This window comes from Oreochromis niloticus, unplaced genomic scaffold (assembly GCF_001858045.2).
Source record: "Oreochromis niloticus isolate F11D_XX unplaced genomic scaffold, O_niloticus_UMD_NMBU tig00007757_pilon, whole genome shotgun sequence".
In the NCBI taxonomy this organism is placed as follows: Eukaryota; Metazoa; Chordata; class Actinopteri; order Cichliformes; family Cichlidae; genus Oreochromis; species Oreochromis niloticus.
This window is the reverse complement of record NW_020328751.1, coordinates 434-72,062: the sequence shown is the minus strand read 5'-3', so window position 1 is coordinate 72,062 and position 71,629 is coordinate 434. Positions and strand designations below refer to the sequence as shown.

At 41.4% G+C, this 71,629-nt stretch overlaps 3 protein-coding genes and 2 long non-coding RNA genes across 9 annotated transcripts; 3 read left to right on the top strand and 2 right to left on the bottom strand.

The window, feature by feature from the left end:
* Positions 1–463: 463 nt before the first annotated feature.
* Positions 464–4,334, top strand: LOC109200709 (RING finger protein 145-like). 5 transcript variants are annotated; one of them, XM_025904935.1, is made up of 5 exons: positions 464–508; positions 2,420–2,598; positions 2,930–3,077; positions 3,487–3,720; positions 3,851–4,334. In XM_025904935.1, the coding sequence occupies exons 3-5, from the start codon at positions 2,994–2,996 to the stop codon at positions 3,917–3,919; spliced, it is 387 nt and encodes a 128-aa protein (XP_025760720.1). In that variant the 5' UTR covers positions 464–508; positions 2,420–2,598; positions 2,930–2,993; the 3' UTR covers positions 3,920–4,334. The 5 variants fall into 5 exon arrangements, with proteins under 5 accessions (XP_025760720.1, XP_019211849.1, XP_025760719.1 ...); XM_019356304.2 differs by having other exon boundaries at positions 3,819–4,334; XM_025904934.1 differs by having other exon boundaries at positions 472–508; positions 2,420–2,483; positions 3,819–4,334.
* Positions 4,335–23,831: 19,497 nt separating this feature from the next.
* On the bottom strand, positions 23,832–28,066 carry LOC109200712 (RING finger protein 145-like). The gene is made up of 4 exons (XM_019356308.2): positions 27,848–28,066; positions 27,276–27,749; positions 24,489–24,646; positions 23,832–24,169 (listed from the first exon to the last, which is right to left on the bottom strand). The coding sequence occupies exons 1-3, from the start codon at positions 28,019–28,021 to the stop codon at positions 24,584–24,586; spliced, it is 711 nt and encodes a 236-aa protein (XP_019211853.1). The 5' UTR covers positions 28,022–28,066; the 3' UTR covers positions 23,832–24,169; positions 24,489–24,583.
* Positions 28,067–31,388: 3,322 nt separating this feature from the next.
* On the top strand, positions 31,389–37,366 carry LOC112845527 (uncharacterized). The gene is made up of 3 exons (XR_003218368.1): positions 31,389–32,016; positions 35,073–35,292; positions 37,324–37,366. It is a non-coding gene; the product is annotated as an uncharacterized LOC112845527 (long non-coding RNA).
* Positions 37,367–47,291: 9,925 nt separating this feature from the next.
* LOC109200715 (uncharacterized) lies at positions 47,292–48,517 on the top strand. The gene is made up of 2 exons (XR_002060858.2): positions 47,292–47,341; positions 47,952–48,517. It is a non-coding gene; the product is annotated as an uncharacterized LOC109200715 (long non-coding RNA).
* Positions 48,518–48,653: 136 nt separating this feature from the next.
* On the bottom strand, positions 48,654–56,414 carry LOC112845525 (uncharacterized). Its single transcript, XM_025904936.1, has 6 exons — positions 56,360–56,414; positions 53,614–54,686; positions 53,214–53,371; positions 52,754–52,894; positions 49,855–50,010; positions 48,654–48,839 (listed from the first exon to the last, which is right to left on the bottom strand). Exons 2-6 carry the CDS (start codon positions 53,651–53,653, stop codon positions 48,654–48,656), a joined length of 681 nt encoding a protein of 226 aa, XP_025760721.1. The 5' UTR covers positions 53,654–54,686; positions 56,360–56,414.
* Between the last annotated feature and the right edge of the window lie 15,215 nt (positions 56,415–71,629).

The window sequence follows — 71,629 nt, the reverse complement described above, 5'->3', positions numbered from 1 at the left end:
GGCTGTAGAGTGCTCTGAACACTTAAACACTTTGAAATCCATTACACACTCACACTCACAGTCTTAGGTGAAAATCTCCAAGGACAGCATTACACTTTTGCTATGAACAGTAACTCTGGAGCTCTGTGGAGTGTGCAGATGATCTCATTACTGTCTAAAAATGGATAACAAAACCGAAGGAGTGCCGAATCATTGACAAATACAGAGTACAGGTGTGCAGCATGGCTAACTAGGTAGCAACAAGCCTCTAACACAGCAGCGTGTATGCTAGCGGCTAATCTAGCGAAGAAATGAACAGAGTGCTTTTAGGTGTTGTAGAAGGATAAGATGATAAGCTGTGTGTGTTTTTCAGAATGACCTGCTTGTATTTACCTTCATTGAAGGAGTGGTCAGTGTGGGTATAGCCATGAGGCAAAAAGACAGCTGAAGCGGAAGAGTGTGGTGAAAACATGGTGCCGCGGTGGCCAGCAGGTTTCCAAGCAGGGATTCGGGTAGCAGGAAGGCTTTGGTAAGCCGTCCAACATCCAGTCCATTTTGTGAATGCCAATAAAAAAATAGCTAGGTGTCCATGTGTAATTTGTGTGGAACAATATTGCACAAGAAGCTTAATAGATTTAGAAAAACGATAACAAAAAAAAAATAAAAAGTTGAAGAACAAAAGATAAATGTCCTTTTTTTTCCAAAGTTTACTCGCCCTGCTGAGTGGTGTACAGCGTTAAGAGGCCAGCATTCGGACTCCAGAGTTTAACGACCCTAGTTCGAGTCTCTGATAGTAGTCCGTCTGCTACAGCAGGGTAGGCCAGAGTGAAAGACGAAGCTCAAGCCTGCCTCCATTTTTCTCTCTCTCTCTTTTTTTCATTTCTTTTTACTTTTTTCAAGCCGCAATTAAAAGCTCAGGGAAACACTTAGTTTTAAGGCGGCCTTTAAGGCACCCTATATATCAGTCCATACAGCGGTAAGGGCCAATCTCATGTATCAGTTACACATATATCAACGAAGGAAGAAAACAGGCCCAAACCAAAGAGGTGTGCAGGGAAAAAATCAGGTGTGGGTGTGAAATTTACTAAGTATTGGAGTGCAAAAATGCCTGGTCTCCAGCTCATTTCCAAAAGGCTGGGTGCGTGATGTGCGCGTTGTGGTCTTTAGATAGAGGAATTTTCCCGCTTTTGTTTGCCCGTCATGTGGCGACATGTGGCGGGCTAGCAGCTTAGTAACATAGAGGCCCGGTTCGAGCCCTAGGCTCACCTACCCTGCCTCTCTATGTTCATCTGCTAAGGGGAGGTCCAGGCAGGGGACCTTGGAGTGAAAATTCCAAGGCCTGGACTTCCCCTGATTTTCATTTTTCTCTGTGTTTTTTCTTTTACCTGCCAGCAACAAACAGCCCAGCCCCATTTATGGGACCTCCTTCTTGTCATGGCTACCAAGGACCACTCTTCTTCTGCCAACAAGTCATTGCCTGACAAATAATTATTTCCTATGTTTCCCTAGGGGCTTTTTTTAATCTCCAATATCTTTACATATCTTGCTAGATAGACTTCCCTCAACAGGGTTTACAAACGCCTTATCCTCTTTGTCCACTTCAAATAACTTTAAACAACTATTCTTAGATTTCTTGCAACATCTGCTGTCCTCTTGCACAGATTACGCTTTTTAAAAAACTAACAAACACTTTTTTTTTTTAACGTCAACCACATTTTTGGAACTAGATAAATAAAGCATATATAAAGTCACTACCAAAAACTCATTGCAGCTTCTACCTTGTTATAGGAATGTTGTTTGTGGCTCAAGATGACTTGATTTCATCCATGAAGGATACATTTGATATATGTTTTCACATATTATAGACCAACAAGTTATTATAGCAGTTTAAATACGAGCGATCGGTTTTTGGAAGACGATCATTTTTTTAGCACAATACCGCTAAGCACCAACTCATCCATCCTTTCTCCTTTTCTTCTTTTCATGCCGCCACCATGGGAAGTGCCCACAAATGTGTCATTTCACACTGGCAGCAGGCTCGCAGAGCTAGCTGTGGTGCTTGTTCTTCTTCTCTGACTTTGCTGTTTCACCGTGTTTAGATAACGTGCCATCCGCAAACAGTCGCACTCATTTTCGTGCTTTAGCTTTGTATTCACGCGCACACACACACACACACACACACACACACACACACACACACACACACGTGTGTGTTAGTTTAGTCTGTTTCAACCTCTCTTCGTGTGGAAACACACATATCTAGAACTATTCTTTAAGGATGTCTGCATTTCACACAACTGTCTAATAGGATAAAATAATTGACATTGTATACCCAAAGGTCAAGTCTGGATAAACGTGTATATGATCTCCAACTTGAATGCAAAGCCAAGGCATATAATTGTGTGGTGTGTCAACTCTAATGTGTTTCCTCTCTGTGCAGGGGGATGACTGAAGCTATCACCTTGCTAATCCTTGCTGTCCAAACTGGCCTCATTGAGCTGCAGGTCATCCACAGAGCCTTCCTCCTCTCTATCGTCCTCTTTATTGTTGCTGCTTCCATCCTGCAGTCCATGCTGGAGATAGCTGATCCTATAGTCCTAGCCCTGGGAGCATCTAGAGGCAACTAAGATAATATACCAAAGACTTTTTTCATGTGTTTATTTTTAAGAAACTCTGTGTCCCACTGTTTGTTTTATTTTTACTGATCATAAACAACTATTAATAACTATGGGCAGTTAGTTAATTATCACAGAATTCATTATCTATGGTCATCAGTACAACTCATGCTAACATCATAAATTAAGTAATACTACGGTGTACTGTCCTTCTTTCTTCATTCCTAAACAGGCAGTTTGTCTTTTTGACATCAATCTGACTGAAAGTGTGTTTGCAAAGCCTGCTATCAACCTGCCTGCTTTCTCATATGCTGGTTTTGCTGCCCGTCCCGTAGGAGTTTGTGGAAGCACTTCCGTGCAGTTTCTCTCTGTCTCTTCCTGCTGATCTTTCCAGCGTACATGGCTTATATGATCTGCCAGTTCTTCCACATGGACTTCTGGCTTCTCATCATCATCTCCTCCTCAATCCTCACCTCTCTCCAGGTAACACACAACCGCATCGCAGTGTGCAAAAACGTTAAATTAAATAGTTTAAACTTGCTCTACCCAAACAGTTCAGCCCAATAATAATTAAACATGTATATTTGCTTGTTTTTTAATTCCATAATAACTCTGAAACACTCTACCGCCAGGTGCTTGGCACTCTGTTGATCTGTTGTTCTCTTCATGGTGGAGGAGTTTCGTAAAGCTCCAGTGTAGAACATGGATGAAGTCATATATTGTGTAAATGGGAGCTACAGATTGCTGGAGTTTCTGCTATGTGTCACACACACACACACACACACACACACACACACCAACTCTTTGCTAAGTTCTGACTGTAAACAGACACTGTCATGTAATGCATCAGCACTGTCTCTGCCTCACTGTCAGTGATTTGTTACCTCACCAGGTTGCGGTGTGCGTGATGTGCTATGGTGTATCAGAGACTGTATTTGGCGAGTGGAGTGTGATGGGAAGCACCATCATCTTGGTCCACTCGTACTATAACGTCTGGCTCAGAGCCCAGCTGGGCTGGCAGAGCTTCCTGCTCAGGAGAGATGCTGTACACAAGATAAAAAGCCTCCCTACAGCTAGCAATACACAGCTGGAGCAGTATAATGACATCTGTGCTATCTGCTTCCAGGTATGAACAGTTTTTATGTTTATCTAAAGAGGATGCATGACCCAGACTTAATCTGGGGCTTTAAAAGCTAGGCTAATGTGAAATTTGATTTGTTCCAGGACATGACCAGTGCTGTGTTCACTCCGTGCAGTCATTTCTTCCACGCTGGCTGTCTGATGCCCTCTCTGTCGTTCACAACCAAGAGCCAATCACCAACTAACCGTGGAGCTACCCGAGGTACACCTGCAGCCAATCAGAACCCTGCAGGACAGGAAGAAGGCACTCTACTGGATGACAGGAAAGAGGGAGCGTCAGTAAAGCAGGAGGGAGATAATGAAACTGCCACATCAGCAGGGGAAACCTCCTCTTCCACCTCCCCCACTGGCATGTCTGCTACCCTGCCCATCGTCAAACCTCCATTATCATCTTCCTCTTGTTCTTCTTCTCCTCTTGCAACTGATTCTGTGCTGCACCAGTCCCCTGCAGATCACCCTTCTGCATCTTCTTTCTCTACCTCTTACACATCAGACACACCCGACGCTCCTGCATCTCTCTGCCATTCTGTCTCCACCTTTCACCAACCAACTTCACAGGTACTGACCTAAGCAGAGGCGAACCCTGCTAAACCCGAATCCCCCCCTCAGCTAAATCAGACTCCCTTGTGGACAGCCAGGCAAACTCTACTGGTCCATCATCACAATCTAACCCACCAACTCCCCATTCAGTGGAACCTCCTCCACGTCCTCCACCTCCTCCTCCATTCAACCCCTGAGCTCCATTTTAACACACACACAACATACATACATGCATATATAATTACACAATCTAAATAATCCCCTATTCTACTTATCCAGCTGTTTGCTGTTGGCTCTCCCATCATGTCCAACTTCATATCCATGTTATGTTTCAAATGATCTAAAACAATCTCTAAGCAGAAATTCATCACTCGGCATTAAAAAATGTAAAAAAGAGGACAATGATCGCAGCTTTACAAAATGTTAGTACTCGTTAGGCAGTTGTCTTGGAGCAGTGAAACGTATCCCATGATAGGTGTAACCCATGCCAGCAGTGATTTCATCACAGGTGCAGTTGTTTTCCACATGTTCTTTCACAGGGATTCAAATTTAATACAAAAACAGGATGCACTAATCTCATCTCAGAATGAATTGGGAATTTACACCATGTCCAGAAAATGTGAAAATCGGATTTCCATCACGGCTTTTTCTTTCTTTTTTCTCCCTACAGTCATGCTTTTACCCCTTACCTTTTGATGCCCGACATTTAGGGCGATGGTTGCTCCTGCCTTTGTTTGTACAGCTTTAACTTTCACCGCTGTATATTTCGTAGTGTTTGGGTGCCACGATTTATCTAAAAATTGATCAGACTATCGATTACTGATGGTTGTATTTTATACCGTGACAAAGTCTTAACATTTCATAACGTCTAGAAATTCTCCACATTTTTTGTTTTTCACTGCTGGGTGTCAGTAGTGTTGTGATTTAGTGAATACTGAGCGTTAGCAGACTGAATGTTGTTTATTGACATTCACATGACCTAAAGCCTGGTGCTAAGCAGAGGACACATGGTATGGCCTAGCTGAGGGGTGCAGTGTGAACTCTTGGTTCACATTGAAGAACTTACATGTGTCAAGCTTTGCTTTTATACTACTTCAATATCTGATTCAGACTTGTTTGGCTGGTCCCAGCAAAAAAAAAACTGTTCTATTCCTCATCGCCAAACTTTTGTATTACTGTTAAAGCAACTTTATTGTTAAGGTCACACGCTGCAAATGGACTAAGGGGAAGATGGAGAGACGAGGTATAAATTAGTCCACAGAGCCGAAAAGGAGCTCGGATTTTGGCCTCATTAGCTCTAGTTTATGGTTCTCACTCGTGCTTACTGTTGCAAGCTTAGCTCACTCACAGATCAACCAATCATTCACATTGTTGGTTGCTGATGGCAGGAGCCAATCAGCTCCTTTCATTAGAGACCCTGTATTTTCTAAGACCATTAGCGTTTTCCTGCTCGTCAGTCAGTTTACTCCATAAATTGTTGATACCAGCAAACTGAGCCACAGCTTCTTTTTTCCCCACAAAAACACACTCTTTCTTTTTGCTACTGCATTTAGCAGATGAAGCACGGCGAGGAAGAAATATGCTTTGAAACGAGTGTGAAAGACTGATAACTTTAGGATGCCAAGTCCTGATGCACACTTATATGTAGACCTTGCTGCCACTCTGACCACAGAACGTGTTTGTCCCCAGTGTGCTATAACCTTGCAACCAATGTGTTTTTTCTACCTTGTGTTTTTCTTTTGGGGTTATATTTACACTAATGTCATTTTTTACTAGCAATGATCCAAAGCTGTTCTGTGGATGTCGGCAACCAAATACCCTCTGATGTCTGTGTACGAGGAAACGGCCCAATCTGTTTGTGTGTAATGAACACAAATGTTGCTCTGTACGTAATCTATATTAAACCAGAGGTGTGTTGATAAATATATATATATATATACATATACATAAGTAAGACGAGGGCTTGGTTTCTCCAAAGTTTCCTTTCTTTGTTTCTTCACGTGCCTGAGAGCAAGAGAATTTTTGGATAAGAAGCTGCTGGGAAATCAAGCCCTCTGATCTGAGACCAGCCAGTGTTGCTGCTTCTCCAGTCTATATGACGCATCTTTTAAGCTGGTGTGATCACTCTGCTGCCCTCTACTGTTAGGAGTGGGCTCAGCATGGAGACGCATTAATTAGCGCTCAGCAGTATTACTTACTAGCACTATTATTAAAGGTCTTATTAGTATGAATGACCATATTCTTGACATTGGGAAGCGTGGGCTGCAGGGTTGAGAATGAATACACGATCAGTGTAGGATCAAACCTGACCAACGCTGCTTTGACTTTTTGTGTTTATTTTTTAAAGAGATGAAATGGAGAGTTTGATGTATTTTGCACATGTTCTTCTGAAAGGTGAACCTAAGGGCTTTTCTGTACACACCTTCTTATTTTAATACCAACACCATTCCTTTGACGTTGATTTTTTTTTTTTTTTTTTTCGAACTGCTGTTCGATACTGTTGCCTCTGACTGACAGATGTGTAGAGATGAATTGTAGTTGTGGGGCTGCTCTCCCCGACACTCCCTGCAGATTTTTGTTTAAGATGAATTGTTTTTGTCCATTGAGTTTGTCCAAACACAGCTTTAGGACCTGCTCTGTTTAATCTGGCTCTCAGTGCCATTTCTTTTCTGTTAAAATGCTTCATATTTGTTTTTTTGGACTTTATGCCTGTCATTGCCTTGGTTATTTTACCAAAAATAATGTTAATCAAATAATAATGGGTGTAGTTTGTAAGGTCAAGAGCAGACAAAGAATGTATTGAAAAGCTATTACAATCAGTTTCTTTGAAAGTCTCATTTATTTGTACATTTTGGTGACAACGCATCACGTGACTGAACTGACTGTGAGGTACTGCAACAGCAGAGGGCAGCAATACTGTAGAAAACATGCCAGCTCCCCAAAAACGAAGCCCAAACGTCTCTATCGCTGCCTGGTGTCTGGCTGCAGTATAGGTCATGAACAACCCCTCCTCTATGTTAGCGGATGGGACTGGGGTCAGACTAAAATAAAAGAAAAAAACTTCTCCTCAGATCATTTTAACGCTTCCATTACAGAATTTCAGCTGTCATTTTCACTCAAGTCTCCATAGACTTTGGAGCAACTGTGTTGCTTCGAGGCCATTTGCGAGAAAACGGCAACTCCTACAATAATGACAGTGCCATTTTGTGAAAGGCAAGAAAAGTACCTACGTTTTGATGTATAATTTGTTTTAATGAAGGCAAAATTGAGCGTTTGTTCGGACATGAAGAAGAGATTGAGAAAGCCACAATGTGTGGCGTGTTTGGTGGTCCATAGCAACCATAACAACCAATATTGATTGACAGAAAAGAGATTTTGAGACAGGGGTTAAAAAAAAAAAAAAAAGCAGAGAGAGCCCATCTATAGGCTCACCTGTAGGCTTCTAAGCAAGCGTAGCAGGTGAATTTCAGAGCCAGGGATTTCTTTTTTTTTTTGTCAACATGTTTCCCCAACATATGGTCCGCATGGGATTCGAACCACTGCCCCCTGTCTTCAATCTCTGCCATAGGGCCTGTCACTTTCCCACGAGCCACTTGGGCGGCCACGGAAAGACAGAGCAAAGTGCTACATTTAAAGTGCACACCCGTGCACAGCCGCAACCCCATTTTCGGCTCTTTTTCATTAGCTGGACACCAGGCCTTATCTAGTCAGCCGTTCCAACCACATTCCTGGCAATGTGTGCCTACTTCAAGGCGCATACAAGTGTAACTCTAATGCAACTTAAGTGTTAGTGACGTCACACCTATGCGCCACTGCCCTCTGTGGAGAATGGGAGAAATGTGCTTGCACCTCAACCTATGGACTCGGACATTCAATCATCATCTTCCTAACTCAAGGTAACCTTATGGCTATGGATTAGTGTGGCTGCTCTACCAGGTGTAACAATGAAGTTTAACACCCAGGCATCCACGAAAAAGAATTTCTGAAATGTAACGGAGTTAGAAGCTAGCTGAGAGTTAGCTCGCTAGTTTCCATCTAAATATAATATACCAGGTTCTGACTGAGGGATTTCTAAAACAAATTAAAAGGCACAGCTCTGCTATCACTTCTGACATACATGAAGACAGGAAAGTAAGCAGCAGTGATGTTTGTAGGGTTACTGAAGTTTGGCTAGCTGGTATATAGTGATGTGCTATGTGACTAGCGAAACAGCTATGTTAGCATAACATTAACGCAGTGATGAACGGGAACTTTTTTTCCACTGGATAAGAGTTAAGGTGAGGGTTCCTGATGGTTAGGGACAAATGCAGTGGCATGGCAGGATGCTGTAAACGGACCAAACTTCAGTCAAGAGAACAACTGAGATAATCCATCCACATAGGAGGTTAGTCATTAATGTGCTGCTGCATTGCCTGGGCTGTAGTTACATGGTAAGGTTTTAAAAACTGAGCTTTAAAATGAATAGTTGTAATAAAAACTGAGAGAGGCCGACAGTGATCACTTACTTTTTGTAAGGGGCTTGTTGAGATTAAATAGAACAAGTTACAAAGCATTAAAACATGTTAAAACACAACAGCCTTATTAAACGCAGAGTAGTTTGGGCCAGAAGTAGGATTCATCTCGTCATCACTTAAAGACCGGATAGACACACGGTGGAGTTACTCATGTTTACTGTTGTTGCCACTTTCTAAATGTAGCAGGATGAATATTATATGTACTGGTTGATCCCACTTTTAGTCAGGCGCATTTTGAGGAGAAATAACTTTGCTGGTTATCAAATTATCAGTATCTTTGGAAACATTTAATACATCGTGATGGTTTAAATGCTGAGTCGTTTTCTGTTGTAGAATTGATATTCATAATAATATTTAGACAGCGGCCCTATAGGTGTTTGCAGTTTTTGCAGTTTTACAAGCCCTCACGGTAAAAATATGGAATTAAATGTCACTAATGGGCTCTTCTCAAAAACATCAGCGTCTGTGTCACACTGATTCTGATTAACTGACTTATTTTATTGTAATCAAACCTATTTTGATATTGTTGTCTTGTTTTTCCTTTAGCGAGGTGGTTTCCTTCCAATTGTAGCAGGACCAGTACGTCTGCCAGCTCCAGATAGAGCTCCAGTGACCAGGAAGACCTCAGCATTCGCCAATTCCTGCTGAATTACCGCAAACAGAAAGAACTGGCAGAGGGCATTGGAATAGAGGACGATGACACTGAAGACCGAGGTAATAGGTCTGTCTAAGGGCCAGTGGAATATCAGCTGTAGACTGTAGTGGTGGTTATATTAGATTCAGAGTGTAGAGGAGATGACCCTTTTATGACCAGCAGGAAGGCACACACACACACGCAGTGTCTTAGGTTAATGACACACCATATGGGGTTTACAATGGGGGTTGCTTTTATAAAACTGTTTGTAACAAAGAGTTGAGATTTGCAGAGGGACTCCCGGGCCATGCACATCTCCATTCTCGAAGATGAATAAGTGATAGAAGACAAATAAATGGTTGGGAAGTAACTATTAACCCTCACTATAAAGACATAAATGGTAACTATAAGTAACCACACAAGAGGTTTACTGCAGTGTAACTAAGGGAGGGTTCAGGGTCACCTGATCCAAGGCTGACTATATGCTTTATCAAATAGGAAAGTTGTAAGTGTAATGTTGAAAGTACAGAGGGTGTCTGTCTCCTGAATCCAGACTGGGAGCTGGTTCAGAGCAGAGCCCTGAAAGCTGAAGGCTCTGCCTCCCATTCTACTTTTAGAAAGAGCTAGTCTGAGAGTGAAGAGCTGTACCGGGGTGATGTGGTACCTTAATGTGTTTAAGATATGACGGGGCCTCATAATTCAAGACCTTGTTGAAATATTGCCATGTCTTTATAACTCAGTCTTCCTACGTGTCGCATCATTGCTGGAGATTTGTTAGGACAGCTCAGTGATCTGTGGTTTGTTGGGCTCCTCTGAAAATATGACACAGTGTCTGAGAGTAGTGGAAGACAGAGTCAGTGAGCCTTCACTACCATAACTTAGCCAGTGAGTATGTAGACATGAACTGACCTGTCACTGGAGATACGGTCACAACAGCTAGATGTGTAGTTCTTTACTCCAGGACACCGTCCAGCTGCTGGGAGCAAGCCCTGAAGCAGTCAATGACATCTGCTGCAGCAAAACTTGCATTTTGCTAGTGTTTATACTCAAAATCAGTATATAATCAGTCTCAGAAAGCTCTTGTGGTTGTTAGTCAGTCCTACCTTCTCTGTTTCAATGTATACGTGAGAAGGGAATTGCATAAAAAGGTAGATGTGACTTTATAATCTGTAATATCTTAGGTATGAACCAAATCTGGTGGATACCGTGCTGTTGGAGGCAAAGGAGCCAATGAGTAGAGAGGCGGTTCCCCAAAGTTTAAAGCCAACTACAACTAATATTAATTTATTTTACGTGCATTTTCTTGAATATTGACTTGCTTTAATATTTGAATTTTAACATTGAAAACTAGTGATAAATATTACTAAGATTGTATGGATTAACTTTTTTCTTAGGTGCACCAGCACAAAAGTTAGGTGCACCCAAATTTTTCATCGCATCGCTTAACCCCACTGTTTTACATGTTTCACTTTATTTTAATTGCTGTCATACAGACAATATTGATTTGTAAATGATTAACTAACAAGCTTGTCGACACAAAGTTCTTTATTTGGAGCACAGTTCTACAGGAAAGATAAGTTACTGAAATAGTGCTTGTGCTTAAAGTGCTTTGGCACTCTTTGGCAATATTGTAGACAATGTTAAACTTGATCATCATCTGGGCCTCCTCTGACAATCTGTTTGCTGCTGCCTGCCGCTGAAAGGCAGTGGGGAGAGGGGGCACTTGGCAGGGCATTTATCACGACATGTAATGTGTTTTCTGGATACACTGGTGCTTTTTAAGCGTTCAGAGGTTGATGGCTCTGTGTCAGAGCACTGGCTATGAACTTCACACAGATCAGACGTAACGAAAAAGTTATCAATTGTTCTTTTCATCTTTTCTCATTACCCACAGCTACATCCACTTCTCAAGCGCCACAGCCTGGTGAGTATGTGATCTGCGTTCGCTTTGGAGGGAGCACATCCCTAGCAGTCCATTCCAAGTCGCAGTGAGTGAGCTGCATTTAATCCTACGTGCCTACATGCTGTTTTGGCAACTTTCATGAATAAAACTGAGTTTTCAGTCTCAGTCAAAACAATCGCAAACAGGCAGAGTACAGTTGTCAAGAATGACCCTCGAGTTAGAGAAGCAGTAGTGTCTTATGATGAGTCTTAAGCTGCGTCAAGTCAACGACAGGAAGCACCTATGGGCGAGATAACTCGAGTAGATAGGACGTGGGCAAGACCCAAGATAAGCTTTTCTCAAATTCTACATAAGCAATTTAAGTGAGTGCTAATAAGAGTGACAGATGCCACCGACTGAAGTAAATGCATAAGCAGTCCCAGATGCCAAAGCCCTGATTGAATATCTTTGTTAAAGCCAATAAAGTCACATATGTTGTGTTGCTGTGAAAGCAGGAAACTGCCCATGCTGTCCAAAAACAGCTTTTCTTTCCTGCTGTAAAGGTGGACATGGGAGCTTATATGAGAATGACTCTTGGAGGAATCACATTGTTTGTCACAGCTGTACTGGCTTCATTTTTAATTGTTTTTATTTTTCAGCCATTTAGTACTGATGAAGTACTTTTAAAGTGCATTTAAGGAAAGTTCTCATTTCTCAGTGGAGTGTCAGTAAGACGGTATAAAGGAGTGGGGTCTGTATAAGAACACATTTTCAGATGAATAGGCAGTTGATGTAGAAATGGCGCGCATTACAAGTCGAACTTGATAATGAAGAGTGTTTACGTTGCTCCTCAGTACAGTAACTGCTGAGGTTACAGGATTTACGAGTGCCCTGGAGCACAGATCCATTCCCCTACAGAGGCTTTGTGATTGGTCCTGATGGCTGCAGCCGTTTCGCTATATCACTTTGACGCCGTTTTAATCCGCTCCAATGCCTTATCTTTTTCCCTCTCTCAATTCCCTCCATCATCCCTGCCTACACCCTCCAAGTACTGGAAGGAGCTCTGTCAGACCAGCTCATGCAACAGAGCCAAATGCCCCAACAGCCCTGGGTATCTAAAACCTCAGCCTCCGGTCTCTCGGCCTTCTCAGCTTCAGTTTTTGTTCAGCTTCTCCCTGTTGTCCCTTTGTCATCTATAGCACACATGGTCTCCTTTCATCAGACTGCATCATTGTCTGCTGTCTCTCATTGCAGGTGTTTCATCACTGAGAGGGTGCGTTCTCTCATTTCTCTCTCTCCATGTCAAAAACGGGATGCCTGAAACACATGGACAGTTCAGCAGAGCTGCATAATGTTAAGAAGCCACAGCCTTCTGATGTTACCGGTCCTGTATTAATTTCCTGTGTTCATTTAGTCTGTGACATGTTGTCGCTGTAACCAGAACTGTTGCCACAATCTCTTAACAACCTGTGATCTAACGTGTGCACTTGCGTGTCTCTCAGGCAACAGACCGACCAATGGGAATGATCTGGCTGGATGTGGCAAGTCTGAGACCATTTGATCTGGTGATTCCATTCACCATCCAGAAAGGAGAGGTCACAGGTAACAAGTCTACTTAATAAACAGATAGTTTGATCATAATGATGTGTGTGTGTCATTGTTTTTGTCCTCTGCTTTAGGTGAGGTCCGAATGGCATCAGGCAAAGTTGCTAAGCTTGACATCACAGACAACAACGATGGCACAGTTGCTGACAAGTACGCTCCCACAGAGGCCGGTCTGCATGAGATGGATATCAAATACGATGGCACCCACATCCCAGGTATCTGCATATGGTCAGGAGAAATGCGTGGGAATGAAGTGCATGGAGAAAATAGTTTGGAAGGAAGTCACTAACCGCTCTTTTTCTGTCTGTCAACAGGAAGTCCCTTGCAGTTCTACATGGATTGCATGAACGGTGCCTATGGCCCTGGCCTTATCCACGATCCATCTGGAGATGTTCCAAGACTACATGCCTGGAAACATTCTGCCCGAAACCCACTGCTCAGCTGCAGATATTCCACTGGACATAGGAGAGCTTGACCTCATAATGACCTGTCCCCTCCACCCCTGCATGAGACTGTACGAGCATTGAGCAGCTCCTTCAGCAGTGGACTTTTACACCCACAGTGTAGGAAGGAGCGCGACCGCAGGTCATTCTTACCAGCAGCTGTCAGACTCTATAATCCAGTTTAACATGGTTATCTCACTCATCACCTGTTTAATTGACATATCAAATGTTTTTAATTGCTGCTGCTCACTTTACAGCTTGTTTCTACACTGTATATTTCACCAGGATCATTCACCCCTTGTGTAAATATCTCTGTACACTTTTATCTGTATATCTGTGTGTATGTATATAGAACCACTCTGCGTCTTCCTTCTATATTTTATATTCCTCTTGCTGTGTAACACCCACATTTCTCATTTGTGGGATAAAAGGTTTATTCTATTCTATTTCAACATTAAACTCGATACTTTGTGAAAAAGTCAAAATATGGAGATTAAAGGTTCCATTTCAAGGCAAACAAATCTATTGTCGATGAGTCTGTAGGTGGGCGGCTTGATCCAAATATTTATAATATTGACAAACCAGCACTGGTATTGGTATCAGATCGATACTAGCTTTGTTTCTCTCTTCAGTCTGTCTGTAGACCACTGAACTGTATAAATGATTTTTTGGAATGAAAAATCGTTAACTTTCCTTTTCCCTGGGGCTTTGCATCAGTCGCCTCCTCCCAGCCTCATATTTCTGACAGTGTAATCAAACAGGTGCTTTGGTTTCATCTTCTCCACAACTGTATTTCCCCTCATGGTGGGTTCTTATCATAAGTAATGTGCCAAAACGTTATTACTTGCATGGGCTCACAGTGGGTAGTTGTGGGCGGGAGTGTGTGAGCAGGGCAAACCCACGCTTAACCTCCACAGGGCAACAGAAGTTTTGACCTTTGATGTCCCTATATGGGCCCAGATGGACAAATTATTCTGGATGGGTTTTCTAAAACCTGTAGTGGTCCAGTTCTTTAACCTGAGCCCCAAAGGGTTTTCTGAGCTTCCTGCTCCAAAATGAAATGCCCAAAATTAATTGAGTGCAATCACAAACTCTGTGTATACAATCGTGGTATCAAAAGAAAGCTAACACTTGTGAAATGTCATCAGAGGTGTAAATATTGCAGCAGATATTACTGTGTCAAAGTTACTGAGACTGGAACACAGAAAAAGTGAGTAGATTTTATTCCCGCCTAATTTTTTATTTATTTTTTTAACATATAACCCTTTTAAAAGCATGCTTCAGTTCACATTTCACAACAAACAAAGAAACAAACAACCTTTATTTGTCACATACACAATCATACAGGGTACAACATGTAGTGAAATGCTTGTGTCTGAGCTGCAGACCTTTAATTCCCGAAATTCAGTATAAACATCATCTGTGCAAAGTTTTATGTTTCTAAAGTGAAACCGTGAAAAATGACAGCACTGCCAACACATAAATATCCAGACGTTGAACAAAAAGGCCCAATTTTGCACACATTGAACACCATGTCAGTTGAATTTTTTAGGTATTAAACAGCAGAAATTATTTAATTTTATTAACAGGCCTAAAAATACTTTTTGAGCCAATATTTTTTCTTTTTTACTTTTTTAAGTTGAACAACTAAACAACAAATATACATAATAATGCAGTTATAGAAAGGGCAGGAAAAATGTCACAGCTTGCAGTATCTTTTACAACTCATGTATACAAATACAAGTCGGTAAACAAAAAAGGAATACATTAGGAGAAAAAAAACAAAAAAATGATTAAGAAAGAAAAAAGGGTGCTCGAGGTATAAATAACGTATAAGTCAAGTGAAACATTTGACACAGCTCCTGTGTTTTACATGCTTTGGAATTTGTGCTGTTCTTTAGATTCTCTAGATAACTGTGGTGGTTTTTGTGGTCTTCTTTTGCGGCTCTTTCAGTGAATTTTAGTCAGAGCGTGGTGAAGCTTGGTGTTTGGAATCGGTGATAGCTCTGGAAGATAACCAGCCTTTCTTTATCCGGTTACATGAGGTCTGATGAATTTGTGGTTCAGTTTTGTTTGTTTAGTGGACTTGTGTGCATTTACGTAACTGCTCTTTTAATCATGGCTTGTTTTCGTTGTGTTTGGTGGTTGTAGAAATGATTTATATGAGATTTTAGCGGAGATGTGCCCACAGAGTGAATGTAAAATGCAAATGAAGCAGTAGAAACAGTCTACGTCATTTCCTGGATGCTGTACGAAAAGTAGCGGTAAGAAATCGAAGGCGTGACCGTTATGATTTTGAATATAATATCTGTGTGTGCGCTGAGTAAGTACTGAGTAAGTACTTTCAAGGCATAGAAATGACTCAAAATATTTATAACACTGTCTTTGCTCACTTATAGATCGTTAGACACACAGATAACATTGCATGTGCATGTGGTGTTTGAAGTACTTTCAAGTACAGATGAGATAACACCTTATCATATTATCATCGTCAGAAGTGAGCATATACGCACGCACTCTTATCTCTTCCATGTAAAGTTTTGAATATACCTATAATCCAGGTAACGTTTGATAACAGCGCACTAATACTATTAGCTTAATCTAAGATATGGGTGTCGGAATAGGTGTTCTCCCACTTATTGCGCCACCATGAAGTGAGGGGTACAAGTTAAACTGCCCAGGGTTAACATAGAAAGACAATCATCCACACTCACATTCACACCTACGGTCAGTTTAGAATCCGAAAAATGATGTGGGCTTCATAGATAATTGGCAAACCTTCTGGAGGAAACCTGGTCTTGTTAGGAGAGACGGCATCCATCCCACTTTGGATGGAGCAGCTCTCATTTCTAGAAATATGGACCAATTTATTAAACCCCCAAAATATGACTATCCAGAGTTGGGACCAGGAAGCAGAGTTGCAGTCTTACACGCCTCTCTGCAGCTTCTCTCCTCCTGCTACCCCCCAAAAACCCATCTCCATAGAGACTGTGTCAGCTCCCAAACAGACAAAAAAACAAACTAAAAACCAGCAATAAACAACTTAAACATAAAAATCACAAAGAAAGAACAATACAGTATCCACATCTGAACCAAAGAGAAAAACAGTGAAATGTGGATTATTAAATATTAGGTCTCTCTCCTCCAAGTCTCTGTTAGTACATGACTTAATAATTGATCAACAAATCGATTTACTCTGCCTTACAGAAACCTGGTTGCAGCAGGATGATTATGTTAGTTTAAATGAATCAACACCCCCGAGTCGTTCTAACTACCAGAAACCTCGAAGCACAGGCCGAGGGGGCGGTGTGGCAGCAATTTTTCACACCAGCCTATTTATCAACGAAAGACCAAGACAGACTTTTAATTCATTTGAAAGCCTGATGCTTAGCCTCGTCCACCCCAGCTGTAAAACTCAGAAACCAGTCTTACTTCTTATCATCTATCGTCCACCTGGGCCTTACACAGAGTTTCTCTGATTTCTCAGACTTTTTATCTGATTTAGTGCTCAGCTCAGATAAAATAATTATTGTGGGTGATTTTAACATCCATGTAGATGCTAAGAATGACAGCCTCAACATGGCATTTAATCTGTTATTAGACTCAATTGGCTTCTCTCAAAATGTAAAAGAACCCACCCACCACTTTAATCACACCCTAGATCTTGTTTTAACATATGACATAGAAACTGAAGATTTAACAGTGTTTCCTGAAAACCACCTCCTGTCTGATCATTTCCTGATAACATTTACATTTACAATAATTGATTACACAGCAGTGGAGAGTAGACTTTATCAAAGTAGATGTCTTTCTGAAAGTGCTGTAACTAAGTTTAAGAATATAATCCACCCACTGTTATCATCTTCAATGCCCTGTACCAACATAGAGCAGAGCAGCTATCTGAATGCTACTCCAACAGAGGTCGATCATCTTGTTAATAATTTTGCCTCCTCACTACGTACGACTCTGGATACTGTAGCTCCGGTGAAAACTAAGGTCTCAAATCAGAAGTCCCTGACTCCGTGGTATAATTCTCAAACACATAGCCTAAAGCAGATAACTCGTAAGCTGGAGAGGAAATGGCGTGTCACAGATTTCGAAGATGATCATTTAGCCTGGAGAAATAGTTTGTTGCTTTATAAGAAAGCCCTCCGCAAAGCCAGAACATCTTACTATTCATCACTGATTGAAGAAAATAAGAACAACCCCAGGTTTCTCTTCAGCACTGTAGCCAGGCTGACAAAAAGTCAGCTCTACTGAGCCAACCATCCCTTTAACGTTAACTAGTAATGACTTCATGAACTTCTTCACAAATAAAATTGTAATCATTAGAGAAAAAATTACCAATAATCATCCCACAGATGTAATATTATCTACAGCTACTCTCAGTACCATTGATATTCATTTAGACTCTTTTTCTCCAATTGATCTTTCTGAGTTAACTTCAATAATTACTTCCTCCAAACCATCAACGTGTCTTTTAGACCCCATTCCTACAAAACTGCTCAAAGAAGTCCTGCCATTAATTAATGCTTCAATCTTAAATATGATCAACCTATCTCTAATAATCGGCTATGTACCACAGGCCTTCAAGGTGGCTGTAGTTAAGCCTTTACTCAAAAAGCCATCCCTAGACCCAGCAGTCTTAGCTAATTATAGGCCAATCTCCAACCTTCCTTTCATATCAAACATCCTTGAAAGAGTGGTTGTCAAACAGCTAACAGATCATCTGCAGAGGAATGGCTTATTTGAAGAGTTTCAGTCAGGTTTCAGAGCTCATCACAGCACAGAAACAGCTTTAGTGAAGGTTACAAATGATCTTCTTATGGCCTCTGACAGTGGACTCATCTCTGTGCTTGTCCTGCTAGACCTCAGTGCAGCGTTCGATACTGTTGACCATAATAATCTATTAGCGCGATTAGAGCACGCTGTAGGTATTACAGGTACTGCGCTGCAGTGGTTTGTATCATATCTATCTAATAGACTCCAATTTGTTCATGTAAATGGAGAGTCCTCTCCACACACTAAGGTCAATTATGGCGTTCCACAGGGTTCGGTGCTAGGACAAATGCTGTTTACATTATACATGCTTCCCTTAGGCAGCATCATTAGAAGACATAGCATACATTTTCACTGCTATGCAGATGACACCCAGCTCTATCTGTCCATGAAGCCAGGTAACACACACCAATTAGTTAAACTGCAGGAATGTCTTAAAGACATAAAGACCTGGATGGCCGCTAACTTTCTGCTTCTTAATTCAGATCAAACTGAGGTTATTGTACTCGGCCCTGAAAATCTTAGAAATATGGTATCTAAGCAGATTCTTACTCTGGATGGCATTACCTTGGCCTCCAGTAACGCTGTGAGGAACCTTGGAGTCATTTTTGACCAGGACATGTCCTTCAACGCACATATTAAACAAATATGTAAGACTGCTTTCTTCCACTTGCGCAACATCTCTAAAATTAGAAATATCCTGTCTCGGAGTGATGCTAAAAAACTAGTTCATGCATTTATTACTTCCAGGCTGGACTACTGTAATTCTTTATTATCAGGAAGTCCTAAAAACTCGCTGAAAAGCCTTCAGTTAATCCAAAATGCTGCAGCAAGAGTACTGACGGGGACTAGAAAGAGAGAGCAGATTTCTCCTGTTTTGGCTTCCCTTCATTGGCTTCCTGTTAAATCCAGAATTGAATTCAAAATCCTGCTCCTCACATACAAGGTCTTAAATAATCAGGCCCTGTTAAAAGGGAGTTTTTCCTTCCCCACTGTCGCCAAAGTGCTTGCTCATAGGGGGTCATATGATTGTTGGGTTTTTCTCTGAATCTATTATTGTACCATCTACTGTACAATATAAAGCGCCTTGAGGCGACTGTTGTTGTGATTTGGCGCTATATAAATAAAACTGAATTGAATTGAACTTCAGAAAAAACCCAATCAACAGCTGTAACCATATTTATACAATTTTCATGTATTTTTTTAGCGGCTCCTTGGTGGAGGAGACAGCCACCCTCAGGGCTTCCAAAGCTAGTATACTCTTACTGCTGGTCCCAAGCCTGGATAAATGAGAGGATTACATCAAGAAGGTCATATGATGTAAAAATGTGTTTGGATTCATCTGCTGTGATTCCCTCCTGGGGAAAATAAGGCAAGAGCCAAAAATATCAGATACGGTACTTTTTGTTTTTTCTTTTTAATCAAACATAACTCAGTAGCGCTCCATTTTCACCTAATGTTAATGTACAGTAAGTACTAATTGTGGGCTAGCAGAAGCTAGGAGGTTAGATAATCAAGGTGATGACTAAGTAACATTTGTAAATGACAGAGTAGCTCTTGATTCCACAGAGCTAGGTGATCAACTATTTGGTACAGCTGACAGACTTTCTTTCAGCTAATTGACCTGTTGGAGTCGTGGTTCAATAAGCCGTCCGTTTGTGAGGTGAGTCAATTTCATCAAGCAGCAGCTCATTAGCTGACTGGCTGGTTAACTGTCTCAGTAACGGAGCCAAACTCCTCCTTGAGCAGTTTGAACACGTTGTCCGAGAACTCGTCTCTCGGCCTGCCCGTGCCGTTCAGCTGGAGGTCGGGGTGGTGTGGGATGTAAGAGGACGGGCAGTGCAGCTCATTGAGAGTAAACCAGAAGGTGTCCGGACCCACCTGGATTAAGTGTCGGAACACACTGTGCAGGAAAGGGAAAGAAACACAGGAACAGGATTAGCTCTGAACTGTGTTTTGATTTGTATGTAATATCTATTGTATGGAAAACACCTTCCTATGATCCAAAGTGACAGACTGAACCAGTTTTGCTGGCTTTAACATGCGAACCAACAGTTTAACTATAAGCTCATTAACTCAACACTGCCTTTCTCTTCAGGTTTGTTTTTTAAATCACCTCCAAGCAGGAAAATACTTAAGTATATTAAAGCATGTGTTTTTACTTGTGGCTGCTATGTTGCTACCCAAACACTTAGATCAATAATTCAGAATGATGTGAGGTATTAAAGGCTGCTTGCATACTGCATTCTGAGCTATTTTTTTAGTCATTTACTTTGTTTATTCACAGCTTCCATCTGTCCTTTACATTACTGTAGCTCTCACAGTGCACACATTTTGCATCAGCTGCCAGTGTAAAGGTGAAATGAGTTCCCTTTCAGATTCGTACACACAGTATTGGGATATCACGGCCCTACGTGTCCTGAAGACACTTCTATTCACGCCTGTAAGGCAACTGACCTGTGATGATATGCCACATATAAACTCATCATCACAGTCATTCCTCACTTTTTATGCTCTTTACCTGGCTAGGAACACTTTTGCCAAGTTGGGATTGCTAGCTATTGCTAGTTAGCTCTGTGGTGTGGCAACCTGAAGTTAGCCTAACTGCTCCTGTTGGTTTTAGCCACCACTGCTGAACTACATCTGCGTATTTCTGGAAGTTCCTTTCTCAAGGGACAAAATGAGTGAGGGTGATATTTAAATCAGGCCCACAAACTGATTTACTAAAGTTTCCAGCAAAGGGTTAAAAGTCTTATATTACAGGTAATATACGTTAAAGTCATGAATACTGGTGTCTTTACCCAGAACATGCAGGAACCTGATTATTCCTGAGGTATTCAATTGTCAGGTCCCATGTTCCTCTCCTTCAGGGAACAAAAGCTATAGCCACAGTGCTTTGTTTCATGTTCAGTGTTCAGAGACAATGAATGACTCCTGAAGTCACATTTTGTTGTGTAACACCCAGCACCTCTCCAAATATGATGTTAAGCATTCAATTTAAATTCAGATTTTACTGATAAATCATGTCACGTGGCTATTAATGACCAACATGGCAATACAATGTCAACTGGATGGCACAGTTTTAATTTATGGCATTCTGTCTGTGTGTAACACTCACACACATTAGTAACTAAATGAAAGATTGAGTTACTTACTACAGCGGTCCTTAATAAAGACTTACCTTAAACAGGCTTCTTGCAGTCTGATGGGTTGTCTGGATCTCAGGTAGGGTAGACAGGCTTCACAAACAGCATCTAGGTCTGCTTCAGCTGAGAAAACCAAACACAGGACATTTTACTATATTTTATTCATATAAAAATTGTAATACTTTTACCTTTTATCCAGAAATTACAACAGAAATCAACTTGAAAAAGAAAATAAAAATGAATAAAATGCAACAAAGCCAAGTTAATTTCACGGATTAATCACAGCGGCAGAATACAGTTTGAGCTCGGTGCCTGGTCTTCGGGTGGATCACTCCCTGCAAATATGTTACTCATAAAACTCCAGGAGCATACAGGTGGATGCTGGGGTGGTGGATGGGCTGAAACAGCAGGCAGTGGTGCAGCAGGATGTGAGGAAAGTGGGGCACGTTACATGTCCAGCTCCAGGCTTGGCTCCATACATGGTTACAGTTGTGAATGCTTCTTTTCTGATTATGTCCAGTGCGTGCACATAATGACACTTTTATATCCAAAAGAACAAATCCTTTAAAAATATGATCCTGGTTCCGAATAATATGGAGTAAAGATACCACTGCTGGTTAATCTCCTTTTTAAACCCTTCCTTGTCCCACCCACTGTGAACTGAAGCCACAGACATACTGAAACCCACTTCACAGAATAATCACAAAGAGCATCTCAAACACACAACGTGTATCGTGCCTGTTTATCTGCACACTATACTGTATGAGAGAGTTTGCTGTACACAAAGTGCCGTAAGCTATGTTAAAGGAACAGTTTCACAAACAACCTGATTTCTTACAAAATGAAACAATTGTCTTTACACTGCAGTCCTTGTCACTGTTAGATGTAACACTGGCTCTGGAAAGGCTGCAGACAGCTCTGTCACCTTTGTGACTCTTTTCCTCTGTCAGCGATGAACCTCAGTGGGAGTGAATATTGAATATTTTCAACATGCTAATGGACGTATTTTGAGCACAAAGTAAACAAAAATAACAACAACAACTTCTCTGAGCTTATCAATTAAATGGCTTTGCATTCGCTGATTGAACAATCACGTTTTTCTCAGTTGGGTATAAGAAGAGCTGCTTGCAGTCGTAGCTGTGTGTGCAGTTTGGACCTGAGCAGCATCCTGCTGGCACAGCTGGCTGTGGTCCGTATCATCAAAGTCATGTTTAAAATATGTTTAATGACAGAGCTGCCACAGTGAAGAGGCATTTTTAGCAACAACATCACCGTCACGTGTTTAGGATGCTGAACTGTTTCACAGTTTAAGGTTTTTATAATAAAACAGAGATGCCCTGATTTATGCTGTGATACCAATGGTTGATTTTCATTCACCACCACCCGGTGGTGAAGGAGCTTCAATGAGTTCTTTGACTTTTTTGGCTTTTTCTGACGACTCATCTCCCCACACACAGCTTTAATGTCAAATCAGGCTAACAACCTAATTGTTAACCTTAGCATAGAGACATCTTCATCTCTGTACTAATGTACAGACACAAACTTGTATTGCTGTTGTCTCACTCACAGGAAGAAAGCTGACTATAACTCATTCATTTAAGAAGAATCATAAAGTTTATTCCTACAAGAAAGTTACAGCCCTGTGATCAAATAGGCTTTGATAAGATAAGATAAGATAAGATAAGATAAGATAAGATAAGATAAGATAAGATAAGATAAGATAAGAGGTCATCTATCTTCAATGTGGTTTTACATAAATGGGCTTCATGTTGCACCAATCTCCATTAAGTGAGGCGTCAACTAAGAATAGTTGTCTTGCTCTGATTTGTCCATGTTGTGGCTGCTTTGATCATTGCCAGATCCCAGGTACAGTTCTACAGGATGATGCACTCATGTTGTGTCTTGGTGAAACTGTGCTGTTTGTGAGCACTGTGTCTCTATTCTCTCACCCAGATCCAGTCTCTGGCACAGTCAGCCCAGCCCCTGCAATACAGCCAGCTGCAGTTTGTAGGCCAGGGTGTGTGTGTAGACAGGCCCAGCCTTGGCGCTTTATCGGAGCCTGCCGTGCCAGAGAGGCGCTCAGCTTGGGCAGAACCTCTGTAGAAACCCTCCTCCTCACAAAGTCCCCTCATGTTTCACCCATGTAATCTACAAAAATGTAATGTACAAAAGCAGCAAGCTGTCAAAATTCAATAAAACCTTCCCGTTGTGTACTCCTGGATGAATTGTAGTATTTACAAAACGCGTATATATCCAAAAGCTGATGAAACAATTTCCCAGCAGCAGCTCTGAGTGAATAAATGACTGTTTACAGACTTAACGTGTCTGTATTTGTCAGCTCATCAATAAAAATATGAATAACAAATTTAAAAATATTCCAGCTGATGACAGGAGCTGACGAGTAGCCTAATTTACACCCACAAGTTGAATCAGCTGACACTTGCACCAAAGATCACAAAACACTATCAGCTTCATTTATCCCAAAGTCCTACTTTGTGATTCTCTGAGACAGTTTGAAAAGCAGCCTCTAAGAAGGCATCCACAGTGATTTTTCTGTGCTGATAGAAGAAATGTTAGTTTAAAGAGTCTTCACATTACAACCCAAAGAAGAAAATAATAGAACTATTTCTGAATGAAATAAGCCTGTTGTTGGGCACCATCTTTCATTCTTTCACTACTAAGAGTTTAAAACTAAAGACGACTTGAATACTTTTGACTCACGTAATGAAAAGAGAGGTTTGTTTTACTTACCCTGAAGGCTCTGAGGACTGCTAATGGGTCATCGGCTGTGAGTCTCTGCAGGAGTGCTGGCCAGCAGCGATGAGCCATAGGCAGCAGTTCATTTTCCCTCTCACTCAGCACCTGAACGCACAACTCCAGCACGTCCAGTACCTAAAGACAAAGACGCACAACACACCTAACAATTATCTCTGTTTTGATCCTGATTAAATGTGAGCTGAAACTAATTACTGAGGTCTTCATTGAGAGCCCAAACTCCTGAGCAGGCACGACTTCAGCACAGACTTATTTCTGTTTCACTCCTGGACCAGACTGAATGTTTTTCCTTGATGAGCATTACACCAGTGAACAGTCATCCACACAGTTCTGACAGGATGAATTGTACCAACGCTGGCAGTCCTACCCTCACAAGAATGATTATTTTTGTTACTAGTCCAACAGTTGACTCTACATAAAACTACTGATACACTACCTTGAGTCGGAGCCTGAGGCTGGGATCAGACAGCAGATGAATGCAGCGCTCCATAACATCCTTAGTGATGCTGAGGTGGGAGGGAAGCTCTGCTTTCACATCAGGACTACCAATATCTTCAATATCTTCAACATCCTCACACTCAAGGGGAAGGACCTCTGCAATGGAGCACATGTACTGTGTTTGGACAAACTCAATGGACAAAAACAATTCATCTTAAACAAAAATCTGCAGGGAGTGTCGGGGAGAGCAGCCCCACAACTACAATTCATCTCTACACATCTGTCAGTCAGAGGCAACAGTATCGAACAGCAGTTCGAAAAAAAAAAAAAAAAAAATCAACGTCAAAGGAATGGTGTTGGTATTAAAATAAGAAGGTGTGTACAGAAAAGCCCTTAGGTTCACCTTTCAGAAGAACATGTGCAAAATACATCAAACTCTCCATTTCATCTCTTTAAAAAAATAAACACAAAAAGTCAAAGCAGCGTTGGTCAGGTTTGATCCTACACTGATCGTGTATTCATTCTCAACCCTGCAGCCCACGCTTCCCAATGTCAAGAATATGGTCATTCATACTAATAAGACCTTTAATAATAGTGCTAGTAAGTAATACTGCTGAGCGCTAATTAATGCGTCTCCATGCTGAGCCCACTCCTAACAGTAGAGGGCAGCAGAGTGATCACACCAGCTTAAAAGATGCGTCATATAGACTGGAGAAGCAGCAACACTGGCTGGTCTCAGATCAGAGGGCTTGATTTCCCAGCAGCTTCTTATCCAAAAATTCTCTTTGCTCTCAGGCACGTGAAGAAACAAAGAAAGGAAACTTTGGAGAAACCAAGCCCTCGTCTTACTTATGTATATGTATATATATATATATTTATCAACACACCTCTGGTTTAATATAGATTACGTACAGAGCAACATATAGGGTTCATTACACACAAACAGATTGGGCCGTTTCCTCGTACACAGACATCAGAGGGTATTTGGTTGCCGACATCCACAGAACAGCTTTGGATCATTGCTAGTAAAAAATGACATTAGTGCAAATATAACCCCAAAAGAAAAAACACAAGGTAGAAAAAACACATTGGTTGCAAGGTTATAGCACACTGGGGACAAACACGTTCTGTGGTCAGAGTGGCAGCAAGGTCTACATATAAGTGTGCATCAGGACTTGGCATCCTAAAGTTATCAGTCTTTCACACTCGTTTCAAAGCATATTTCTTCCTCGCCGTGCTTCATCTGCTAAATGCAGTAGCAAAAAGAAAGAGTGTGTTTTTGTGGGGAAAAAAGAAGCTGTGGCTCAGTTTGCTGGTATCAACAATTTATGGAGTAAACTGACTGACGAGCAGGAAAACGCTAATGGTCTTAGAAAATACAGGGTCTCTAATGAAAGGAGCTGATTGGCTCCTGCCATCAGCAACCAACAATGTGAATGATTGGTTGATCTGTGAGTGAGCTAAGCTTGCAACGGTAAGCACGAGTGAGAACCTAAACTAGAGCTAATGAGGCCAAAATCCGAGCTCCTTTTCGGCTCTGTGGACTAATTTATACCTCGTCTCTCCATCTTCCCCTTAGTCCATTTGCAGCGTGTGACCTTAACAATAAAGTTGCTTTAACAGTAATACAAAAGTTTGGCGATGAGGAATAGAACAGTTTTTTTTTTTGCTGGGACCAGCCAAACAAGTCTGAATCAGATATTGAAGTAGTATAAAAGCAAAAGCTTGACACATGTAAGTTCTTCAATGTGAACCAAGAGTTCACACTGCACCCCTCAGCTAGACCATACCATGTGTCCTCTGCTTAGCACCAGGCTTTAGGTCATGTGAATGTCAATAAACAACATTCAGTCTGCTAACGCTCAGTATTCACTAAATCACAACACTACTGACACCCAGCAGTGAAAAACAAAAAATGTGGAGAATTTCTAGACGTTATGAAATGTTAAGACTTTGTCACGGTATAAAATACAACCATCAGTAATCGATAGTCTGATCAATTTTTAGATACACTGTGGCACCCAAACACTACGAAATATACAGCGGTGAAAGTTAAAGCTGTACAAACAAAGGCAGGAGCAACCATCGCCCTAAATGTCGGGCATCAAAAGGTAAGGGGTAAAAGCATGACTGTAGGGAGAAAAAAAGAAAGAAAAAGCCATGATGGAAATCCGATTTTCACATTTTCTGGACATGGTGTAAAATTCCCAATTCATTCTGAGATGAGATTAGTGCATCCTGTTTTTGTATTAAATTTGAATCCCTGTGAAAGAACATGTGGAAAACAACTGCACCTGTGATGAAATCACTGCTGGCATGGGTTACACCTATCATGGGATACGTTTCACTGCTCCAAGACAACTGCCTAACGAGTACTAACATTTTGTAAAGCTGCGATCATTGTCCTCTTTTTTTACATTTTTTAATGCCGAGTGATGAATTTCTGCTTAGAGATTGTTTTAGATCATTTGAAACATAACATGGATATGAAGTTGGACATGATGGGAGAGCCAACAGCAAACAGCTGGATAAGTAGAATAGGGGATTATTTAGATTGTGTAATTATATATGCATGTATGTATGTTGTGTGTGTGTTAAAATGGAGCTCAGGGGTTGAATGGAGGAGGAGGTGGAGGACGTGGAGGAGGTTCCACTGAATGGGGAGTTGGTGGGTTAGATTGTGATGATGGACCAGTAGAGTTTGCCTGGCTGTCCACAAGGGAGACTGATTTTAGCTGAGGGGGGATTCGGGTTTAGCAGGGTTCGCCTCTGCTTAGGTCAGTACCTGTGAAGTTGGTTGGTGAAAGGTGGAGACAGAATGGCAGAGAGATGCAGGAGCGTCGGGTGTGTCTGATGTGTAAGAGGTAGAGAAAGAAGATGCAGAAGGGTGATCTGCAGGGGACTGGTGCAGCACAGAATCAGTTGCAAGAGGAGAAGAAGAACAAGAGGAAGATGATAATGGAGGTTTGACGATGGGCAGGGGAGCAGACATGCCAGTGGGGGAGGTGGAAGAGGAGGTTTCCCCAGCTGATGTGGCAGTTTCATTATCTCCCTCCTGCTCTACTGACGCTCCCTCTTTCCTGTCATCCAGTAGAGTGCCTTCTTCCTGTCCTGCAGGGTTCTGATTGGCTGCAGGTGTACCTCGGGTAGCTCCACCGTTAGTTGGTGATTGGCTCTTGGTTGTGAACGACAGAGAGGGCATCAGACAGCCAGCGTGGAAGAAATGACTGCACGGAGTGAACACAGCACTGGTCATGTCCTGGAACAAATCAAATTTCACATTAGCCTAGCTTTTAAAGCCCCAGATTAAGTCTGGGTCATGCATCCTCTTTAGATAAACATAAAAACTGTTCATACCTGGAAGCAGATAGCACAGATGTCATTATACTGCTCCAGCTGTGTATTGCTAGCTGTAGGGAGGCTTTTTATCTTGTGTACAGCATCTCTCCTGAGCAGGAAGCTCTGCCAGCCCAGCTGGGCTCTGAGCCAGACGTTATAGTACGAGTGGACCAAGATGATGGTGCTTCCCATCACACTCCACTCGCCAAATACAGTCTCTGATACACCATAGCACACCACGCAACCTGGTGAGGTAACAAATCACTGACAGTGAGGCAGAGACAGTGCTGATGCATTACATGACAGTGTCTGTTTACAGTCAGAACTTAGCAAAGAGTTGGTGTGTGTGTGTGTGTGTGTGTGTGTGTGTGTGTGTGTGTGTGTGTGTGTGTGTGTGTGACACATAGCAGAAACTCCAGCAATCTGTAGCTCCCATTTACACAATATATGACTTCATCCATGTTCTACACTGGAGCTTTACGAAACTCCTCCACCATGAAGAGAACAACAGATCAACAGAGTGCCAAGCACCTGGCGGTAGAGTGTTTCAGAGTTATTATGGAATTAAAAAACAAGCAAATATACATGTTTAATTATTATTGGGCTGAACTGTTTGGGTAGAGCAAGTTTAAACTATTTAATTTAACGTTTTTGCACACTGCGATGCGGTTGTGTGTTACCTGGAGAGAGGTGAGGATTGAGGAGGAGATGATGATGAGAAGCCAGAAGTCCATGTGGAAGAACTGGCAGATCATATAAGCCATGTACGCTGGAAAGATCAGCAGGAAGAGACAGAGAGAAACTGCACGGAAGTGCTTCCACAAACTCCTACGGGACGGGCAGCAAAACCAGCATATGAGAAAGCAGGCAGGTTGATAGCAGGCTTTGCAAACACACTTTCAGTCAGATTGATGTCAAAAGACAAACTGCCTGTTTAGGAATGAAGAAAGAAGGACAGTACACCGTAGTATTACTTAATTTATGATGTTAGCATGAGTTGTACTGATGACCATAGATAATGAATTCTGTGATAATTAACTAACTGCCCATAGTTATTAACAGTTGTTTATGATCACTAAAATAAAACAAACAGTGGGACACAGAGTTTTCTTAAAAATAAACACATGAAAAAAGTCTTTGGTATATTATCTTAGTTGCCTCTAGATGCTCCCAGGGCTAGGACTATAGGATCAGCTATCTCCAGCATGGACTGCAGGATGGAAGCAGCAACAATAAAGAGGACGATAGAGAGGAGGAAGGCTCTGTGGATGACCTGCAGCTCAATGAGGCCAGTTTGGACAGCAAGGATTAGCAAGGTGATAGCTTCAGTCATCCCCCTGCACAGAGAGGAAACACATTAGAGTTGACACACCACACAATTATATGCCTTGGCTTTGCATTCAAGTTGGAGATCATATACACGTTTATCCAGACTTGACCTTTGGGTATACAATGTCAATTATTTTATCCTATTAGACAGTTGTGTGAAATGCAGACATCCTTAAAGAATAGTTCTAGATATGTGTGTTTCCACACGAAGAGAGGTTGAAACAGACTAAACTAACACACACGTGTGTGTGTGTGTGTGTGTGTGTGTGTGTGTGTGTGTGTGTGCACGTGTGTGTGCGCGTGAGTACAAAGCTAAAGCACGAAAATGAGTGCGACTGTTTGCGGATGGCACGTTATCTAAACACGGTGAAACAGCAAAGTCAGAGAAGAAGAACAAGCACCACAGCTAGCTCTGCGAGCCTGCTGCCAGTGTGAAATGACACATTTGTGGGCGCTTCCCATGGTGGCGGCATGAAAAGAAGAAAAGGAGAAAGGATGGATGAGTTGGTGCTTAGCGGTGTTGTGCTAAAAAAATGATCGTCTTCCAAAACCGATCGCTCGTATTTAAACTGCTATAATAACTTGTTGGTCTATAATATGTGAAAACATATATCAAATGTATCCTTCATGGATGAAATCAAGTCATCTTGAGCCACAAACAACATTCCTATAACAAGGTAGAAGCTGCAATGAGTTTTTGGTAGTGACTTTTATATATGCTTTATTTATCTAGTTCCAAAAATGTGGTTGACGTTAAAAAAAAAAGTGTTTGTTAGTTTTTTAAAAAGCGTAATCTGTGCAAGAGGACAGCAGATGTTGCAAGAAATCTAAGAATAGTTGTTTAAAGTTATTTGAAGTGGACAAAGAGGATAAGGCGTTTGTAAACCCTGTTGAGGGAAGTCTATCTAGCAAGATATGTAAAGATATTGGAGATTAAAAAAAGCCCCTAGGGAAACATAGGAAATAATTATTTGTCAGGCAATGACTTGTTGGCAGAAGAAGAGTGGTCCTTGGTAGCCATGACAAGAAGGAGGTCCATAAATGGGGCTGGGCTGTTTGTTGCTGGCAGGTAAAAGAAAAAACACAGAGAAAAATGAAAATCAGGGGAAGTCCAGGCCTTGGAATTTTCACTCCAAGGTCCCCTGCCTGGACCTCCCCTAGCAGATGAACATAGAGAGGTAGGGTAGGTGAGCCTAGGGCTCGAACCGGGCCTCTATGTTACTAAGCTGCTAGCCCGGCACATGTCGCCACATGACGGGCAAACAAAAGCGGGAAAATTCCTCTATTAAAGACCACAACGCGCACATCACGCACCCAGCCTTTTGGAAATGAGCTGGAGACCAGGCATTTTTGCACTCCAATACTTAGTAAATTTCACACACTCACACCTGATTTTTTCCCTGCACACCTCTTTGGTTTGGGCCTGTTTTCTTCCTTCGTTGATATATGTGTAACTGATACATGAGATTGGCCCTTACGCTGTATGGACTGATATATAGGGTGCCTTAAAGGCCGCCTTAAAACTGTTTCCCTGAGCTTTTAATTGCGGCTTGAAAAAAGTAAAAAGAAATGAAAAAAAGAGAGAGAGAGAAAAATGAGGCAGGCTTGAGCTTCGTCTTTCACTGTGGGCCTACCCTGCTGTAGCAGACGGACTACTATCAGAGACTCGAACTAGGGTCGTTAAACTCTGGAGTCCGAATGCTGGCCTCTTAACGCTGTACACCACTCAGCAGGGCGAGTAAACTTTGGAAAAAAAAGGACATTTATCTTTTGTCTTCAATTTTTATTTTTTTTTTGTTATCGTTTTTCTAAATCTATTAAGCTTCTTGTGCAATATTGTTCCACACAAATTACACATGGACACCTAGCTATTTTTTTATTGGCATTCACAAAATGGGACTGGATGTTGGACGGCTTACCAAAGCCTTCCTGCTACCCGAATCCCTGCTTGGAAACCTGCTGGCCACCGCGGCACCATGTTTTCACCACACTCTTCCGCTTCAGCTGTCTTTTTTGCCTCATGGCTATACCCACACTGACCACTCCTTCAATGAAGGTAAATACAAGCAGGTCATTCTGAAAAACACACACAGCTTATCATCTTATCCTTCTACAACACCTAAAAGCACTCTGTTCATTTCTTCGCTAGATTAGCCGCTAGCATACACGCTGCTGTGTTAGAGGCTTGTTGCTACCTAGTTAGCCATGCTGCACACCTGTTACTCTGTATTTGTCAATGATTCGGCACTCCTTCGGTTTTGTTATCCATTTTTAGACAGTAATGAGATCATCTGCACACTCCACAGAGCTCCAGAGTTACTGTTCATAGCAAAAGTGTAATGCTGTCCTTGGAGATTTTCACCTAAGACTGTGAGTGTGAGTGTGTAATGGATTTCAAAGTGTTTAAGTGTTCAGAGCACTCTACAGCCTGGTAAGGTGGCAAGTTTGAAAAGAGCAGCAGAAGGTATCAGTACTGTAGTGTAACTTGTTCTTTTCCTTTCCTAACAGTGAACAGAGTGCCGATTATTATCGACAGCTACGTCCACCCGGGGTGAAAGTAGCGTGGGAGACCATCAGGACCCAGCTGGGTTTCCTTGGTCCAGAGGTTTGGAGAAACCTCTTCCTTTTCTTTCATCACAGCTGTCCTGTGCCAGATGTTCTGTTGACCCACTGAGAGAGGCGTGTTTGAGAAAGATCAGGAAGACTGAAGCTCATGGTAGGAATGAAGGAGGACCTTGTGAGCTCCACCAGCAGCTCCCTCACAAGGAACTGTTCACAAGTCCACTGCAGGCACGCCCCAGAAGATGGATAAAGGCAGCGTTTCATGAAGACACTGGAACCAATCTATCTTCATAACAGTGAGTTTTATCAACAGGTCATATGCTCTTGAGACATAGTCTGGCGATAGCGATTATACACAAATTGTGGGTGTGTTTAAATTGTAGCAGCTATGTGGTGTAGCTTATAGCAACATGTACTGTGTGCTCTGGATGCTTTGTAGGTGAAAGCAGCATAGTTCACTACAAAAAGCTTTCATGGTCAACATTTCTGCCTCTATAAAGCAAAAATGTATCAGGAATTCATAGATCAAACTTTATGAGTCCCTCGGGTGGGTTCAGCCTATCATGCATTTTAATCTCCTTTCCAATAAACACAGAGTGACATGATTTGAAAGTTGAAATTGTTTCCAATTAACCAACTTGTTTCATTTGAGTTTATCTGATAAAAAAAATGCTGGTAAGTAAGCTTGTTGCAGTATTGGATGTAAATTGTGTATGCTGCTGAAATATCTAACAGACCAAAATATTTTTCAGTGGTGAATGATATTAGGAAAACCCGTAGATCTTGTTTTCTAACTGCATTGTAAGTAGCAGACAATGAGGGATGGCGTTCAGCTGCAGTTAAAGAGGCTAATGTTTACAGCCGTACCCAAGCTGCCCCCTGCCTTTGGCCACACAGCTGTGTAAATACATTTGGCGAGGTGGCTTTTGGTCTGACTGTAGACTGAGTTTAAATGACAGTTGCACTTGCACTGGGTGACTGATCTCCATTTCCTGGACAGTAAAAGCAGGGTTTCCCTTCTTGGAGTTAGTCAAGTCAGATTTTAGGGTAAGTTAAAGAGGTTGTTGTCTATATTATGCTAAATGCTCATGCCTCCATGGATAATGCTGCAGTTTCCCAGACATGGATTAAGCCTAGTGCTAGGCTTAAAGTTGTTTAAATGGAGGTCTTCACTGAATTATTCTTTTAATCTGGGACTAGAAATAACCCATATCTGGGAAACCCTTTGAAAACATCTTTAGTAGGCATTATAAAAAAAAAAACTTGCTGAAGTGCATTTTTAGAATAATTGGAAACATGAATTCTGTCCATGATTACTTTCAAGCAGACTTCTTCTAAAATTGCAAGGGTCATAGTTGCCTCGGTCTGTCATAGCGTTCGATGTCTGTACTTTAGCCCAGACAGATCTGTGTTAAACCACTGTGAGATATTGGTCATCTGTGTGCTTGTGCAAGTGTGTCTGAAACTGGGGGACCTGATCATAAATGTGTGTCTCCATTGAGCTACAAAGAAAAGTGCTTCAAAGTGTTGGTTCTGGCATATAAATGAGACAGACCCCAGTGAAATTTAACTGGGGTGATGGGTAAAAATGAACTCCTACCCACAGAAAGGCAGCAGCTCTCTGCTGTCTATAGAGACAAGGTCAGAGTTTCTGACCGTCAATCATTTAGGGATGAAAAGTAATCTTTGCCTAAATGTAATAGTTGATTGCACTGCAGCACAGCTTTCTTGATGAGGAAGAGCAGCTGTGCTGTGATGTCAGCTTCAGCTGCCCAGCATGCACACCTGAAATGTTGGTGGTTTCAGTTGATGGGAAGAGAAAGCTATATCACTTTCAGCAAAACGAAAGGTGCTCATTGTCGATGTTCTATGTTTTTGTGTCTTTATGCATATATTTCTATATACCTTCCATGGTTAGACTTTATTGTTTCTCTGATGTTGCTCTGATGGCCGTGACTTTTTTGATGGCGTCTTTGTTGCTGAATAGGGCTGCCACGATTAGTCGACTAGTCACGATTAGTCGACTATGAAAATCGTCGACGACTGATTTAATAGTCGACGCGTGGTTTGAAGCTTTGTAAGATCACAAAAGACGCAGGAATAAGTAGTAGGATTTAAGAGTGTAATAACAGACTGAAACAGAAGATGGCAGCACTGCATGTACAAGGATGCCAGCTGCCGTTACACTCCGAAGAAGAAGAAGCAGTGTCCCAGAATTCATAGCGCGGCCCTGCTCAGTTTTCAACAATGGCGGCAGCTAGTTAGTTTTAATATTACTCTTATTAATCTTTCTGGGTCACAAAATAAACGTTTAACATATTTTCAGGCGAGAATGTAGCTGTGTAAACCTCAAATATCTGCTCAGTTTATCAAGACACCGCATATTTTCAAAAGCGCTCCGACGTTTTCGGAGACGTCTGTTACCCACTAGCTCCATAGCTAGCCGGGGGCAAGGCTCACTAGAGCCCGTGAGAACACCGGACTCCAGGCAAATCGTTTTCAAACGCACCACCGTCTTTCGCTACTCAGGTTGAACATATATAAGTCAGTTAGATAACTTAAAAATGTTATTGTTTGGCCTTTTTTTTTTTTTTTAGTATTTTATTTGTTCCTGAGTAAATCGGTTTGGCTGAGATTAAAGTTATAGTTATACACGGCCGAATAAACGTCAAGCAGACAACTGATTATCAGAAGTGTGAGATGTTCAGAATATACTCCGGTGTCCCGTTATATTTTAGATAGCAAGGAGTTTATTAAACTTTACCGAAACAATCTGTAAATCTCATTAAATTTAATAAACTATCATCTTGTCTTTATTTTTAGTTAGCACATACCCTAAACCAGGGGTGCCCAATCCTAGTCCTCGAGAGCTACTGTCCTGCAGCTTTTAGATGCATCCCTACTCCAACATAGCTGAATCAAATGGTTTGATGACCTCTTCAGCATGTCATCAAGTTTGGCAAAGGCCTGATAACAAGACATTCATTTGATTCAGGTGTGTTGGAACAAGGATGAATCTAAAAGCTGCAGGACAGTAGCTCTCGAGGACTAGGATTGGGCACCCCTGCCCTAAACACTTAAAACTGTAAGCTAATGTTATATAAGAGCAGATGCTGCTGGTGCAATAAGCTGTACGTTTTACGTCCAATGGATGCATGATCCGATTAGTCGACTAATCGCAAAAATAATCGGTGACTAGTTGACTATCAAAATAATTGTTTGTGGCAGCCCTAGTGGACTTTGATTCCAAGTTAATACTAGCTAGTGTTTCTCACTGGTTTTTGGGCGGTGGAGTAAAAGGGATTGGTTGCTGGCTGTTTGTAATGTTAGCCTTGTCTTTGCTTTCTTACAGGCAGGATAAAGACATGGTGATAAATGAGTGTGTGGGCCGTCTGCTGAGGACCAGGAGCTCAGGACACTCAGACGGGGGCGTCGCAGCAGGAGTCACCGCGCACCACAATCCTCTGCTGTTCTGAGATGTCACACTCCTGCCTGCACATAGAAACCACAGTGAAGTCAAAGTTCCACCTGCACCTCCACCTGTTCTTGCAACAGCATGAACACTGACAGAGGTGAGACAGCAGAAGAGTTTTTGTCTATTTTTTGTTTTGTTTTGTTTTTTACTAAGTTAAGGAATTAAGTGAAGAAGAGTGATTAAATAAATTGTTTCTTGCAGTTTTGATTTAATGATTGTGTTTAGGATTATTTCAGAAACATGTTTAGAGGATCTTTGTAAGCCTGTATTTCCTTTAAAAGAAGGGAAGCACTTCTTCATTCTACAGAAAAGGTGACACATTACAGATGAGTTCATAAAAACCACAGTGAGCCAGTTGGATAAACAGCAGCCTAATCAGACTTCTGCAGAGTCTCAAAGTTTTTTTGGAGTCTGCTTCTTGTGTCCAACAGGACGAATTCTGTCCATAAACAAAGGATTTGAAAATGTACCCATTTTTGTTTTCGTTTTACTTTTGCTGATCTGACACCACTTGTGCCAAAAATCCGGACAAATGTCATTTGACCAAGGAGCAAATCTGAGCCAAATAGACTGATCATTTTTTTTCACGTGGCGTCTCATCAGAGGACACTTTTCCTTTTCCAAGCTCCTGTAGAACTGGCAGAAAAATCCTGGAAGCGCTGTCTGAATTCTGTTTCGAGACATGTAATCACAGACACACATTTCCCTTTTTTAGCAGAAAGGTTGGCCTGTGGATAAGCAGTTCTGATCTTGGACAGTGTGGGGAAGTGCACAACGTTGAAGTTGCGCAGTTGTGTCTTAAAGAGATTGAGCTTCACACAAAATGCTTTCATGTGCGCATAAAGTTGTGGTACAAGCTGCTCTTTCCCTTGTAGGCTCTTGTTCAGGGTGGTTAAATGATCAGTAAGATCAACTAAAAATGCAAGGTCTGCCAACCATAGAGGGTCATTCAGCTCATGAAGAGGTCGGTCCTTCTCTTTCAAAAATGGTCAATTTCTGATCTCAGGGAGTAAAGACGCTTCAGCACGGCACCGCGGCTTAGCCAGCGCGCCTCCGAGTGGTAGAGTAGATCCCCATATTCAGCATCCGCATCAGAAAGGAAAGCCTGAAGTTCTCCGTGGTACAGTCCACTTGCTCGAATTATGTTGACAGTTTTTACAATAGTGTTCATTACATCTCCAAGATTGACTGTCTTGGCACAAAGGGCTTCTTGGTGAACAGTACAGTGCATTTCAACAGCCTCACCTCCAGCCTCTTTCACCTCAGCGCACATCGTAGACGCCATTCCTTTGTGTGCACCCGCCATAGCTGGAGCCCCGTCTGTTGTATCTTCACACAGCTTGTCCCATTTAAGTCCCATTTTGTCAATTGAGTCTGACACAGCTTCAAAAGTATCCATACCTGTTGTTGTGCCTTTTAGACTCTTAAGATCGAGCAGCTCCTCTGTAACTCCACGTCTTGCGAGGAGTTGGGCCACCTCATAGCTGGCTATTGTAGCCTTTTCCTGGACTTTTTGAGCACAAAAAAAAATACTGTTGCTGACCCTGCAGGACAGCTACCATTTGCTTTACTTTCTGCTCTCGCTCAGCACCAGTGTAGGATGCATAGACCTGATGTTTGGTTTCATAATGACGTCGTACATTACACTCTTTCATAACTGCCACAGTTTCAGTGCAGATAAAACAGACACTTCCCCTTGAATTCTTTGAAGAAATATTCACTCTCCCACCGTGTCTGAAATTTTCTGCACTCACTTTCTACCTTTCGCTTCTTTGGTTCTGCCATGTTCAGTAACTTGGGGTAAATTTCTTCTAGGATTGTCCTTTTTGGTGGAGCAACTGCCTTGATCAACAGCAGCTCCCCTGGTGTTAAAACTAAGAAGTGCCATACACTCAAGCAAAAGTTGAAGTGCGGGCCAATTAAAAATGGACCGCGGGCCGTAGTTTGGACACCCCTGCTATAGACATTAGCACACACTCCAACAGGTTTTCATCCTCTAGAGTCACTTGGATGACACTGAAAACACTACGTCCAGATAAACTCCGTGTATATAGTGTATTATCTTACAAAAAATACAAACAAATATAAAACAAGTATTTTATTTTCTAAATGTAATGCTTCCTTTTAGGAGGAAGGTGGAGGCGCAGCTCCAGCAGAGCAACACCAGAGGTGTGTGGAGAGGACTGAACACCATCACTGGACGGAGCACTGTGAGCGGAGGGGGTCCAGAGTCTGGAGACCAGGTTCTGGCTAACAGATTGAACCAGTTGTTTAACAGGTTTGATTCAGTAGCCCTTCCCTCCCCCATCCACCAGAGCTCGTCACACCTCTCTGCAACCCCCCACAGCACCGGGGACATGAAATGCACCTCACCTGTCCCCCTTTTCCTTCAACCACTCTACTGGGTCTAAGTCGTCTCCACCTGCTACGGCGGCTGAGATCCTTTGGGGTGAACAGGACAGTCCTAAGGACATTTTATGACACTGTGGTGGCGTCTGCTGTTTTCTATGCTGTGGTCTGCTGGAGTGGTGGAATGGCAGAGAGGGACGGGGGGAAACTCAACAAGCTGGTCAGGAGGGCCAGCTCTGTCCTGGACTGTCCGCTGAAGTCCATCGAGCAGGTTGGGGAGGAGAGGATGTTGTCTAAGCTAACATCCATCATGGACAACACCTCCCACCCCCTGCATGAGACTGTACGAGCACTGAGCAGCTCCTTCAGCAGTGGACTTTTACGCCCACAGTGTAGGAAGGAGCGCTACCGCAGGTCATTCTTACCAGCAGCTGTCAGACTCTATAATGCAGCTTAACATTCCTTTGGTCATCTTACTCACCAGCTTGTTAGTTTACTCTACATTTTATACATATCTCCGTACAATTTGCTCAATTTTTCTATACATATTCTGTACATTGTTACCTGTATATACGAACTTTGGTTGCTTACGTTCATAGGACCACCCTGTGTCTTCCTTTTATATTTTATTTTCCCTTGCTGTAAGAGCTCTGTAACACCAAATTTTCTAATCAGTGGGATTATAAAGGTTTATTCTATTCTATGTTTTATATTTGTTTGTATTTTATTTGTATTTTCCTTCTGCTATCTGTACCTGAGCTGAGGAAAAAATTTCCCCGCCGTGGGATCAATAAAGTCTTATCTCATCTAACAGAATGAACCTTTTGGGATTTAGTTACCTGGATGATTGAGCATGCATCAAGACATAACTGGACCCAGTTTGCACTTTTGTTTGTAGGGAGTTACGCACCACGGTGTAAGAAATCTTCACCTTTTGTTCCAGTTTCATACATAAACACCCTCATCCTTATACAAAATATTATACTCGCTTCAAAAATAGTAAATCTAGCAACATCTGTGTCTGAAACACAACATTTCTAATATGATTAGATCAAATTTGCACTTTCCTGAAAAGAGAGTGACACGTCCAGTTGTATAAAAACCTTTTTCTACAGACATTAGCACACACTCCACCAGCTTTTCATCCCTTTGAACCCAAAAAGTCATTGCTCAGGACCCCAAACTTTCTAAATGTAATGCTTCCTTTGATGAGAACAATGTTTTTCACTTTATGAAATGCAGTTGCACAAAACCTGAGCTATGCTATTTTCATCTGGAATGGCTTATTCTTTGAAAGGTTTTTCTACTCGTATATTATCCATCTGACCTGATAAACTTGGACACAGAATCACAGTCTAAGATTACAATATACAGGAGTGATTGTTAGTAAAAGTGGGTTTCTGCATACCTGTGTAGATATTTCCTCAAACATCAGAAGTAATTTACAATGAATGATTCTGTTGGGTTTAAGTCAACCGTGCTGGTAAACAGAAACTGTTACTGAAAGCAAACACACAGACACCTCAGTACGTTTTACTTGCAAGGGGAGCGTCGGAGAGCAGAGCTGCCACTCGCCTGTCCAAGCAACTCCAACTCCTCTGCGTCCGCCTCACTCTTTTATTGACAACAGAGGTTACACACAATTCACTTAACCACGTGACGGTTAAGACATGCATATGTGTGTGTGTGTGTGTGTGTGTGTGCGTGTGTCTTCCTGACACCATACAAGGCATGATATCAATCAAATTATTTTTGAAAAGGAAAAATAATAATTTTAATGTGAGGCAAAACATGTATGGTGCTCGGTAAAGATGACACGCGGACTCACTTCTTCTTTTTTTGTTTTTTTTTTGTTTGAGAAAGTTTGTTTTCATATTAAACCAATGTCAGTGACGTCAAATGTGTAAAATTCAAGGCTGGTCCTTAAAAGCTCCCAACAAGGCAAAAACTGCAAAGCCACACAAGTCCCAGCGTCAGCAGCAGCTATGAAAAGAAAGTGGAGAAAGGATGAATGAGTCTGTGCTTATCGGCTATCGGCTCTCTGCTCTCCCCCAAGTTGGCGTTGTTGTTGGTAGCCATGACAACGGAGATAGTCCCAGCTTTATAAATAAAGGCCCCAACACCCCAAAAAATAAAAAAAAGAAAGAAAAAAAACTCAGGATTCCCTGCGCAGACCAGGAATCCCGCTAGCAGGCCGAAGCTACAGAGATGATTTTGACCGAGTGAGACTCGAACCATCGACGGTCTGTGCTTCAAGCTGCCAGGGGCCAGCGACAAGTGCTCTGCGCCACCTGCCGGGCCGTGGAGTTCGTGCAAATTTGATATATTTGACTTCTCTGAAGACAAATTATTTTTGAAAAGGAAAAATAATAATTTTAATGTGAGGCAAAACATGTATGGTGCTCGGTAAAGATGACACGCCGACTCACTTCTTCTTTTTTTGTTTTTGTTTTTTTGTTTGAGAAAGTTTGTTTTCATATTAAACCAATGTCAGTGACGTCAAATGTGTAAAATTCAAGGCTGGTCCTTAAAAGCTCCCAACAAGGCAAAAACTGCAAAGCCACACAAGTCCCAGCGTCAGCAGCAGCTATGAAAAGAAAGTGGAGAAAGGATGAATGAGTCTGTGCTTATCGGCTATCGGCTCTCTGCTCTCCCCCAAGCTGGCGTTGTTGTTGGTAGCCATGACAACGGAGATAGTCCCAGCTTTATAAATAAAGGCCCCAACACCCCAAAAAAGAAAAAAAGAAAGAAAAAAAACTCGGGATTCCCTGCGCAGACCAGGAATCCCGCTAGCAGGCCGAAGCTACAGAGATGATTTTGACCGAGTGAGACTCGAACCATCGACGGTCTGTGCTTCAACCTGCCAGGGGCCAGCGACAAGTGCTCTGCGCCACCTGCCGGGCCGTGGAGTTCGTGCAAATTTGATATATTTGACTTCTCTGAAGACAAATTATTTTTGAAAAGGAAAAATAATAATTTTAATGTGAGGCAAAACATGTATGGTGCTCGGTAAAGATGACACGCCGACTCACTTCTTCTTTTTTTGTTTTTGTTTTTTTGTTTGAGAAAGTTTGTTTTCATATTAAACCAATGTCAGTGACGTCAAATGTGTAAAATTCAAGGCTGGTCCTTAAAAGCTCCCAACAAGGCAAAAACTGCAAAGCCACACAAGTCCCAGCGTCAGCAGCAGCTATGAAAAGAAAGTGGAGAAAGGATGAATGAGTCTGTGCTTATCGGCTATCGGCTCTCTGCTCTCCCCCAAGCTGGCGTTGTTGTTGGTAGCCATGACAACGGAGATAGTCCCAGCTTTATAAATAAAGGCCCCAACACCCCAAAAAAGAAAAAAAAGAAAGAAAAAAAACTCGGGATTCCCTGCGCAGACCAGGAATCCCGCTAGCAGGCCGAAGCTACAGAGATGATTTTGACCGAGTGAGACTCGAACCATCGACGGTCTGTGCTTCAAGCTGCCAGGGGCCAGCGACAAGTGCTCTGCGCCACCTGCCGGGCCGTGGAGTTCGTGCAAATTTGATATATTTGACTTCTCTGAAGACAAATTATTTTTGAAAAGGAAAAATAATAATTTTAATGTGAGGCAAAACATGTATGGTGCTCGGTAAAGATGACACGCCGACTCACTTCTTCTTTTTTTGTTTTTGTTTTTTTGTTTGAGAAAGTTTGTTTTCATATTAAACCAATGTCAGTGACGTCATTCTACGCGACTACCACAGGTAAGGAAATGCCTGAATCTGTAGATCTTTTTCTTTTCTTTTTGTTGTCTAAAACAGAAAAATCCCGAAACAGTCAGCTCACAAAGTTGCAGGTTGGTGGGAATTTGGCAGAACAGCCAATGACTTAAAGCATTTAGGTGCATATATCTTGCCACAAGACATGTGTGCTAAGCTAGCTAAATTAGTTTCTGTTAGCGAATCAAGTTCAAGCTCCTCACATATCATCATCCAGGGTACAGTCATATGCTGATGAGGAGATCCCATGCAGGCAACATTAAGGCAGTGTAACAAGTTAAATATGCACTGATTTTAAGCTATTTCCTAATATCTAACCATTATGATAAATGTTTGCCTGCAACTGACACAGCCAACACAAATGTCATTGAAAAAAACAAAAGCCTGTGATAACATGTTTTTGTTTTTCTAGAATAGAAGAAGCACATTTTAAAAAGCCAGTAGGAATAAATCTTTGTTGTTACTGCATGATTAGAATGAAGTAACAACAAGTCTGGCTGGAATAAGAAGTGGTAATCTGTGTACTGTGCTGGTGATCTGCATAATTCACCTTAGATGGTCATCTGTTTGGATGGCTGAAGTGGGCTAACGACACAGCTAATTTCATCAGGCTGCTAATGAAACATCTAAAATGATAGATGGTTAACTACACAACGGAAGCAAGAGCATTACAATCACTTGATTTAATGAAAGATTTTCCCCCAAACTTTTGATCCAAATGAGCAAAGTACTGCAACCATCTGAACCTTCTAGGTGTTACATGTTACAGTGTTGCACTCTGGCCAGCTTTAAAAATGGAAAAGTCTTTGTGTGGTTTACTGGGTTCTGTAAATGAGGCTCCTTTCATTTGTGAGCGTGTTGTTCTTCTCTTCCCTTTTGTCCACCCTTACAAGGTGAAGGTGCTGCCCACCCATGATGCCAGCAAGGTGCGTGCAAGTGGATCCGGCCTTAAAACCACTGGAGTGCCCAGCTCTCTGCCAGTGAAGTTCAACATTGATGGCAAAGATGCAGGTGAGGGACTGCTGGCAGTGCAGATCACTGTGAGCGCATGAACGTGGACCACACAATAATGTAACCAAAGTGTTGATATTTAGGTAACAGTTTTTGTTTTCTCCTGAAGGACCCAGACGGGAAGCCCAAGAAGCAAATATCTGTGACAACCATGATGGGACCTACCTGGTGTCTTATGTGCCAGACATGACTGACAGGTACACCACACTCATTAAGTACGGAGGAGACGAGATCCCTTATTCACCCTACTGAATCAGGGCTCTGCCCACCCGAGATGCCTCACTGTATTTGATCCTGTCTCCCTCAATACTATTTAATATCTAAATGCTTGATTCATCATATTATAACAAATGTGCTGTTGTAGCTACTGACAGTGAGTTTGATTATATTTTTTCCATCTACCAAAGAGAAATAATATCTCTTAGTGGCAGGTGGATCACACACTGATTTTAACACTTTGCATATGACTGCGTAGGATGAGCATTTTATAACAGCATGTGTTGTTTTGTTTATGTAAGGAAATACATCAGTTTCCCTTGTATTTTAAATTTGAGTGAAGATCCTAAATTGGCCCCACTCTTGACTTTGAGAAAGGCTGATCTGTGCTGTCCCCACATGAGCACAGTCAGATATAATACAGGCTTTCAGGAGCAGGAAGGCTAAAGGCTGTTTAATGTCTGATGTAACTGTGTCAGACATTTGCGTTCTCACGTGCATGGATAATATCTTGAAAACTTCAGAGCTGCAGTGCATGTGTAAAAGTGGCTAAAAAGCAGTGCATTAACATGTGTTTTGTCTCTTTGCGTAGCTGCTCAGTCCATCCAGACTCCTCTCCATATGCAACAGTGATGCCGGCTCTCTCCAAGTGATTCCTTCATCATCAACATCTGCATCCACGATCCACCAGCTCAACAGCAACATCTGTCAGCTGTGCATCCAACTGGAGGCCTTCGCCTGCTGTGCTGAGGCGCTGGGCCGCGATTTCCGTCCCTTGTTGACGACCTGGCTGTATACTGTGCCGGAGAAAGCTGGTGAGGAGACGCTGCTGGTCAGCCAGGCGGCGCTGAGCTCCATATGGAACATCAATAAGGTCTGTGGATACGCTTCCCTCAAGGAACTGATCAATGAGAACTCTGACTACCTGCTTAATGACATATCACTCAACCTTCAGAGGCTCAGCCAGCATCCACAGGTAGTTATGAGGTGTTTTTTGTTTTTAACCCAAAATGGACACAGAAATAACTGCTGGAGGGTTTACCCGATTTCCTCCTTGATCTGCTTAAGCCTGTGCTGCCCTGAGCTTGTACTGTATTTCATTATAATCCTGCCTTGTTGGCCAGGCTCCACGGGTGTTGACAGTTCTGTTGACTCACTCTGACTGCAGCCTGCTGGTCGGGGACATGGTTCAGGATCAATAAATTGTTTCTTGCATTTTTGATTTAATGATTGTGTTTAGGATTATTTCAGAAACATGTTTAGAGGATCTTTGTAAGCCTGTATTTGCTTTAAAAGAAGGGAAGCACTTCTTCATTCTACAGAAAAGGTGACACATTACAGATGAGTTCATAAAAGTGTCACTGTCACTCTTTCAAGGCTCGGTCACTTTTCTTATTTACTGGAACAGCATGGTAAAGTAGGCCTAGGCTGCCATCTTGTGGCAGTGTGTTGTTACTACAACATGTGAAATTGTGTTTCTATTGGAAATATAATTCAGCGCCACCGAGCCGCTCTCTCAGTTACAAACTGAACCTGTTTTTTTAGCCATATAAATCACTAAGCACAGTGAAGCTTTTGGTTTTGTCAAAGTGTTTCTTATTCAAAATGCATGTTGATTTTTATAAGGTTGAAGAGCAGTTAGCAGTGCATTGATGGACATCTTTAAACTATTAATTGAAGAATCTTTGGTCATGAACTAGAAACGTGAGCTCCAGGTGAGACTGCACATAAGAACAAGTGTCCTTAAACTGCATCAACTGATGACGTCTTACAATTTTATTCTACTGTGTGTTTTCATCATTGAACGTTTCTGTCCTTGTGTACACATACTAACACAAGCTACTGTAACCTAGAGAAGCTCACCAGTATATTTTTAAGTACACAAACAGTTCCAGGTGCTGGACTGTTTGAAGGGCCCACTTTGGATCATGTGAAGGACGTTCAGTTTTTTGTTGCAAACTGTTTGCAAGAAGTACACTATTATCACACCACAGTGAGCCAGTTGCATGAACAGCAGCCTAATCAGACTTCTGCAGAGTCTCAAAGGTTTTTTGGAGTCTGCTTCTTGTGTCCAACAGGAAGAATTCTGTTCATAAACAAAGGATTTTAAAATGTACCTTTGTTTTTCTTTTTACTTTTGTAAAGTAACCTAAAATTATTATTGCCTCAAAGGGATTTATACTCTGAGCTATGTTTTTTTTTGTTTTTAAATGTTGTTCTAAGCGACCAACAAATTGTTAATGCATGATTAAAGTGAATTGTTAATTTATGGTTTCTGGTTTTACTATAAACAGACTGGGGACGCTTGTGTTTTCTTTCTTCCTCAAATGATCAGATAAGACTTGATTAAAAGAAATAATGCAAAGGCATTTTGCTGTGTTCACAGAGGGTCTTGAGGGTTTGTGTAAACAGAAAGATGTTGGCGATGGTGTGTATGGATTTGAGTATTAGCCCACCACACCTGGAACATATTCCATGCAGCTACACATGGGCATGCAAACAGTACAATAACTGGAATACTCCAACTTGTCATTGTGACTGATCATTCTATGCTCTGGTTAGTCCCATGGAGGCTAAGATTGGCACTGAGGCTGGCCAGCAGAAGGTGAGGGCCTGGGGTCCTGGACTGGAAGGAGGCGTTGTTGGTAAATCTGCTGACTTTGTGATGGAGGCTGTTGGAGACAATGTTGGTACAAGGGGGTCCTGAAAGCATGTGCTGATCAGCTTCAGTTTCTTCTCTGAAGTTGCTCTATTTCTCTTCAGGTTTCTCTCAGACCAAGATTGAATGTGATGACAAGGGTGATGGATGGTGTGACATGTGCTGCGGGCCCACAGAACCAGGTGAGTATGCTGTCCGTGTGCTCTGCAACAATGAGGACATCCAACACTCTCAGTTAAGATTAGTTTTCATGATTGTTGCCTCAAGACCTGAGATCATGGTGGTGGGCTTGTGATGGACACACTTTTCATGGCTGAAAGCTCTCCTGTGGAGGCTAAGCCCTCTCGATCAACAACACACCTGCCGCTAACTACGTGTGTCTGCCTTAAATATCCTCACAAACTCAAAATGTGACCTCTAGCACCAAACGCTTGCTGCAGTTCTTGGTGTCAGAGGTGAGACACAAGGTATCGGGTTTTAGGTGCAATTACTTTTTCATATAGGACCAAGTATGTTTGGATCGCTTTTTCCCCTTGAAAACTGCCGTTTAATATTACACATTCTTGTCTAATATTATAAATGTATTGATCTGAAACGTGTAAGTGTGACAAATATGGAATAAGATACGAAATCAGAAAGGAGGCAAATATTTTTTCACAGCGCTATAGTCTGTAAATGATCTTCTTTGGCTGTAGTAGATCTTTGACTTGTTCCTTTTTTAATTGTTTGTTTAAAATAGTTTTCTCTAGGTTAAGGCGTACGGTCCAGGCCTTCAGAGCAGTGGTCTGGCTGTTGGAAAACCCACTGAATTCACAGTTGATGCCAAGCAAGGAGGAAAAGCTCCTCTGAAAATTATAGCCCAGGTATATCTGGCTTTGTATATGACCACAAATATGTTAAATATATTGCATGTACCGTATTTTTCAGAGTATGAGTCGCACTTAAAATCCTTTAATTGTGCGCCTTATGTATGAATTGTGGTTGTGCTTACTGACCTTGAACCGATTTTATGTAATACACGGCGCTCAAAAATCTGTCAAAAAATGTTTTAGTACGACTTTGGTAAGCTACGAAGTCGCACCGCTTGATGGATTGTCGGAGCGTCACGGTTACGTAGTCAGGAGCCTCGCGGAGTGATACGCACTGCGCTTCAACATAATATTACTGTATCGTGTGTGGATAAGGACCCCAAAATGGCACCTGTTAAGAGACATGCTTACGAAGCGGATTTCAAACTCAAGGCTGTCAGTCACGCAGTAGAACATGAGAATAGAGCAGCTGTGAGAGATTTCAACATTAATGAATCAATGGTACGGAAGTAGAGGAAGCTAGAAGAAAGAGTTGAGTAAAGTTTGACTTATCTGACTGTTTTGTTTCGCTTAATGCGTTTTATAATCCAGTGCGCCTCATGTATAAAACCAGACCTGTTCATCAACAGTGCGCCTTATGGTCCGAAAACTACGGTGTGTTAAATCTGATTGAACTAATCCCTTGTCTTCTGCACAGGATGGTGAAGTCAATTCTGTGGATGTCCAGGTTAAGGATAATGGCAACAGCACATACACCTGCACCTACACCCCACGTAAGCCTGTGAAGCAGACTGTGATGGTCTCCTGGGGAGACTGAGAGTCCATTCAGGGTGAGTATGCACTCACACACACTCTCACTTTCACTCTTGCATGCAGGGTTTGTCTTTTCTTCTCACTGAAAAGTCTCTTGAGTTTTGGTGTTTGTGCCCACAGATGAATATCGGAGCAGGCTGTCATCCAAACAAGGTGAAGGTCTCTGACCCTGGAGTGGCAAAGACGGGCCTCAAAGCCTTTCAGCCGACATACTTCACTGTTGACTGCTCAGAGTCTGGTCAAGGTAAAGCTCCATAAAACTGTGTGTGAGAGTAAAGAGCGCAAACATGTTCTCATGTCAAAGAAATATTCCAAACAACAGTAACATGTTTAGAAACAGATATTACAGGGAAACTTATTCAACCCACCTGCTGTTTGAGGCTAAAAATGACTGTAGAGCATTACCTGCAAAGGTAACATGCTAACACAGCCTTTGTCCTCTGCCATCAGGACAAAGGCTGTTTGGGTTTAGGCTATTCCAATGACACCGTTCAGGGTCAAAGTGGATCCTTCTCAAGGCAGAGGGACCAGGACTCAGCCGCAGTGGTAAGAATACCTGTACTGCCTCACAAAGTCAGAGAGTGCTAACAAAAACAGTCTGTTTATTTAGTTTATTGGTCTATAATACGGTCGGAATGTTTTCCGTCATACTACATGGAACAACTCTTCATAACACTTTTATGAAAATGTTTGACGAAATTGACAAGATCAAAATTGAAAATCACAATCGCAAGGATTTAAAAACAAGAATAAACATGAAAAAAGGGTTATAGTTTTTATGCTAATGTAAACAGGTCCTTTTGAGCTGTCACTTGAACTGTGTACCAGTCAAAGCAGTAGTAGCAGCAGTTTCCAAAGATGAGTCACAAAAAAAGGGTATATTCTGGACTATTTGTTATTTGAACCAGTAAGCCACTGTTCCTGCTCTTTAGTTTAGGAAAATATTTGTCATCCAGGTGGTGATGGTGGGGTTGTGTTGTTTTGTTTGTTTGTTCTTTTTTTTTTGAGGGGCGGGGTTTAAAGCCAACAAGCCATCACCAGCTAACAAGCACTGGGTGCTGCCCCTCTGCAAATCCTGTTAATCTAAAGAAAGGAGGAGATGGGAAGTAAAATGGCTCATTGTAGTATTAGGATGACGTGAAGCTCTCCATTACAGGCGTAGCTTGGGCCTGAACAAACCCACTCGTTTCACTGTGAGCACTAAAGGAGCAGGAAAGGGAAACTTGGACTGCAACTTCAGCGGCCCAACCAAAGAAGAGGCTGTGAAAGACTTTGAAATCATCAACAACCACAACCTCATTCTTCTGGCTGTTATGCAGCATATTAAATGGGAGAATGTGGATGTTAAGAGATTTTTACTTTTACTTACTTTGATAACCTTTATTTTGCTTAAGTATAATTTCTTGTGAGAACATGATGTGGCTGTAACCTACAGATTAAGGAACAGAAGCATGCGTAAGGAAGTTACAAAGTCACACACGCTCAGGCAGAGACCGTTCCAACCTGAAGCTGATATGACAAAAGATACTAGTTCCTCTTGTCTTATGGATAACGGCCATTCATGCGATAACCATATCTAGAGATGTTTTTCTATTACATATGCTCCACCTAGAGATGCTGTGTAATCTATTCTCTGCTATAAAATAAAGAACGGACTGAGGCTCTGCGCGACTTGCTTGTGTCTTGCCACGCAGTAAGCTTCGCCCGTGTACACGAAATAAACTGAGTTTGTGTTTCTTGCTCTCCTTCCAGGTTTTCCTTTGACATCTGCAAACATGCTTTTTATGCTATACAGCCGGACGTTTTACACGCGGCCTGGAGCAGCACTTAGAGGTCCTACAGTTTTTTTGGCATTTCTTCATTTGGCTTCATTTTCAGATCCAGAAGGGCCCAAGCAGGGTGTGCTGGCACACAGTACTTTAAACCACATCATGGTCAGTGTGTCAGCGCAGCATCCCATCTGCTGAGACATTCCAGTAACAGTCCAGCTCACTGACCATAACACAGAATCCATGTTACTGTCATTCTTAGCCTGCTGCTGTTTCTAGCCAGAAGAACATGGAAACATTAGATCACTAAGAAGTGGTCTATCAAGATAGCAACAAAAATGATGTCAGATATTCAGACATACGGTTTCTTGTAAAATGTCTTCATTACATTTTCTGATTTTTTTTTATTTTTACAAAAAATACCTTTAACAATTTGCCTCGTTACATTTCTTGTCAGTCACATTTATTAAGAGTTTAATTCTTTCTGCTTTACAGTGACTAAGAAACTGTATTATTATTATTATTACACACTGTTACACTGACGCACACACTGTTTAGGAGTGATACTTTACAGAACAGCAGGAAGACAGCATTTTAGATTTAAAGTAACATTTTAAATCCTATGTAGCAGGTTTGGATAAACTGGACAGAGGCAGGTGTAAACTTGTTACACAGCGCTGTAATCAACTTGTCTACTGTCACTGTCGACACAACGACTCAGTGTGAGTCCAGTGTTTTGAATCTTCTTCGGTTTTCTTTCTCTGGTGCCACATGATTAAGTACATCTCAAAACTCGGGTAAATAGAAAATAATAAAAAGGACACTGCTTAAAACTGTCATTCAACAATTACATTTGACCCTGAATTAGATAAGAAAAAGGATACATGGATGGCTTTAATGTTAGAGGAGTTAAAACAGTTGTTTCAGACAGAAGATGAAGTGGGGAGCTGCACCAAAGGCCAGTAACAGATAAATAAGTATTATTTTCAACAGTAAAATGATTCTAGCAGAGTAATAACTATAGAGTACAGCTACAGAGTAATAATAACTGCAACTGCAAGGTCAGCACAGATATTACTGACAGTCCCACTTTTTCCTGTATTAACAATAACATAATCGACAGTATTACAGTTGTAAAAACTCAAAACTGGCTGGTCACTAGAAGCTTTGGCTTTAAAGTTGGACAGCAGAATGTGAAGCTACTGTAGCAGAGTCCAAGTAAAAAGTGGTGAAGCACAAAAAAGAATCTCGATGTGACATCGATGGAACAATCCTTCCACTGTTCATCACACGATGTAGGCGTAGTAGCACACAGCTGATAACACAGCTAAAGGCGGCAGCACCAGAATCATCTTCCACATGCTTCCTGTGGACTTGTCTCCAGTGGGCTCCCCTGATCGTACAGACGTGTGACTGGTGGAGCTGTAGGTGACCTGCACGGCAGCCCTGAGCAGAAAGGAGAAGAGGTGGGTTAGACCCGGCTATAAACTCACGAGCTCAGACATGTGACTGCTTCATACTAGTGATGTGCGATACCACTGATTTCCTTTCCGATCCGATACCAAGTAAAGTTCAGGGTGGTATCGACGATACTGATCCGATACCGATACTTTGTACAATAACGTATTTTATTTATTGTATTTTTTATTGTAGTGTCATCATGATTACAGGACATCAGATTACTTGTTCTTATCACTTAATAATGCAGAATTCATCATATAGAAATAAAACTGAAGTTGTGCGCTATTTGAACATGTTGCCTGCCTGCAGCACTAAAGGACTCCATGAGAGACGTCTGTCTCGCCCTAGCAGCACCTGTCCCGTCCTCCTCCTCTTCAGTTTGCCTCAACATAAGCTCGTCATATTCTGTGATCTGATTTACTCTGAGGTGTTTGACGAGGTTAGTGCTTTTGCCACAACACCTCACTGTCTTGCCACATGTATCGCAAACTGCGTCTCGGGTGTTTGTGGAGGTAAAATACGTCCGCGCATGTCTCCATTTACGCTCAGCCGTTGTGAGTGTGCACGCCAGGGGCTGCGACACATTTACAGGGAGTGCAGAATTATTAGGCAAGTTGTATTTTTGAGGAATAATTTTATTATTGAACAACAACCATGTTCTCAATGAACCCAAAAAACTCATTAATATCAAAGCTGAATGTTTTGGAAGTAGTTTTTAGTTTTAGCTATTTTAGGGGGATATCTGTGTGTGCACGTGACTATTACTGTGCATAATTATTAGGCAACTTAACAAAAAACAAATATATACCCATTTCAATTATTTATTTTTACCAGTGAAACCAATATAACATCTCCACATTCACAAATATACATTTCTGACATTCAAAAACAAAACAAAAACAAATCAGCGACCAATATAGCCACCTTTCTTTGCAAGGACACTCAAAAGCCTGCCATCCATGGATTCTGTCAGTGTTTTGATCTGTTCACCATCAACATTGCGTGCAGCAGCAACCACAGCCTCCCAGACACTGTTCAGAGAGGTGTACTGTTTTCCCTCCTTGTAAATCTCACATTTGATGATGGACCACAGGTTCTCAATGGGGTTCAGATCAGGTGAACAAGGAGGCCATGTCATTAGTTTTTCTTCTTTTATACCCTTTCTTGCCAGCCACGCTGTGGAGTACTTGGACGCGTGTGATGGAGCATTGTCCTGCATGAAAATCATGTTTTTCTTGAAGGATGCAGACTTCTTCCTGTACCACTGCTTGAAGAAGGTGTCTTCCAGAAACTGGCAGTAGGACTGGGAGTTGAGCTTGACTCCATCCTCAACCCGAAAAGGCCCCACAAGCTCATCTTTGATGATACCAGCCCAAACCAGTACTCCACCTCCACCTTGCTGGCATCTGAGTCGGACTGGAGCTCTCTGCCCTTTACCAATCCAGCCACGGGCCCATCCATCTGGCCCATCAAGACTCACTCTCATTTCATCAGTCCATAAAACCTTAGAAAAATCAGTCTTGAGATATTTCTTGGCCCAGTCTTGACGTTTCAGCTTGTGTGTCTTGTTCAGTGGTGGTCGTCTTTCAGCCTTTCTTACCTTGGCCATGTCTCTGAGTATTGCACACCTTGTGCTTTTGCGCACTCCAGTGATGTTGCAGCTCTGAAATATGGCCAAACTGGTGGCAAGTGGCATCTTGGCAGCTGCACGCTTGACTTTTCTCAGTTCATGGGCAGTTATTTTGCACCTTGGTTTTTCCACACGCTTCTTGCGACCCTGTTGACTCTTTTGAATGAAACTCTTGATTGTTTGATGATCACGCTTCAGAAGCTTTGCAATTTTAAGACTGCTGCATCCCTCTGCAAGATATCTCACTATTTTTGACTTTTCTGAGCCTGTCAAGTCCTTCTTTTGACCCATTTTGCCAAAGGAAAGGAAGTTGCCTAATAATTATGCACACCTGATATAGGGTGTTGATGTCATTAGACCACACCCCTTCTCATTACAGAGATGCACATCACCTAATATGCTTAATTGGTAGTAGGCTTTCGAGCCTATACAGCTTGGAGTAAGACAACATGCATGAAGAGGATGATGTGGACAAAATACTCATTTGCCTAATAATTCTGCACTCCCTGTACAAAAGCAGCAAGCTGTCAAAATTCAATAAAACCTTCCCGTTGTGTACTCATGGATGAATTGTAGTATTTACAAAACTCGTATATATCCAAAAGCTGATGAAACAATTTCCCAGCAGCAGCTCTGAGTGAATAAATGACTGTTTACAGACTTAACGTGTCTGTATTTGTCAGTTCATCAATAAAAATATGAATAACAAATTTAAAAATATTCCAGCTGATGACAGGAGCTGACGAGTAGCCTAATTTACACCCACAAGTTGAATCAGCTGACACTTGCACCAAAGATCACAAAACACTATCAGCTTCATTTATCCCAAAGTCCTACTTTGTGATTCTCTGAGACAGTTTGAAAAGCAGCCTCTAAGAAGGCATCCACAGTGATTTTTCTGTGCTGATAGAAGAAATGTTAGTTTCAAGAGTCTTCACATTACAACCCAAAGAAGAAAATAATAGAACTATTTCTGAATGAAATAAGCCTGTTGTTGGGCACCATCTTTCATTCTTCCACTACTTTAAAAGTTTAAAACTATAGACGACTTGAATACTTTTGACTCACGTAATGAAAAGAGAGGTTTGTTTTACTTACCCTGAAGGCTCTGAGGACTGCTAATGGGTCATCGGCTGTGAGTGTCTGCAGGAGTGCTGGCCAGCAGCGATGAGCCATAGGCAGCAGTTCATTTTCCCTCTCACTCAGCACCTGAAGGCACAACTCCAGCACGTCCAGTACCTAAAGACAAAGACGCACAACACACCTAACAGTTATCTCTGTTTTGATCCTGATTATATGTGAGCTGAAACTAATTATTGAGGTCTTCATTGAGAGCCCAAACTCCTGAGCAGGCACGACTTCAGCACAGACTTATTTCTGTTTCACTCCTGGACCAGACTGAATGTTTTTCCTTGATGAGCATTACACCAGTGAACAGTCATCCACACAGTTCTGACAGGATGAATTGTACCAACGCTGGCAGTCCTACCCTCACAAGAATGATTATTTTTGTTACTAGTCCAACAGTTGACTCTACATAAAACTACTGATACACTACCTTGAGTCGGAGCCTGAGGCTGGGATCAGACAGCAGATGAATGCAGCGCTCCATAACATCCTTAGTGATGCTGAGGTGGGAGGGAAGCTCTGCTTTCACATCAGGACTACCAATATCTTCAATATCTTCAACATCCTCACACTCAAGGGGAAGGACCTCTGCAATGGAGCACATGTACTGTGTTTGGACAAACTCAATGGACAAAAACAATTCATCTTAAACAAAAATCTGCAGGGAGTGTCGGGGAGAGCAGCCCCACAACTACAATTCATCTCTACACATCTGTCAGTCAGAGGCAACAGTATCGAACAGCAGTTCGAAAAAAAAAAAAAATCAATGTCAAAGGAATGGTGTTGGTATTAAAATAAGAAGGTGTGTACAGAAAAGCCCTTAGGTTCACCTTTCAGAAGAACATGTGCAAAATACATCAAACTCTCCATTTCATCTCTTTAAAAAAATGAACACAAAAAGTCAAAGCAGCGTTGGTCAGGTTTGATCCTACACTGATCGTGTATTCATTCTCAACCCTGCAGCCCACGCTTCCCAATGTCAAGAATATGGTCATTCATACTAATAAGACCTTTAATAATAGTGCTAGTAAGTAATACTGCTGAGCGCTAATTAATGCGTCTCCATGCTGAGCCCACTCCTAACAGTAGAGGGCAGCAGAGTGATCACACCAGCTTAAAAGATGCGTCATATAGACTGGAGAAGCAGCAACACTGGCTGGTCTCAGATCAGAGGGCTTGATTTCCCAGCAGCTTCTTATCCAAAAATTCTCTTTGCTCTCAGGCACGTGAAGAAACAAAGAAAGGAAACTTTGGAGAAACCAAGCCCTCGTCTTACTTATGTATATGTATATATATATATATATATTTATCAACACACCTCTGGTTTAATATAGATTACGTACAGAGCAACATTTGTGTTCATTACACACAAACAGATTGGGCCGTTTCCTCGTACACAGACATCAGAGGGTATTTGGTTGCCGACATCCACAGAACAGCTTTGGATCATTGCTAGTAAAAAATGACATTAGTGCAAATATAACCCCAAAAGAAAAAAACAAGGTAGAAAAAACACATTGGTTGCAAGGTTATAGCACACTGGGGACAAACACGTTCTGTGGTCAGAGTGGCAGCAAGGTCTACATATAAGTGTGCATCAGGACTAACTGCCCATAGTTATTAATAGTTGTTTATGATCAGTAAAAATAAAACAAACAGTGGGACACAGAGTTTTCTTAAAAATAAACACATGAAAAAAGTCTTTGGTATATTATCTTAGTTGCCTCTAGATGCTCCCAGGGCTAGGACTATAGGATCAGCTATCTCCAGCATGGACTGCAGGATGGAAGCAGCAACAATAAAGAGGACGATAGAGAGGAGGAAGGCTCTGTGGATGACCTGCAGCTCAATGAGGCCAGTTTGGACAGCAAGGATTAGCAAGGTGATAGCTTCAGTCATCCCCCTGCACAGAGAGGAAACACATTAGAGTTGACACACCACACAATTATATGCCTTGGCTTTGCATTCAAGTTGGAGATCATATACACGTTTATCCAGACTTGACCTTTGGGTATACAATGTCAATTATTTTATCCTATTAGACAGTTGTGTGAAATGCAGACATCCTTAAAGAATAGTTCTAGATATGTGTGTTTCCACACGAAGAGAGGTTGAAACAGACTAAACTAACACACACGTGTGTGTGTGTGTGTGCATGTGAGCACGTGTGTGTGCGCGTGAGTACAAAGCTAAAGCACGAAAATGAGTGCGACCGTTTGCGGATGGCACGTTATCTAAACACGGTGAAACAGCAAAGTCAGAGAAGAAGAACAAGCACCACAGCTAGCTCTGCGAGCCTGCTGCCAGTGTGAAATGACACATTTGTGGGCACTTCCCATGGTGGTGGCATGAAAAGAAGAAAAGGAGAAAGGATGGATGAGTTGGTGCTTAGCGGTGTTGTGCTAAAAAAATGATCGTCTTCCAAAAACCGATCGCTCGTATTTAAACTGCTATAATAACTTGTTGGTCTATAATATGTGAAAACATATATCAAATGTATCCTTCATGGATGAAATCAAGTCATCTTGAGCCACAAACAACATTCCTATAACAAGGTAGAAGCTGCAATGAGTTTTTGGTAGTGACTTTTATATATGCTTTATTTATCTAGTTCCAAAAATGGGTTGACGTTAAAAAAAAGTGTTTGTTAGTTTTTTAAAAAGCGTAATCTGTGCAAGAGGACAGCAGATGTTGCAAGAAATCTAAGAATAGTTGTTTAAAGTTATTTGAAGTGGACAAAGAGGATAAGGCGTTTGTAAACCCTGTTGAGGGAAGTCTATCTAGCAAGATATGTAAAGATATTGGAGATTAAAAAACCCCATAGGGAAACATAGGAAATAATTATTTGTCAGGCAATGACTTGTTGGCAGAAGAAGAGTGGTCCTTGGTAGCCATGACAAGAAGGAGGTCCCATAAATCAGGCTGGGCTGTTTGTTGCTGGCAGGTAAAAGAAAAAACAGAGAAAAATCAAAATCAAAATCAGGGGAAGTCCAGGCTGAACAAGGTTCATCCCTCGGAATTTTCACTCCAAGATCCCCTGCCTGGACCTCCCCCTAGCAGATGAAGATAGAGGGGCAGGTGAGCCGAGGGCTCGAACCTGAGCCTGTATGTTATGAACCTGCTAGCCCACCACATGTCGCCACATGACAGGCGAGCAGAACGTGGAATATCCTTCTATTTAAAGAGCGCAAGGTGCACATCGGGCACCCAGCCTTTCGCAGGAGACCACACATTTTTACACTCAAATACTCACCACATTTCACACACTCACACCTGCTTTTTTTCCCTGCCCACCTTTTTCTCCACTTATTTATCAACAACCACTCCTTTTTCATCTCTGCTACCTTGCCTTTATTACATCCTCTTAGCTAGCATCAGTGACCGGAGAGCAACAACAGCAACCCAGTGCTTTTCTCATCATTTCTTTAGTCACGGTCAATTCATTGGCCTCTACGGATTAGCTAAACCAACTTTACAAAACAAGTTTCCCCGAAGAGCCCAGTTGTCATCTTAGCTGCCTAGATTTCAGGACCTAGCTAAGGACGGTAGTTACGGACACAAACACATGTAACTTACCGAAAAAAAGCCTCGGGTCCCTCTGTCACTGTGCTTATTAGGTGCTAATAATTTGATGTAAAAGTGTCAGAGACAGTGTGAAAAAATGAAGGCAGAGTTGGTAGCCTGAAGAGAGAAAGTGCAAGTTGTGGAAGGTGGAGTAATAAGCAGCAAATAGTTGAGGAATGAAGAGCTGACAAGCATGGGTATTTTCCGGTAATAAAAGGTAATAAGAGAGCAGGCGGAGGAGTTGGCAAGAGCAGGAAAAAGGAGAAGCGACTTGGCTTCTCCCCGCCCCCCAAGCAAGGGTCGTGGCAGCGAGTCCGTGAGGGGTTCGAACTCGGGCGCTCAGATGCAAAGCGCCACTACGTACGTCTTACGCCAAACGACCAGCCGCAGAAAATATGAAAAAAAAGGACATTTATCTTTTGTTCGGCAATACTTGTTTTTTTTGTGCAAAACATGTATGGTGCTCGGTAAAGATGACACGCCGACTCACTTCTTCTTTTTTTGTTTTTTTTTTTGTTTGAGAAAGTTTGTTTTCAACTTAGACCATTGTCAGTGACGTCATTCTATGTGACTACCACAGGTAAGGAAATGCCTGAATCTGTAGATCTTTTTCTTTTCTTTTTGTTGTCTAAAACAGAAAAATCCCGAAACAGTCAGCTCACAAAGTTGCAGGTTGGTGGGAATTTGGCAGAACAGCCAATGACTTAAAGCATTTAGGTGCATATATCTTGCCACAAGACATGTGTGCTAAGCTAGCTAAATTAGTTTCTGTTAGCGAATCAAGTTCAAGCTCCTCACATATCATCATCCAGGGTACAGTCATATGCTGATGAGGAGATCCCATGCAGGCAACATTAAGGCAGTGTAACAAGTTAAATATGCACTAATTTTAAGGTATTTCCTAATATCTAACCATTATGATAAATGTTTGCCTGCAACTGACACAGCCAACACAAATGTCATTGAAAAAAACCAAACCTTGTGATAACATGTTTTTGTTTTTCTAGAATAGAAGAAGCACATTTTAAAAAGCCAGTAGGAATAAATCTTTGTTGTTACTGCATGATTAGAATGAAGTAACAACAAGTCTGGCTGGAATCAGAAGTGGTAATCTGTGTACTGTGCTAGTGATCTGCATAATTCACCTTAGATGGTCATCTGTTTGGATGGCTGAAGTGGGTTAACGACACAGCTAATTTCATCAGGCTGCTATTGAAACATCTAAAATGATCTGCATCCACGATCCACCAGCTCAACAGCAACATCTGTCAGCTGTGCATCCAACTGGAGGCCTTCGCCTGCTGTGCTCAGGCGCTGGGCCGCGATTTCCGTCCCTTGTTGACGACCTGGCTGTATCCTGTGCTGGAGAAAGCTGGTGAGGAGACGCTGCTGGTCAGCCAGGCGGCACTGAGCTCCATATGGAACATCAATAAGGTCTGTGGATACGCTTCCCTCAAGGAACTGATCAATGAGAACTCTGACTACCTGCTTAATGACATATCACTCAACCTTCAGAGGCTCAGCCAGCATCCACAGGTAGTTATGAGGTGTTTTTGTTTTTAACCCAAAATGGACACAGAAATAACTGCTGGAGGGTTTACCCGATTTCCTCCTTGATCTGCTTAAGCCTGTGCTGCCCTGAGCTTGTACTGTATTTCATTATAATCCTGTCTTGTTGGCCAGGCTCCACCGGTGTTGACAGTTCTGTTGACTCACTCTGACTGCAGCCTGCTGGTCGGGGACATGGTTCAGGATCTGGATCTCAGCTACGAGCGCACAGCTGCTCTTTTCTGCTCCGCGCTGCACGCGCTCATGAAGGCACTGGGTAAGATTTCAACAGTGATGTCAGCTTGAGTCTCACGTATACTGGGAGTCAAAGAGGACAAGGAAGAAAATGTGACTCATTGCATGCTCTGCCACATTTTTTATGTTGCTTAACTTTATGTTTTCTGCAGTGCCTTTCAAAGTTTCTATCAAGGAGTACACTTCAGGATGTATAATTTGCTCGTTATCAAATTATCAGTATCTTTGGAAACATTTAATACATCGTGATGGTTTAATTGCTGAGTGGTTTTCTGTTGTAGAATTAATATTCATAATAATATTCATACAGAAGTTTTACAAGCCCGCACAGTAAAAATGTATGAATTAAATGTTACTGATGGGCTCTTTTCAAAAACATCAGCGTCTGTGTCACACTGATTTTGATTAGCTGACTTATTTTATTGTAACCAAACCTATGCTCATATTGTTGTCTTGTTTTTCCTTTAGCGAGGTGGTTTCCTTCCACTTGTAGCAGGACCAGTACGTCTGCCAGCTCCAATCAAAGCTCCGGTGACCAGGAAGACCTCAGCATTCGCCAATTCCTGCTGAATTACCGCAAACAGAAAGAACTGGCAGAGGGCATTGGAATAGAGGACGATGACACTGAAGACCGAGGTAATAGGTCTGTCTAAGGGCCAGTGGAATATCAGCTGTAGACTGTAGTGGTGGTTATATTAGATTCAGAGTGTAGAGGAGATGACCCTTTTATGACCAGCAGGAAGGCACACACACACACGCAGTGTCTTAGGTTAATGACACACCATATGGGGTTTACAATGGGGGGTTGCTTTTATAAAACTGTTTGTAACAAAGAGTTGAGATTTGCAGAGGGACTCCCGGGCCATGCACATCTCCATTCTCGAAGATGAATAAGTGATAGAAGACGAATAAATGGTTGGGAAGTAACTATTAACCCTCACTATAAAGACATAAATGGTAACTATAAGTAACCACACAAGAGGTTTACTGCAGTGTAACTAAGGGAGGGTTCAGGGTCACCTGATCCAAGGCTGACTATATGCTTTATCAAATAGGAAAGTTGTAAGTGTAATGTTGAAAGTACAGAGGGTGTCTGTCTCCTGAATCCAGACTGGGAGCTGGTTCAGAGCAGAGCCCTGAAAGCTGAAGGCTCTGCCTCCCATTCTACTTTTAGAAAGAGCTAGTCTGAGAGTGAAGAGCTGTACCGGGGTGATGTGGTACCTTAATGTGTTTAAGATATGACGGGGCCTCATAATTCAAGACCTTGTTGAAATATTGCCATGTCTTTATAACTCAGTCTTCCTACGTGTCGCATCATTGCTGGAGATTTGTTAGGACAGCTCAGTGATCTGTGGTTTGTTGGGCTCCTCTGAAAATATGACACAGTGTCTGAGAGTAGTGGAAGACAGAGTCAGTGAGCCTTCACTACCATAACTTAGCCAGTGAGTATGTAGACATGAACTGACCTGTCACTGGAGATACTGTCACAACAGCTAGATATGTAGTTCTTTACTCCAGGACACCGTCCAGCTGCTGGGAGCAAGCCCTGAAGCAGTCAATGACATCTGCTGCAGCAAAACTTGCATTTTGCTAGTGTTTATACTCAAAATCAGTATATAATCAGTCTCAGAAAGCTCTTGTGGTTGTTAGTCAGTCCTACCTTCTCTGTTTCAATGTATATGTGAGAAGGGAATTGCATAAAAAGGTAGATGTGACTTTATAATCTGTAATATCTCAGGTATGAACCAAATCTGGTGGATACCGTGCTGTTGGAGGCAAAGGAGCCAATGAGTAGAGAGGCGGTACCCCAAAGTTTAAAGCCAACTACAACTAATATTAATTTATTTTACGTGCATTTTCTTGAATATTGACTTGCTTGAATATTTGAATTTTAACATTGAAAACTAGTGATAAATATTACTAAGATTGTATGGATTAACTTTTTTTCTTAGGTGCACCAGCACAAAAGTTAGGTGCACCCAAATTTTTCATCGCATCGCTTAACCCCACTGTTTTACATGTTTCACTTTATTTTAATTGCTGTCATACAGACAATATTGATTTGTAAATGATTAACTAACAAGCTTGTCGACACAAAGTTCTTTATTTGGAGCACAGTTCTACAGGAAAGATAAGTTACTGAAATAGTGCTTGTGCTTAAAGTGCTTTGGCACTCTTTGGCAATATTGTAGACAATGTTAAACTTGATCATCATCTGGGCCTCCTCTGACAATCTGTTTGCTGCTGCCTGCCGCTGAAAGGCAGTGGGGAGAGGGGGCACTTGGGCAGGGCATTTATCACGACATGTAATGTGTTTTCTGGATACACTGGTGCTTTTTAAGCGTTCAGAGGTTGATGGCTCTGTGTCAGAGCACTGGCTATGAACTTCACACAGATCAGACGTAACGAAAAAGTTATCAATTGTTCTTTTCATCTTTTCTCATTACCCACAGCTACATCCACTTCTCAAGCGCCACAGCCTGGTGAGTATGTGATCTGCGTTCGCTTTGGAGGGGAGCACATCCCTAGCAGTCCATTCCAAGTCGCAGTGAGTGAGCTGCATTTAATCCTACGTGCCTACATGCTGTTTTGGCAACTTTCATGAATAAAACTGAGTTTTCAGTCTCAGTCAAAACAATCGCAAACAGGCAGAGTACAGTTGTCAAGAATGACCCTCGAGTTAGAGAAGCAGTAGTGTCTTATGATGAGTCTTAAGCTGCGTCAAGTCAACGACATGAAGCACCTATGGGCGAGATAACTCGAGTAGATAGGACGTGGGCAAGACCCAAGATAAGCTTTTCTCAAATTCTACATAAGCAATTTAAGTGAGTGCTAATAAGAGTGACAGATGCCACCGACTGAAGTAAATGCATAAGCAGTCCCAGATGCCAAAGCCCTGATTGAATATCTTTGTTAAAGCCAATAAAGTCACATATGTTGTGTTGCTGTGAAAGCAGGAAACTGCCCATGCTGTCCAAAAACAGCTTTTCTTTCCTGCTGTAAAGGTGGACATGGGAGCTTATATGAGAATGACTCTTGGAGGAATCACATTGTTTGTCACAGCTGTACTGGCTTCATTTTTAATTGTTTTTATTTTTCAGCCATTTAGTACTGATGAAGTACTTTTAAAGTGCATTTAAGGAAAGTTCTCATTTCTCAGTGGAGTGTCAGTAAGACGGTATAAAGGAGTGGGGTCTGTATAAGAACACATTTTCAGATGAATAGGCAGTTGATGTAGAAATGGCGCGCATTACAAGTCGAACTTGATAATGAAGAGTGTTTACGTTGCTCCTCAGTACAGTAACTGCTGAGGTTACAGGATTTACGAGTGCCCTGGAGCACAGATCCATTCCCCTACAGAGGCTTTGTGATTGGTCCTGATGGCTGCAGCCGTTTCGCTATATCACTTTGACGCCGTTTTAATCCGCTCCAATGCCTTATCTTTTTCCCTCTCTCAATTCCCTCCATCATCCCTGCCTACACCCTCCAAGTACTGGAAGGAGCTCTGTCAGACCAGCTCATGCAACAGAGCCAAATGCCCAACAGCCCTGGGTATCTAAAACCTCAGCCTCCGGTCTCTCGGCCTTCTCAGCTTCAGTTTTTGTTCAGCTTCTCCCTGTTGTCCCTTTGTCATCTATAGCACACATGGTCTCCTTTCATCAGACTGCATCATTGTCTGCTGTCTCTCATTGCAGGTGTTTCATCACTGAGAGGGTGCGTTCTCTCATTTCTCTCTCTCCATGTCAAAAACGGGATGCCTGAAACACATGGACAGTTCAGCAGAGCTGCATAATGTTAAGAAGCCACAGCCTTCTGATGTTACAGGTCCTGTATTAATTTCCTGTGTTCATTTAGTCTGTGACATGTTGTCGCTGTAACCAGAACTGGGGCCTGTTCTTCGTACCTCGCTTACTACATCCAAGATCAAATGACACATCCAAGATCAAATCATCGCGCTAACTTTGAGCTCGCTAATCCGGTTCTCCGAACGCACAATCTCTCAACAACCTGTGATCTGACGTGTGCACTTGCGTGTCTCTCAGGCAACAGACCGACCAATGGGAATGATCTGGCTGGATGTGGCAAGTCTGAGACCATTTGATCTGGTGATTCCATTCACCATCCAGAAAGGAGAGGTCACAGGTAACAAGTCTACTTAATAAACAGATAGTTTGATCATAATGATGTGTGTGTGTCATTGTTTTTGTCCTCTGCTTTAGGTGAGGTCCGAATGGCATCAGGCAAAGTTGCTAAGCTTGACATCACAGACAACAACGATGGCACAGTTGCTGACAAGTACGCTCCCACAGAGGCCGGTCTGCATGAGATGGATATCAAATACGATGGCACCCACATCCCAGGTATCTGCATATGGTCAGGAGAAATGCGTGGGAATGAAGTGCATGGAGAAAATAGTTTGGAAGGAAGTCACTAACCGCTCTTTTTCTGTCTGTCAACAGGAAGTCCCTTGCAGTTCTACATGGATTGCATGAACGGTGCCTATGGCCCTGGCCTTATCCACGATCCATCTGGAGATGTTCCAAGACTACATGCCTGGAAACATTCTGCCCGAAACCCACTGCTCAGCTGCAGATATTCCACTGGACATAGGAGAGCTTGACCTCATAATGACCTGTCCCCTCCCACCCCCTGCATGAGACTGTACGAGCATTGAGCAGCTCCTTCAGCAGTGGACTTTTACACCCACAGTGTAGGAAGGAGCGCGACCGCAGGTCATTCTTACCAGCAGCTGTCAGACTCTATAATCCAGTTTAACATGGTTATCTCACTCATCACCTGTTTAATTGACATATCAAATGTTTTTAATTGCTGCTGCTCACTTTACAGCTTGTTTCTACACTGTATATTTCACCAGGATCATTCACCCCTTGTGTAAATATCTCTGTACACTTTTATCTGTATATCTGTGTGTATGTATATAGAACCACTCTGCGTCTTCCTTCTATATTTTATATTCCTCTTGCTGTGTAACACCCACATTTCTCATTTGTGGGATAAAAAGGTTTATTCTATTCTATTTCAACACTAAACTCGATACTTTGTGAAAAAGTCAAAATATGGAGATTAAAGGTTCCATTTCAAGGCAAACAAATCTATTGTCGATGAGTCTGTAGGTGGGCGGCTTGATCCAAATATTTATAATATTGACAAACCAGCACTGGTATTGGTATCAGATCGATACTAGCTTTGTTTCTCTCTTCAGTCTGTCTGTAGACCACTGAACTGTATAAATGATTTTTTGGAATGAAAAATCGTTAACTTTCCTTTTCCCTGGGGCTTTGCATCAGTCGCCTCCTCCCAGCCTCATATTTCTGACAGTGTAATCAAACAGGTGCTTTGGTTTCATCTTCTCCACAACTGTATTTCCCCTCATGGTGGGTTCTTATCATAAGTAATGTGCCAAAACGTTATTACTTGCATGGGCTCACAGTGGGTAGTTGTGGGCGGGAGTGTGTGAGCAGGGCAAACCCACGCTTAACCTCCACAGGGCAACAGAAGTTTTGACCTTTGATGTCCCTATATGGGCCCAGATGGACAAAATTATTCTGGATGGGTTTTCTAAAACCTGTAGTGGTCCAGTTCTTTAACCTGAGCCCCAAAGGGTTTTCTGAGCTTCCTGCTCCAAAATGAAATGCCCAAAATTAATTGAGTGCAATCACAAACTCTGTGTATACAATCGTGGTATCAAAAGAAAGCTAACACTTGTGAAATGTCATCAGAGGTGTAAATATTGCAGCAGATATTACTGTGTCAAAGTTACTGAGACTGGAACACAGAAAAAGTGAGTAGATTTTATTCCCGCCTAATTTTTTTATTTATTTTTTTAACATATAACCCTTTTAAAAGCATGCTTCAGTTCACATTTCACAACAAACAAAGAAACAAACAACCTTTATTTGTCACATACACAATCATACAGGGTACAACATGTAGTGAAATGCTTGTGTCTGAGCTGCAGACATTTAATTCCCGAAATTCAGTATAAACATCATCTGTGCAAAGTTTTATGTTTCTAAAGTGAAACCGTGAAAAATGACAGCACTGCCAACACATAAATATCCAGACGTTGAACAAAAAGGCCCAATTTTGCACACATTGAACACCATGTCAGTTGAATTTTTTAGGTATTAAACAGCAGAAATTATTTAATTTTATTAACAGGCCTAAAAATACTTTTTGAGCCAATATTTTTTTCTTTTTTTACTTTTTTAAGTTGAACAACTAAACAACAAATATACATAATAATGCAGTTATAGAAAGGGCAGGAAAAATGTCACAGCTTGCAGTATCTTTTACAACTCATGTATACAAATACAAGTCGGTAAACAAAAAAGGAATACATTAGGAGAAAAAAACAAAAAAAATGATTAAGAAAGAAAAAAGGGTGCTCGAGGTATAAATAACGTATAAGTCAAGTGAAACATTTGACACAGCTCCTGTGTTTTACATGCTTTGGAATTTGTGCTGTTCTTTAGATTCTCTAGATAACTGTGGTGGTTTTTGTGGTCTTCTTTTGCGGCTCTTTCAGTGAATTTTAGTCAGAGCGTGGTGAAGCTTGGTGTTTGGAATCGGTGATAGCTCTGGAAGATAACCAGCCTTTCTTTATCCGGTTACATGAGGTCTGATGAATTTGTGGTTCAGTTTTGTTTGTTTAGTGGACTTGTGTGCATTTACGTAACTGCTCTTTTAATCATGGCTTGTTTTCGTTGTGTTTGGTGGTTGTAGAAATGGTTTATATGAGATTTTAGCGGAGATGTGCCCACAGAGTGAATGTAAAATGCAAATGAAGCAGTAGAAACAGTCTACGTCATTTCCTGGATGCTGTACGAAAAGTAGCGGTAAGAAATCGAAGGCGTGACCGTTATGATTTTGAATATAATATCTGTGTGTGCGCTGAGTAAGTACTTTCAAGGCATAGAAATGACTCAAAATATTTATAACACTGTCTTTGCTCACTTATAGATCGTTAGACACACAGATAACATTGCATGTGCATGTGGTGTTTGAAGTACTTTCAAGTACAGATGAGATAACACCTTATCATATTATCATCGTCAGAAGTGAGCATATACGCACGCACTCTTATCTCTTCCATGTAAAGTTTTGAATATACCTATAATCCAGGTAACGTTTGATAACAGCGCACTAATACTATTAGCTTAATCTAAGATATGGGTGTCGGAATAGGTGTTCTCCCACTTATTGCGCTACCATGAAGTGAGGGGTACAAGTTAAACTGCCAGGGTTAACATAGAAAGACAATCATCCACACTCACATTCACACCTACGGTCAGTTTAGAATCCGAAAAACGATGTGGGCTTCATAGATAATTGATTGATTGATTTTTTTATTGATTGAATCTTTATTTTGAACATGTTGAAAAAGTACAACAAAATAGAATTAAAAGAGACAAATGAACAAAGCAAAACAAAAGGAAAACGAGCAACCACAACTCCAAATAACTTTCATGTTCAAAAAGGAGCAGGAAGAAGCATAAGCTTATTTAATCCCACCCCTTTTCCACTATCTAGTATCAATAGACTACAGAAATACCTCCTTGCAATTACATTATATGTCATGTGTATTTTTTTTTTTTTTTTTTAATATATACATATATGTTTCTATCTATCCATACATACGTATATACACATACGCACATATACACATTTTCAATAACCCCATTAACACCTCAAGGATACACAACCTACAAATATATATATATACCCATACCAATATACCCGTGCACCCGCACACACATGAAAATATTAGACAAGAACACCCTATCAAATCTCTACCTCTTCCCTGTACCCTGTAAAAACCATATCCTTAAACCGCTTTTTAAACTGCGCCATGCTCGGACATTGCTTCATATCTTTACTTAGTCTGTTCCACAGCTTCACTCCACACACAGAGATGCAAAAACTTTTTGATGTTGTACGGATACGAGGATGTTTTAAATTTAATTCCCCCCTCAAATTGTATCCCCGTTCCCTTTTAGAAAACATTTTTAGAATATTGTCAGGAAGCAGGTTATTTATTGCTTTATATATAATTTGTGCAGTAAGAAAATGAACCAGATCTGTGAATTTTAGAATTTTTGATTTAAGAACAGTGGATTTGTATGATCTCTGTAACCAGTTTTATGGATTATCCTTATGGCCCTTTTTTGTAATATAAAGATTGATGATAGCGAACATTTGTAAGTATTGCCCCAAACCTCAGCACAGTAATTCAAATACGGTGCAATCAGGGAACAATAGAGAATGTGGAGTGATTTGTGGTCCAGAATGTGTTTTACTTTACTCAAGATTGAGACACTTCTTGAAATTTTGTTATGAATATGTTTTATATGAGACTTCCAGTTTAATTTATCATCTACAATCACACCAAGAAACTTATGTTCAAGTACTCTTTCAATTTCCACACCATCTAAATGAATCTGCACTTGTGCATTTCTAAGGGAATTCCCAAATAAGATTATTTTAGTTTTACTTAGATTTAGCGATAGTTTGTTCCTGTTAAGCCATTTTTTAATTTTGCACATTTCTGAAGTAATTGTATCCTGCAGCTCCTTTAGATTCCCCCAGAACAAAAATATTTGTGTCATCTGCAAATAATACAAATTTTAATATATCAGATGACTTACAAATATCATTTATATAAATAATAAATAATTTTGGACCCAGTACAGAGCCTTGTGGAACACCACAAGCAATGTCCAAGCATGATGAGGAATGGACACCCAGCTTCACAAATTGTTTCCTGTTACTTAAATAATTTTTCACCCACTGCAGTACAACCCCCCTGATCCCGTACCGTTCCAGTTTATTAATTAATATGTCATGATTGATTGTGTCGAATGCTTTCTTGAGATCCAGAAATACTCCAGCTGCATACTGTTTCTGATCTATAGCATTCGTAATCTCCTCAATTGATTCGATTAATGCCAGAGATGTTGATCTTTTTGATCTGAATCCATATTGACTGTCAGAGAGTAATTTATATTTATCTAAGAATTTGTCTAATCGTTTATTAAACAGGTTTTCTAGGATTTTGGAGAATTGTGGTAGTAAAGAAACAGGCCTGTAATTTGTGAAGTGGCGTCTATCCCCAGTTTTATACAGCGGCACAACTTTAGCTATTTTCATTTTGTTTGGAACTTTTCCAGTCTGAAATGATAAGTTGCAAATATATGTTAGAGGTCCTACAATTCCTTCAATGACCTTCTTGACGATTTTCATGTCAATATCATTACAATCAGTAGATGTTTTATATTTACACATGTGTACAATGTCAATTATTTCTTTTTCCTCCACTGATGTGAGGAACATTGAGTTAGGGTTCCTATCAATCAGGTTTTCACTACAGTCTACTGATGGCAGTGACTCAGGAATTTGTTCTGCCAGTTTTGGTCCAATATTTACAAAATAATGATTAAAGCTGTTGACCTTATCAGCAGTGTTTTCCATAATATTGCCATTGTCGATAAAGTATTGAGGATAACTTTGTTGTCCAGAATTATTTTTAATGATACCATTTAAAACATCCCATATTCCCTTCATATTATGTTTATTATTGTTCAATATTTTACTATAATACTCATTTCTACATACACGTATAATATTGGTCAACTTATTTTTGTATTTTTTATATTTATTTTCAGCATCTTTTGTTCTTTGTTTTAGGAATTCCCTATAGAGTGTATTTTTCTTTTTACATGCATTTTGTAAACCCTTAGTGATCCATGGTCTATCTGAATATTTGTGCTTTCTGTTGTATTTTATTGTTGGACAGTTTTTATCGTACAACTCCATGAATATTCTTAAAAATATGCCATATGCAATATCAATATCAGTTTCTTCGTACACGTTGTCCCAGTCCTGATTTAATAGATCGTTCTTAAGTGCATTCATAGTTTCTTCTGTCCTTACACGTCTGTATCTGAGTTGTTCCTCATGCTGATTTCTCTTATAATTAGTGTCATAAACTGCAAAAACTGGTAGGTGATCACTGATGTCATTAATTAATAATCCACTCACAATGTTGTTTTCCATATTGTTAGTGAAAATATTGTCAAGTAAGGTGGCAAACCTTCTGGAGGAAACCTGGTCTTGTTAGGAGAGACGGCATCCATCCCACTTTGGATGGAGCAGCTCTCATTTCTAGAAATATGGACCAATTTATTAAACCCCCCAAAATATGACTATCCAGAGTTGGGACCAGGAAGCAGAGTTGCAGTCTTACACGCCTCTCTGCAGCTTCTCTCCTCCTGCTACCCCCAAAAACCCATCTCCATAGAGACTGTGTCAGCTCCCAAACAGACAAAAAAACAAACTAAAAACCAGCAATAAACAACTTAAACATAAAAAATCACAAAGAAAGAACAATACAGTATCCACATCTGAACCAAAGAGTAAAACAGTGAAATGTGGATTATTAAATATTAGGTCTCTCTCCTCCAAGTCTCTGTTAGTACATGACTTAATAATTGATCAACAAATCGATTTACTCTGCCTTACAGAAACCTGGTTGCAGCAGGATGATTATGTTAGTTTAAATGAATCAACACCCCCGAGTCGTTCTAACTACCAGAAACCTCGAAGCACAGGCCGAGGGGGCGGTGTGGCAGCAATTTTTCACACCAGCCTATTTATCAACGAAAGACCAAGACAGACTTTTAATTCATTTGAAAGCCTGATGCTTAGCCTCGTCCACCCCAGCTGTAAAACTCAGAAACCAGTCTTACTTGTTATCATCTATCGTCCACCTGGGCCTTACACAGAGTTTCTGTCTGATTTCTCAGACTTTTTATCTGATTTAGTGCTCAGCTCAGATAAAATAATTATTGTGGGTGATTTTAACATCCATGTAGATGCTAAGAATGACAGCCTCAACATGGCATTTAATCTGTTATTAGACTCAATTGGCTTCTCTCAAATGTAAAAGAACCCACCCACCACTTTAATCACACCCTAGATCTTGTTTTAACATATGGCATAGAAACTGAAGATTTAACAGTGTTTCCTGAAAACCACTCCTGTCTGATCATTTCCTGATAACATTTACATTTACAATAATTGATTACACAGCAGTGGAGAGTAGACTTTATCAAAGTAGATGTCTTTCTGAAAGTGCTGTAACTAAGTTTAAGAATATAATCCACCCACTGTTATCATCTTCAATGCCCTGTACCAACATAGAGCAGAGCAGCTATCTGAACGCTACTCCAACAGAGGTCGATCATCTTGTTAATAATTTTGCCTCCTCACTACGTACGACTCTGGATACTGTAGCTCCGGTGAAAACTAAGGTCTCAAATCAGAAGTACCTGACTCCGTGGTATAATTCTCAAACACATAGCCTAAAGCAGATAACTCGTAAGCTGGAGAGGAAATGGCGTGTCACAAATTTCGAAGATGATCATTTAGCCTGGAGAAATAGTTTGTTGCTTTATAAGAAAGCCCTCCGCAAAGCCAGAACATCTTACTATTCATCACTGATTGAAGAAAATAAGAACAACCCAGGTTTCTCTTCAGCACTGTAGCCAGGCTGACAAAAAGTCAGCTCTACTGAGCCAACCATCCCTTTAACGTTAACTAGTAATGACTTCATGAACTTCTTCACAAATAAAATTGTAATCATTAGAGAAAAAATTACCAATAATCATCCCACAGATGTAATATTATCTACAGCTACTCTCAGTACCATTGATATTCATTTAGACTCTTTTTCTCCAATTGATCTTTCTGAGTTAACTTCAATAATTACTTCCTCCAAACCATCAACGTGTCTTTTAGACCCATTCCTACAAAACTGCTCAAGAAGTCCTGCCATTAATTAATGCTTCAATCTTAAATATGATCAACCTATCTCTAATAATCGGCTATGTACCACAGGCCTTCAAGGTGGCTGTAGTTAAGCCTTTACTCAAAAAGCCATCCCTAGACCCAGCAGTCTTAGCTAATTATAGGCCAATCTCCAACCTTCCTTTCATATCAAACATCCTTGAAAGAGTGGTTGTCAAACAGCTAACAGATCATCTGCAGAGGAATGGCTTATTTGAAGAGTTTCAGTCAGGTTTCAGAGCTCATCACAGCACAGAAACAGCTTTAGTGAAGGTTACAAATGATCTTCTTATGGCCTCTGACAGTGGACTCATCTCTGTGCTTGTCCTGCTAGACCTCAGTGCAGCATTCGATACTGTTGACCATAATAATCTATTAGCGCGATTAGAGCACGCTGTAGGTATTACACGTACTGCACTGCAGTGGTTTGTATCATATCTATCTAATAGACTCCAATTTGTTCATGTAAATGGAGAGTCCTCTCCACACACTAAGGTCAATTATGGCGTTCCACAGGGTTCGGTGCTAGGACAAATGCTGTTTACATTATACATGCTTCCCTTAGGCAGCATCATTAGAAGACATAGTGTACATTTTCACTGCTATGCAGATGACACCCAGCTCTATCTGTCCATGAAGCCAGGTAACACACACCAATTAGTTAAACTGCAGGAATGTCTTAAAGACATAAAGACCTGGATGGCCGCTAACTTCTGCTCTTAATTCAGATCAAACTGAGGTTATTGTACTCGGCCTGAAAATCTTAGAAATATGGTATCTAACCAGATTCTTACTCCGGATGGCATTACCTTGGCCTCCAGTAACGCTGTGAGGAACCTTGGAGTCATTTTTGACCAGGACATGTCCTTCAACGCACATATTAAACAAATATGTAAGACTGCTTTCTTCCACTTGCGCAACATCTCTAAAATTAGAAATATCCTGTCTCGGAGTGATGCTAAAAAACTAGTTCATGCATTTATTACTTCCAGGCTGGACTACTGTAATTCTTTATTATCAGGAAGTCCTAAAAACTCGCTGAAAAGCTTCAGTTAATCCAAAATGCTGCAGCAAGAGTACTGACGGGGACTAGAAAGAGAGAGCAGATTTCTCCTGTTTTGGCTTCCCTTCATTGGCTTCCTGTTAAATCCAGAATTGAATTCAAATCCTGCTCCTCACATACAAGGTCTTAAATAATCAGGCCCTGTTAAAAGGGAGTTTTTCCTTCCCCACTGTCGCCAAAGTGCTTGCTCATAGGGGGTCATATGATTGTTGGGTTTTTCTCTGAATCTATTATTGTACCATCTACTGTACAATATAAAGCGCCTTGAGGCGACTGTTGTTGTGATTTGGCGCTATATAAATAAAACTGAATTGAATTGAACTTCAGAAAAAACCCAATCAACAGCTGTAACCATATTTATACAATTTTCATGTATTTTTTTAGCGGCTCCTTGGTGGAGGAGACAGCCACCCTCAGGGCTTCCAAAGCTAGTATACTCTTACTGCTGGTCCCAAGCCTGGATAAATGAGAGGATTACATCAAGAAGGTCATATGATGTAAAAATGTGTTTGGATTCATCTGCTGTGATTCCCTCCTGGGGAAAATAA

Bases quoted from the DNA above. Each gene is read 5' to 3' on its own strand.
- LOC109200709 (XM_019356304.2), top strand. From the start codon at position 2,994: ATGGCTTATATGATCTGCCAGTTCTTCCACATGGACTTCTGGCTTCTC. The intron at 3,078-3,486 runs GTAACACACAAC...TTACCTCACCAG, and splicing joins CAATCCTCACCTCTCTCCAG to GTTGCGGTGTGCGTGATGTG. The intron at 3,721-3,818 runs GTATGAACAGTT...GATTTGTTCCAG, and splicing joins TCTGTGCTATCTGCTTCCAG to GACATGACCAGTGCTGTGTT.
- LOC112845525 (XM_025904936.1), bottom strand. From the start codon at position 53,653: ATGGAGAGTTTGATGTATTTTGCACATGTTCTTCTGAAAG. The intron at 53,372-53,613 runs GTGAACCTAAGG...GCTCCATTGCAG, and splicing joins TGCACATGTTCTTCTGAAAG to AGGTCCTTCCCCTTGAGTGT. The intron at 48,840-49,854 runs GTGATGAACAGT...TCTTCTGGCTAG, and splicing joins TGCTACTACGCCTACATCGT to AAACAGCAGCAGGCTAAGAA.
- LOC109200712 (XM_019356308.2), bottom strand. From the start codon at position 28,021: ATGGGAAGCACCATCATCTTGGTCCACTCGTACTATAACGTCTGGCTC. The intron at 27,750-27,847 runs GTATGAACAGTT...GATTTGTTCCAG, and splicing joins TCTGTGCTATCTGCTTCCAG to GACATGACCAGTGCTGTGTT. The intron at 24,647-27,275 runs GTACTGACCTAA...GCTCCATTGCAG, and splicing joins TTCACCAACCAACTTCACAG to AGGTCCTTCCCCTTGAGTGT.